This window comes from Bidens hawaiensis, unplaced genomic scaffold, assembly GCF_021521415.1.
Source record: "Bidens hawaiensis isolate Kalapana, Puna unplaced genomic scaffold, B.hawaiensis_p1.1 tig00039951_1, whole genome shotgun sequence".
Lineage (NCBI taxonomy): Eukaryota > Viridiplantae > Streptophyta > Magnoliopsida > Asterales > Asteraceae > Bidens > Bidens hawaiensis.
This window is the reverse complement of record NW_027497024.1, coordinates 105,884-177,972: the sequence shown is the minus strand read 5'-3', so window position 1 is coordinate 177,972 and position 72,089 is coordinate 105,884. Positions and strand designations below refer to the sequence as shown.

The 72,089-nt window shown below is 36.9% G+C and overlaps 1 protein-coding gene and 5 non-coding genes across 7 annotated transcripts; all 6 read left to right on the top strand.

The window, feature by feature from the left end:
- The first annotated feature begins 30,474 nt into the window (after positions 1-30,474).
- LOC143591614 (putative pectin methylesterase CGR2) lies at positions 30,475-33,801 on the top strand. 2 transcript variants are annotated; one of them, XM_077071773.1, is made up of 5 exons: positions 30,475-30,503; positions 31,513-31,654; positions 32,597-32,636; positions 32,779-32,820; positions 32,912-33,801. In XM_077071773.1, exons 2-5 carry the CDS (start codon positions 31,532-31,534, stop codon positions 33,319-33,321), a joined length of 615 nt encoding a protein of 204 aa, XP_076927888.1. In that variant the 5' UTR covers positions 30,475-30,503; positions 31,513-31,531; the 3' UTR covers positions 33,322-33,801. The 2 variants fall into 2 exon arrangements, with proteins under 2 accessions (XP_076927888.1, XP_076927887.1); XM_077071772.1 differs by lacking the exon at positions 30,475-30,503 and having other exon boundaries at positions 30,935-31,654; positions 32,912-33,799.
- Positions 33,802-35,042: 1,241 nt separating this feature from the next.
- LOC143591618 (U2 spliceosomal RNA) lies at positions 35,043-35,238 on the top strand. The gene has a single exon (XR_013145721.1). It is a non-coding gene; the product is annotated as a U2 spliceosomal RNA (small nuclear RNA).
- A 2,194-nt stretch (positions 35,239-37,432) lies between these two features.
- On the top strand, positions 37,433-37,628 carry LOC143591619 (U2 spliceosomal RNA). The gene has a single exon (XR_013145722.1). It is a non-coding gene; the product is annotated as a U2 spliceosomal RNA (small nuclear RNA).
- A 189-nt stretch (positions 37,629-37,817) lies between these two features.
- LOC143591621 (U2 spliceosomal RNA) lies at positions 37,818-38,013 on the top strand. The gene has a single exon (XR_013145725.1). It is a non-coding gene; the product is annotated as a U2 spliceosomal RNA (small nuclear RNA).
- A 1,502-nt stretch (positions 38,014-39,515) lies between these two features.
- On the top strand, positions 39,516-39,711 carry LOC143591620 (U2 spliceosomal RNA). Its single transcript, XR_013145724.1, has one exon. It is a non-coding gene; the product is annotated as a U2 spliceosomal RNA (small nuclear RNA).
- Positions 39,712-41,144: 1,433 nt separating this feature from the next.
- Positions 41,145-41,341, top strand: LOC143591622 (U2 spliceosomal RNA). The gene has a single exon (XR_013145726.1). It is a non-coding gene; the product is annotated as a U2 spliceosomal RNA (small nuclear RNA).
- The last annotated feature ends 30,748 nt before the right edge of the window (positions 41,342-72,089 follow it).

The window sequence follows — 72,089 nt, the reverse complement described above, 5'->3', positions numbered from 1 at the left end:
AAGCTCCCATAACGAACTAGCTAACGAATCACCCTCTGATTCGCTAAGCTCCCATAACGAACTAGCTAACGAATCACCCTCTGATTCGTTAAGCTCCCATAACGAACTAGCTAACAAATCACCCTCTGATTCGCTAAGCTCCCATAACGAACTAGCTAACGAATCACCCTCTGATTCGCTAAGCTCCCATAACGAACTAGCTAACGGATCACCCTCTAGTTCTCTAAGTTTCCTTAGCGAACTAGCTAAAGAATCACCCTCTAGTTCTGTTAGTGCACGGTTTTGCGTCTCGAGTCTTTGTAATTATCCTTAATGTTTATTTAATTATTAAATGTAATAATTCATGTTTATTATTATCTAATTCGTTAAGATAAGTCTAGTTCGCTAGGAATGTTAGCGAACTAGGACTAATTCGTTAAGCTTAAGTCTGGTTCGCTAGGGATGTTAGCGAACTAGAACAGGATAATGTATTCCCTTCTGATTCGTTAGGGGATTTTAACGAATCAGGAGTGGTTCGTTAAGATTAATTTATGTAACGAAGGGGAATCTGGTTCGCTAGGGGATGTTAGCGAACCAGATCGTCCCCTATATATAGTGAACCACTGTTCACTTGTAATGTGTTGAAAGTTTTGAGAGAATTAATATAATTCAGTAATTTAAAGTATTCTCTCTCTCTCTTAAGCTTCACAATAATCTTATTGATAATATATATACACTAATAACAATCAAACTAAGGTATAAACGAGTTAGATCCGTTTAATTAATATCAATATATATAGATCTGATTCAGATCTAAGGTATTGATTAGAACGAGTGTTAGTAAAGGGGATCCAACAAGTGGTATCAGAGCTTTCGGGGCTCAATTCACTTGGTTTTGATTGTTATTATTATAGTTTTATATTTATTTTCTGTTTATTTTGAATTTGAATCAATTGGAGTTGATTTGGATTGATTATGGATGGATTAGAGTGATTTTGGTTTAGTTAAAGTATTATTGAGGTTCAATTGTGTGGAATTGAATTGTGAATTGGATTTGGGATGTGTATTGGGTTTTTGGTTTAAGTCCGTGAACAGGGTTTTGATTTTGGTCGAATTTGGTTCGTGTATGGTGTTAATTGGTTACGAGATGTGTTGGTTTGGATTCGCTTTGCGATTACGAGCATTTTGGTATATTATGTGTTAGTTTTGGTTGACAATTGAGTGTGTAATACAGATCTGGAATAGAAGTATTTCTGGGTTTGAACTTCATATTTCTAGAAATATGTTCTTGAATATTTGAAGATTTGAAGATGATGGCAATTCGCTATAAAGTTTCAAGCGATTCGTTAAGTCTTTAACTTGATTCGCTATAAACTCGTGCCATTCGCTAATCAGTTCGCTAGCTGATTCGTGCGAGTTAATCAATTCGTGTTATCTAGTTCGTTAACTAGATAACTGATTCGTTTGACACGTTTTTGTCTTGGAATTTGTGCCATAACAACTTTTTGCCATGTGGCAAAAAGGAATCAAGTTTGTTACAAACGGTTGTAACAACCTGATTCGTTATATTATAATTCGCTATTGTGTTGATTCGTTATCAACTGTAGCTGATTCGTTATCTCAATTCGCTAAGCATTCCTTAGCAATTCGTTAAGTTGACTTGGTCAATTCGCTTGATCAATTCGTTAAGTTGACTTGATCAATTCGCTTGGTCAATTCGTTAAGTTGACTTGTGATTCGTTAAACCTTCATCATATTCGTTATCTGATTCGTCATTTGGGTGATTCGTTAACTTTATTTGTGATTCGTTAAAGTTGACTCGCTTGGTTGACTTTTGATTCGTTAACTCATTCACCTCATTCGTTAGGACTTGATTCGTTAAGTCTTGATTCGCTACTACTGTTCACAGTTCGCTACAACTGTTCATAGTTCGCTACTACTGTTCAACTGATTCGTTAAAATATTTTATTACTTGTTTATTTTCAAAGATGGCTGGTATGTATGCATTGGCGTCTCAAAATATGTTGATGCAACAGATGTTGCAACTTGATACCGAGATTGGTTCACATTCTAAATGTTCGAGATTGATGAAGTTCAGTGATTTTGCCAAATGGGAACCTCAGTTTCGTGCACATTTAGGATCGGTTCATCCTGACTGTTCATATTGTCTGGATGAGGTTTATGTTGCACCAATGATTGGTGATGATACTGTTGGGTATACTCCTAAGACTGTCTCTCAATACTCACAAGAGGAGAAGAAAGCTTTAGAAATTGAGATAAAAGCATATTCTACATTGACTATGGCTTTACCAGAGAATATTTTTCATCAAGTTGGAAGTATCAAGAGATGTGCATCTTTGTTTCAACATCTGCGTATGAGAAGCATGGGAAACACAGCTGAGAGTAAGAAAGTGATGCTCAAGTTTCAATTTCGAAACTTTAATTTATTAAAAGGAAAAACAGTTGAAGAAATGACTACCAGATTTAGTCATTTGATTGCTGAAATGGATAAAATGAGAATGGAAATTTCTGAAAGAGATAAAATTGACACTATCAAGAGTGTGCTTCCTAGTTCCCATTCAACTTTTCTCATGGTTTTGAAAGAAAATGATTATTTTCTGAATGAAGATTTGATAGCACTTGAATTCCTACAAAAGATCGAAGCAAGAGAATATGATCTTAAGTGTCAAAAGTCTTCAAAAGAAAATCAAGATCCGGCTTTCTATGGTGGAAGTATGCCTCTGAGTTCAACTATCTCACCTATCACTGCTTTCCTTACTCATGCCGCAAGTGAAAAAGAATCTGCTTTATTTAATGATCCAAAAGTTTGTTTCTACTCTGCTGGTAACTCAGGTAGTTCTGGAAATTCTTCTAATACTAATCCATTTGCTACACCTCCTAGTGTGAATATGAAGGAAGCTGAGCAAAACTTTGCTTTTCTGACGGCATTTATGTCTTCATATGAAAACTTGGTGAGTAGTAAAATTGCCACGAGTGAGTTAACAGATGAGGATTATGATCAGATAGATCCGGATGATCTAGAGATTATGGATTTAAAATGGAATATGGCCATGATTGTTCGTAAAGTTAAAAGATTCATGCAGAGAACTGGAAAAGATCTTCCAGCGTTAAACAAGAAGTTAGGTTTTGACAAATTGAAGGTGAAGTGTTATAATTGTCAAGAATTCGGTCACTTCGCGAAGGAATGCGACAAACCAAGAAAAGAATACACTGGACCTCGTGGTCAAAGTCAAAACGCTTCTTCACCACGAGGAAGTGATGCTGAAAAGAAACCGTCTACTTCTACAACACAAGCGATGTTAGCAGATGGAACTGATTGGTCTCAAAGGCTATTGTGCAATGATGTTCAAGCAAATTTAGCTATGTTTGGGTTACATGAAGATTGTCAAGATGCTACTACTAGTGTGATATCTTCAGATAATGATTCTGGATCTGATTCTGATGATTCTTGCGACAAGTCTTCTGAATCAATGTTTGCTTGCATGGCTAAGATCAATGAGGTTAGTAATTCTATTTCCTCTACTTCATTTGTTAAAGCATCATGTGTTGACTGTGAATCTAACAACTCTAAGTTAGAAGCTTTGAAAAATCAAAATGATAATCTTATAAGAGAAATTGCTTCTCTTAAGGACACTTATCGCCAATCTCTTGAGTCTCAAATGAAATCTCGAGAAAAGATTGAAGCATTGTCGACAAGTAATCATGATCTCAAAGCCGAGTTATATGTGAAAATGACCATTAATGACCAAAAGTTTCAGGAAATCTTGAAACATCGTTCTAAGATAACTGAGCTTGAGAATGAGGTTCTTGAGTTGAAGAACAAGTTGGGTAAATTTCGAAATTCTTCGTTTTTATTGAATGAAATTATTGAAGTTTCTGGAAAACAAAAGGATTCTAAGAAAGGTATTGGTTTTGTTGAAATTCCACCACCTTTTCACAATGATTATAAAATAAATCCTTTTGCAAGAAAAGAAGAAGATGTGATTCAAAAGGAATCGGTAATTTCTAAAAAACCAAAAATGGTTAAACCTGAAATTGTTAAACCCCAAGTTGCTCCTCAAAAATCTCATGTCCAAAGCAAAAAGGTGTTTGTTGAACACAATGATGAGGTCATTATCGTGGATGTGTTTGAACCAGAGATTATACACAAGAATGAGAACATTCCCGGTTCTAATCATATTCTGTGCGAACCTCACGAATTTGAGGAAGCAGTGTATGGTTCACACAAACCTCATGAGAAAAAGGAAAAACCAAAGAAAGTGAACTCTATGAAGGCAAAGAAGTCAGTTAAACCAAAAATTTCTGATGAGGATTTAATACGTTTCATTAATCCTTCTAGTTCTAAGCCATCTGCTGCTAGAGTTTTTAAGTTAAAGGGAATGGACACAATGTTCACTGAAAAAGATATTCCAATTAGTATCATTAAGCCTGAGTTAATTGAGAGTGTGTTTTGCAATGAAACTTCCAAGGTTCGTGAACTTGAACGTGCGTATGCTCTAGCGAAAACATCAGTGTCATCTGATCCATTGACTAAGGCAAAACAATTTTTAAAGCAAGCTAAGAAGGTTAACTTTGTTAAGTCAACTGGTAAGATACACTAAAAAGTTTTTCAAACAGTTCTAATTTAGATTTTTATTTAAAGAAGAAATCTGAATTATCTGATGAGTTTGCTAAGAGCATGACTAAGAATTTGAGTCATCATCAATCATCTATTCCAAATTCTTCTAAACATCATCTTGTGGACATGCGAACGTGTTTCTTATGCGGTCAACAAGGTCATGTTGTGAGTCATTGTAATCAACAGAACTATCAGAATCTTCATCCTTTTATCAAGGACAAATCTAAGCCAATTCCAGTGGTTAAGGAGATTTTGAAACGACCAATGTCGTATGCTGATGATACTCATATCTTGTTCTCTGATGTGAATCCTCGGAAGGTGTTTCAAATCAATGAGTCACACGGTCAAGTGAAACCAAAATTCATTCCAACTGAACCTTTATGTCAAAACAGAAATTCAAATATTGTTCATGCAGCTTATCTAAGACGAAAGTCTAAGAAGCCTGTAACTTATTCACAAGTGGCTGAACAACAATTGAAATCTGTTAATGTTAATGATCAAAGAGAAAACCAAAAGGTGCCCAAGACTGAGGCCTGGGCTGCCTTTTTGAACTAATCACTTTTGTTTATGTGTAGGGTTCATCCAAGACCATTTCTGGTGAAAACTGGATCATGGATAGTGGATGTTCTCGTCATATCACCGGAAATCTCGACCTCTTATCCAACGTAAGAAATATTCAAGGAGGTTATGTAGCGTTTGCTGGGAATTCTGGGGGCATGATCACACAAGAGGGTGACGTTTCAAATGGTCATATTACATTTGAAAAAGTAAATTATTGTGACAAGGTTGATCATAACTTATTGAGTGTATCGCAGATTTGTGATAAACAGTACACTACAATATTTACTGACAAAGAGTGTCTTATCTTGAAACCGGGTTACGTTATTCCCGAGGACATGGTTATCATGCGATCACCACGATCAAATGATATTTATGTCTTAAACATGAGTTCAACGATATCAACATCGGTCGAAACATGTTTTGTCTCAAAAGCAACTGAGAAAGACTCGATTCTGTGGCATCGAAGAATGGGTCACATATATGTTCGAAAGATGAATTATTTAATGGCAAATGACTTAGTTGAGGGTGTCTCACTAAAGAATTTTAAGTTATCTGATCACTGCGTTGCATGCAAGAAGGGCAAGCAGAAGAAGAAGACACATCCATCTAAGTTATTGAATTCCATTAATACTCCTCTTGAACGACTTCATATGGATTTGTTTGGTCCAGTGAATCGTGCGAGTATTTCTGGAGACTGGTATTGTCTTGTCGTGACAGATGATTATTCAAGATATTCATGGGTGTTATTTATGAGTTCAAAAGATCAAACACCTGTTTTGGTATAAAACCTTATTACTAAGATCGAATCACTGTACAAACAAAAGGTGAGGAGAATCCGGTGTGATAATGGTACTGAATTCAAAAATACTATATTGGATTTCTTTTGCGTTCAAAAGGGAATTCACCGAGAATATAGTGCACCTTATGTACCTCAACAAAACGGTGTTGCTGAAAGGAAAAATAGAACTCTGATTGAAGCTGCACGTACAATGCTTGCTGACTCAAAGCTTCCTATTCAATTTTGGAGTGAAGCAGTGAACACAGCTTGTTATACACTTAATCGGGTTCTAACAGTTAAACGACTCAAGAAGACAAGCTATGAAATCTTAAATAACAGAAAACCTAATTTAAAGTACCTGGAACCTTTTGGGTGTCCGTGTACAATGTTGAAGAAGGATTCGGGTAAATTTGAAGAAAAGGCTATCGAAGGATATTTCTTGGGATATGCGTCTCCAAAGAAAAGAGTATTTAATTTTACATCTGGCTGTGTTGAAGAATGGTACCATGTGGACTGTCAAAAGTACACAACTCCTCCTCAAGGGAAAGGTCCAGACTGGATGTTTGATTATGATAGTTTATTTAATTCGTTTACTCCTTCGACTGATCACATTGATGAAGATCTGGTTAGAGCTTACTTTGAAGAACATTTGAATATTCCATGCTCTTCAAGTACTAATGCAGATGAAGTTCAACCTGATGCTACAACTAAAGAATCTCAAGTTGTTCCTCCAGTTGTTATTGATAGTACTTCTACTTCTTCAGATGATGACCAAGCTGAGATTCAAGTTATTGATCTTGATAGTGATAATGCTTCATCTCCCGAGTTGGGTGAACATTACACTAATTTATTTGACAATGTTGTTGTTCCTGAAAATCCTATTCTTCGGATTCATGGATATCATCCACAGGACAATATTATTGGAGAACTTGATGTGGGCGTTCGTACACGTCATCAAGTTGCTTCGTCAAACGACAATAACGTTTTGTGTGCTTACTCTAATTTACACTCTTCGGGAATTGTGAATGTTGCTAAATTCAATTGCTTTCTATCTCAAGTTGAGCCAACGACAGCTCGTAAGGCACTTGAGATCCTTCTTGGGTAGAAGCTATGCAAGAGGAATTACAGCAGTTTGCACGATTAGGTGTTTGGGATTTAATAGACAAACCTGCTAGAGTCAAGAAAGCTATTCCGACTAAGTGGGTATTTAAATGTAAAAAGGACGATCGAGGGGTGATTGTTAGAAACAAAGCACGTCTAGTGGTGCAAGGTTTTCATCAGCAAGAGGGTATTGATTATACTGAGGTATATGCTCCAGTTGCAAGATTAGAGTCGATTCGAATCTTCTTGGCTTATGCTGCTTACAATAATATCAAGGTTTATCAAATGGATGTCAAAAGTGCTTTTCTCAATGGTGAACTACATGAGGAAGTGTTTGTTCAACAACCACATGGTTTTGAAGATCCTGATTATCCTGACCGTGTTTACCGTTTAAACAAGGCCCTGTATGGTCTACATCAAGCCCCGAGAGCTTGGTATGGCACGCTTGCCGACCATCTGACAGATAATGGCTTCAAACGAGGAACTGTTGACTGCACTCTATTTCATAAAACTGTTGGTGATGATCTTCTTCTAGTCCAGATTTATGTTGATGATATTATATTTGGGTCTACAAACGACACTTTATGTAAGGAGTTCGAGAAGTCCATGCAAACAAAGTTCGAAATAAGCTCGATGGGAGAGATGAATTTCTTTTTAGGGCTGCAGGTTCATCAATCTGATAAGGGAATATTTATTCATTAGACTAAGTATGTGAACGACATCTTGAGCCGATTCAAGATAACTGCCGGAAAAATCCCTTCAACTCCTCTTCCAGTGGGTCACAATTTATCACCGGATGAATTAGAGGATACCGTTGATCCGACCCTTTATCGTGCTATGATTGGTTCTCTAATGTATTTAACTGCTTCTTGACCCGACATAATGTTTGCTGTTTGTGTGTGTGCTAGGTACCAAGCTAGTCCCCGAGTGACTCACCTGGCAGCGGTCAAGCGTATTTTGCAATATCTACGGGGAAATCCTGACATCGGGTTATGGTACCCCAAAGATAATTCTTTCGATTTTACCGCCTACTCAGACTCAGATTATGGAGGATGCAAGATAAACTTCAAATCAACGACTGCATGATGTCAATTTTTAGGAAACCGGCTTGTTTCCTGGCAGTGTAAGAAGCAGACAACGGTCTCTACTTCAACCGCCGAAGCTGAATATGTTGCAGCCTCGAGTTGCTGTTCCCAGGTTCTGTGGATACAACAACATCTTCGCGAATACGGTTTGAAGTTTCTTACTACTCCCATCTTGATTGATAATTCTGCTGCTATAAGTATCACCAAGAATCCCGTACAACATTCTAAAACGAAACATATCTCATTTTATACAGGATTGCTATGAAAAGAAATTAATCGATCTTGAGAAAGTACATACAGATTTTCAAAAAGCCGATCTATTTACCAAAGCGTTTGATAAAACACGTTTTACTTTTTTGCTTGGTTTAAATGGATTGAAGACCCTTGCTGAGATCCTAAAATTAGGATAATATCTTTTAATAGATTTAGTCTTATTTTTTTTATGTTTTAGATTTTAGGGGGTGAAAAGTATAAAAAATACAAAAAGAATGTGCTTTCGTTTGTATAGATAAAATCCAAAAACATTAAAATTTGTTTTTTCAAAATTCAAAAATATTGTGATTTCTGTTCTTTAATGTTTTTCCCTTCAAATATCTAAAAAAACCAAAAACATTTTAAAATTTTGAAAAACCGAAAAGAATGTGATTTATGTTTTGTACAGAAAAATCCGAAAAGACAAAAATATTGTGTTTTAAAGTTTGTACAGAGAAAAACAAAAAAAAAAAATCTTTAGATTATTTTCTCGCTGAAAATTATGTTGGTTATTTAAGTTTGTGAAGCATGCTTGCATGTTTTGGTCCTTTGATTCACTTGTGAATTGATGGTCAGCCATTTATTTATTAACTTAAGTTAACTAGGGCGATTAAATTTATCTTTATATTGTTTTTATGCTCCTCAAAATTTTGAGTTTTTAAAGCAAAAAGAGAAAATGATAGTACATTGATTATTTTGACCCCAAGTTCAGCAAAAAGTAAGCCTAAAAGACTGTGTGCTTAATTGCATTGGTGCATTGGTAGGTCTTAAAACAACCCAGTAGAGTAAAGTATGTGATATAAACGTAAAGAAACGCCAAATTGAAAGGGTTGTTAGTCTCTAGCAAAAATCTTGGTGAGGATGGCAGAAATGTAATAACCAGTTATACTCAAGCCTTATATTTGTTGGTCACCCAAAAATAAAATAAAGCAAATAACAAGCGTTAAGATTCTGGACATTGTGAGTCTTTATGCGGCTTAACCATCTGGGTATTCATATGCATGAATATTTCACTCGCTTTCTAGAGCAAACCCAAAGTCATTAAACTTGATCACTGCTGTACCTCGTACAATTTACATTACTGACTTGATCAAAATCCGCTGTGAGTCATACAATTGTTCCTCCCTTGCGTGCGTCTTAATACCATTAAGAAACGGACCCCAGGGGATACAATGTATGTAAGCCAACAGATGGACTCGTGCATACTCACTCACAGTAAAAGAAACTTGATGCATTGCTCAAAATTTCTCAATTGGTATCAAAAGTTTTGATCAACAATATAATGGTTTAAGTCAAGTTGGGGTGATTTGGCAAAAATCAAATTACGCTTGAACCGAGATTAGAGGCTGATAATTTCTGATATTATGTGCTCTAATTGAACTTATTAATCATATCACAAAAATACTTGAATGTGTGTTATTAGACTTATGTGGACAACAATACCAATGACCGACTTATCGCCAGTCATAATATCGCTGAAATATAAAACTGTGATGGAAGGGCAATTTGGTCAATATGATTCTCTGTTCAAACTCGACAAAATTACAAAAACATGTACTGCTTTTGGTAAAATCGTTGAAAAATGCAAAAAGATTGTCTATATTTAATTGTTCGGATATTCTTTCTGTAAATACATTCTTTAATTTTTAAATTTTTACAAAATACCAAAAATATTTTTGTTTTCTTTATACAAAATATTTAAATATTTTTTAAGTTAAGTTTCGGGAATCTGAAACAAATTTTTAACGTATTAGGTTGTCGGGATATAAGGATTTCTCGATAATTTAACTTATTGATTTATTTCTTTAATTTATTCATTTATTTATTTAATTTAAAATTAAATAAAAGGGGTTTAATTCACTAAAATCCATTCGTTAATTATGGATAACGAATCAGGTGATTCCTTAGCGAACTAGCATTTGGTTCGCTAACCTAATTCGATTCCGCACTCTGTAAAGAATCATCCCTTCGTTATACATATTTAACGAATCATGATACGAATCGTGTCTTGATTCGCTATCTTTAATTTAACGAATCACATTCTGATTCGCTAATCACATTCTGATTCGCTTAAATAAGGTAACGAATCGAGTTAGCGAATGGGCTCATTCTCTAACCTTAAGTTAAACGAATCGTCTGATTCGTGCAAGCTGTACCTAGGGTTTCGTGCACTGCTATATAAGACAAGATAACGAATAAGCATTTCACTGTTCGTCTTCTTTCTTCATTCTTCAGAAACTATTCAAATTCTCTGATATTTTCGATCTTTGTATTTGAACATTTCAAAGATTAATTTGAGTTTCTAAGGTATACATGTCTATGGCGATATCATTTTCGTCAACAATGACATTGATTTGATTGTTTAATTATGTAAATTTTAGAAGTTTAAGAGTTTTGAACTTCTGAAACCGTTTTGTGTATAATTTATGTCTTTAATTGTCTGATTTTGATACAATGTTGATCGGAATCCCTTTCCGATGCCGTTGGTGAACTCTAATCATCTTTTGATTATTGTTTGCTGGGTTAATTATGATTATGTGTTCTTGATGGTTACTGTTGGTTCGTTGATCCTTAGAACACTTAGGTAATGAGTCTCAATCTAATTCACCTACACTCACTAATGTGTTTCCGAGCTCAACGAGCTGATTATCTTGTTAATTCGACGACAGTTATGGTCTAATTGAATCTGGGTTCGATGTTGACTATTTGTGTTCTTGATAATTTTGATTTTGACTTAGTGGAGTCAAAGATAAAGTCATACTGTTGACCATTCGTTAGTCTTAGCGAATTGGAACTGGTTCGTGTCCAATTCGTTAAGATTTCATACGAATTAGCTTAGCGAATAAGATGTCACACGAATCAGAATTTGATTCTCTTAAAATATAACGAACTAGAGTTTAGTTCGTTAACTTAATTAGTGATTCGCTAAGGCTAGTTCGTTAAGTAATTTACTTGATAGCGAATCGCCTGATTCGTTATCTTTGTATAACGAATCAGTGTGATTGTTTAACGAATGACATTAAAAAAAAAACTAATAATATATATATATATATTGTTAATTTTATAACTTTATTAACTAAATTGAATATTCAATTAATTTAAGTAAAGGTTTTAAATCGTCGAATATGTACATTTATCTTTTGAATATATACGGTGATCTCTATTCTCATATACGTGTTATTTATACAGTAAATCATGGCTGAACAAGAACAACCACAGGAACAACCACAAGTACAACCACCACAACAAGCTGAAATGGTCTTATTACCATTTGATAAGAAGCACAATATCTGTGCTTATGTTGATCACGACGTGGCTGATTTAAGGACGTTCGGAGCTATGTTGAATTTCCTACGCCGTTCGAAGATACACTATGCAATCACTGCTAAACCTAAGGTGTATCTTAGTATTATCAGGCAGTTCTGGAACACGGCGATATATGTTGAGGAAAGTAATTGGGTTAAAGCTACAATTAATCAACTTCCGATCACGATTGATGTAGAGGTCGTTCGTCGGGTACTTCAGTTTGACGATAGTGACGATTACTCGAGTGAGTTTGACAGAACACTGGTCAGGGGTTTATTTACAAAATTGAATTATGGGGGTGATATTCGTCGGTCCATGTTGAACAAGAACGGGTTGTGTCCACCTTACAAGTACTTGTTGCATGTCTTGCTTCATTGCTTGAGTGGACGTCGCGGTGGTTTCGATGAATGTAGACTGAGCTTACAATCGCGTTTGTGGCTTTAATTCTGAACAAGCCATTCAACTATTCAGAACTCATCTTTGATCATTTGAAAGAGTAAGTTCAGCAAACTCTACCGACAAAGAAGTTCTTGATGTATCCACGCTTTCCAGAATTAATTATTCAAGATTTGATACTGGATTTGGTGATTGATCGATCGTTGGTGAACGACGTTCTTGATATGGAACATATGAAAGCCGAAACGGTGCAGCGGATGTTGATTTATCGGAAGGATAAGCCGCGGGACGAAAGGATGATTGGCCATATAATCAACCCTGATTATGTATGTCCTCCTAATGAGCGCTGGATCCATGATGACTCGGATTCCGAGCGTGAAGGGGGAGAATGTGGGAACAATGATGGTGGGGATGATGATGGTAACGATGGTGATGATGGAGCTGGTGAGCGAGCTCTGAAAGAACAACAAGATGCGGTTGATGCTGCTCTAGCTGCCACCATTAAAACTCAGCAAGAACGAAAAAGAAAAGGCAAGGCTGTAGCTACTGATGAGCCAACCAAGAAGCCCCGTGTATCCTCTGGGGCTGGTGTAATTATTGGATCACCACCACCTCGTCAATCAACAACTCAAAGCTCGGCGGTGCCGCTAACTACTTGCACCTCGATGCTCACGTTAACAACGACGATGGTGTCACATGAGAGGCTTGGCTTAATTCCTCAAACGGCGTTGACCGAGATGCCGAGGCCTCCTGCTGTGTTGTCAACCGTTTCTTCCACAACTACAACGGGACCTCCTCCTCTGCCAACAACTACATTTCCTCCATCTCTGCCAAGTGATGTCTCTTTCATGAGAATCACTCGACCTCAGGGTCCTATTCAACCAGATCATCCATCAGTATATAATTTGTCACCTAGCCGTCAAACAGAAATGCTGCTTAATTTGTTACACTTATATGAAAATCAAATGGCAGCTGATCGACTCAATCAAGAACGACTCATGGAGAATCAAAGAAAAATGATGAGTTACATTTCATTTTGTTAGAAGGAGACCAAGTCGCTGCGTGAGATTGTTGAGTCTCAGGGGGTGAAATTGAAAGAACAATAAGAGTTAATTTTACAATTAACTTGTAAAGATGATGCCCTCAAGAAAATAAAAAATGATGATGATGATCCTGACGAGTCTGATGCAGGAGGTGAGCCTAAACAATCACATGGTTCATCCTCTGGTGCTGGTGTGAGTGGCGATGATGATTCAGACAAACAGATAATTTTATTTCAAGATCCAACACCGGCCAAGCCGATAGAGATGACTGAGGCTAACACGGTAATATTCATTGATGAATTGGGGATAGTTAGAAGTATGGTGAACAGAGATGAGATACAGATTGGTGAGTTTGTTGTTAGATCTTTGACAAGGGAGCATATCTCGATTCTTATTGGGCTAAACGACGATCAGCTGACCACACTAGAGACTGAGCCCGATGTCGAAGTGATTAACGAGGAAGAGATGGAAGATGATCCGTTATTTATGAATACTGACTTTATTTATGAGAACGAAGAGATTGAAATGGAGGATGTTACTGCTGAAGAGTACCCGGACTTGTATCAACACGCAAATGTTGATCAAGGTGCTCCGATATTTCATGAAGACGTAATTAAAGAAACTGAGGACGACTTGGAGAAGATCGTGCAGCGAATGGTTCCTTCACTCAAAGAAGTGACTGATGAGGACATTGATAGATGGTTCAAATGCCAGAAAGTGGGAAAGATCATCAGTGCTTTTCGGTATGTAGATAAAGAAAGAAAGGATACCGCTGCTGCTTGGATTAAGTCAAATCAGATGACTACTTTCAAGACTGTTTCTAAGGTACATGGTGACATTGTCTCCTGGCTCTATGATTCAGACCTTAAGGTATGTATTATTAAATGGGAAAAAGGCGTGCAATATTACGAGAAGATAATGAATGTTCTAACACTACCGCATTGGGATGTACGCACCCTCGCGAGACGTCCATTTATCAATCGTGGGGGCAACCGAATGGCTGAGTGGTTTCATCAACACTTACTGTTCGAGGTCAATCATGGCTTCAAGTTCTTCAAGCCCCAGGTTCCAAGACGTAAACGTGCTGATGAGATTGATCCGAGGACTGGCTGGAAGAAACTTGTTTTGAAAGTGACGCCACCAAAGACAATGAGAAGAGTTCTTGTGAAGACAATGCCGCAAGATATTTATTTGTCTTTCAACCGTTGGTACTACGACAATCGTACTGGCGAGGCCGTTATTGTTCGTGGTCGAGGACTACAGACTGATCTCATCAAGATAATCGACCCGATGTGGTTGGTTAATTTATCAGAGACCGACAATGACGTGCTACACAGGAAGCAAATCTTGTTTGAACGCCAAGAAGATTACGACCTGGCTATGCAATTCCAACGTGTTGTTCGTGTATGTCATGAACATGGGATTCATAGTTGCAGAGATTGGCAAACAAAGCGTTTCAAATAAGTTAAAGACAAAGAGCTCAAGACGAGGGGGTGTCTGTTAGTGCACGGTTTTGCGTCTCGAGTCTTTGTAATTATCCTTAATGTTTATTTAATTATTAAATGTAATAATTCATGTTTATTATTATCTAATTCGTTAAGATAAGTCTAGTTCGCTAGGAATGTTTGCGAACTAGGACTAATTCGTTAAGCTTAAGTCTGGTTCGCTAGGGATGTTAGCGAACTAGAACAGGATAATGTATTCCCTTCTGATTCGTTAGGGGATGTTAACGAATCAGGAGTGGTTCGTTAAGATTAATTTATGTAACGAAGGGGAATCTGGTTCGCTAGGGGATGTTAGCGAACCAGATCGTCCCCTATATATAGTGAACCACTGTTCACTTGTAATGTGTTGAAAGTTTTGAGAGAATTAATATAATTCAGTAATTTAAAGTATTCTCTCTCTCTCTCTTAAGCTTCACAATAATCTTATTGATAATATATATACACTAATAAAAATCAAACTAAGGTATAAACGAGTTAGATCCGTTTAATTAATATCAATATATATAGATCTGATTCAGATCTAAGGTATTGATTAGAACGAGTGTTAGTAAAGGGGATCAAACAAGTTCTCTAAGTTTCCTTAGCGAACTAGCTAACGAATCACCCTCTAGTTCTCTAAGTTTCCTTAGCGAACTAGCTAAAGAATCGCCCTCTAGTTCTCTAAGTTTCCTTAGCGAACTAGCTAACGAATCACCCTCTAGTTCTCTAAGTTTCCTTAGTGAACTAGGGTTAGGTCAGGGAACATTCCCTGACACCTTTATCTTTTCCGTTGCCGCCTTTCCGGCGCTGTCATCGCCGGAAAACCGCGTTTTCGCCGGAAAAACGAGATCTCACTCGTTCTTCCACCGTTTTCATCGTTTTTCGTCCCGTTTGATCCAGATTTGAGCTAGGGTGATCCCTAAACTCATCTTAGGTCCGGTTTATACCCGATTCCACCCGGATCTTGTGATTTAAACGGTTTAACGGTGTCGGCTCGTCGTTACGCGACTATAACTAACGTTTTAGGCTCGTACAATATTAAATTATCATTACCTCGGGTCGGAAATCGATTATCCTTCTTCTTCCTCTTGATTTCGGCTAGAGAGAGAGAGAGTAGGATGAGAGAGAGCTAAGTGTGTGTTTTGGTGGTGTATGGATTATTTGTGAAATGAATGGAAAATGGGGATTAAGGTTTATATAATTATTGATCATGGGCTTAAGCCCATGGCCTCTTCCTTCCTTCCCAAGTCCATAACCCATATCCATTACCCAACACTAGCCCGACCCATAATAGCTTCTACTCTATTATTTTTCGACTAACCCGAGTAAACTTTCCCACTGATATTAATTTATTTAATTATAATATTCTTAGAAATTTCAGGATGTTACATTATGGGTCGGAAATGGGCTTCAATTCTTCTTACCGTCTCTCTTTCATGCCTTCTTGGTACACCCATGGGTACTTTTGGTTGACCCATTTGCCAATAAATGGGCCTTGGCTGTGCATATTGTTGTTGAAACTGTGGTTGGGGCATTTGCGGTTGGAATTGTTGTTCTTGAGGTTGCCCTTAGGGTTGTTGAACGATTGGTGGTTGTTGAACTTGATTAACAACAACTGATGGTTGTTGTTAAACTTGTTGAACTGGTGGTTGAGCTTGTTGTATAACTGGCGGTTGTTGAATGGGTTGTTGGACAACAACCGGCGGTGGTTGTTGTCGATTAAGTTCTTGCACTTGTTGCGTTTGTTGCCATTGACCATAACCAAACGTTCCCGGATTTACCATTTTTCCTCCATCACCTCCCATGTACCCCTCAAATTCACTATCAAACCCATATCCGTAACCGTCACCTTGTGATCTTGAATGTTGCATAAACGGTTGAGGTTGATATTGGTAGCTTGATTGTGATGGTTGAAAGGTTGGTTGTTGATGTTTTTGAGATGACGATGCACCAAATGTAGGAAAAAGGTTGGTAATATAGGTGGCAATGTGGATGATGTTGCATAGGTGAATTGGGAAGCTATGGGTTCGGTTGTGGCGGGTGGTTGTTGGAGTTCACTTGATGCTGTAGATATATTAGTAGTGATTGGTGGAGGTGGATTTGGTGGAGGTGTAGTCGGGATTGTTTGGCCCGAAGTGGGAAATGGTGAATCCATGTTGTTTTCTGATGCAGTTGGAGAACCAAGAAGCTTATTCTCCCTAAGTAAGACTCAGTTTCTTCGAAGTGTTCTGTCAATTTCGGGATCAATTACTAGCGGTGATGACCTGTTAGAGCCTCTAGTATGCATACACCTGTAGGTACCTGCACACTAACACAACCAGCGTAAACCCTAAAATAACACAAAAACTGTAACATCCTACTTTCGGTTATATTAATAAAATAAAGTTCGTTTATTTTATAGCGGGTCATTATCGGTTTAGTTGAATAGAATACGAGATGGACTTGTGTTGGGTAAATGGATATGGGTTATGGACTTGGGTTATGGAGGAATGAAGGAAAGACCATGGACTTAAGCCCATGATCAAAAATATATATACCCTTAATCCTCCATTTAATTCATTTACACATATCCCTTACACCATCCAAAACACACGCTTAAGATTCTCTCTCTATTTCTCTCTCTCTAAACCGATATCAAGAAGGAAACCGAGAACCGACCTGAGGTAATGATAGTATTTTATTGTTTGAGCTTAAATCCGTAAGATATAATCATGAAACGACGAGCCGACACCGTTAAACCATTTAAGTCATGAGATCCGGGTGGAATAGGGTATAAACCGAACCTAATATGAGCTTAGGGGTCACCCTAGCTCAGATCTGATCGAACGGGGCGAAAAACGATGAAAAACGGTGTAAAACGGTGAAGATACGTTTTTCCGGTGAGTTTTCCGGCAATGGCGGCGCCGGAAAGGCGGCGCCGGAAAAACGTGTACAAGGTTGTCAGGGAATGTTCTGACAAATCTGACCTAACCCTAGTTCGCTAAGGAATAACTAGCGAATTAGAGGTAATTCGCCAGCTGATTCGCTAAGGAAAGATTAACGAACTAGCTGTAGTTCGTATCCAATTCATTAAGGTAAAAGGGTAACGAATTACCCTTGATTTGTTATGACCAGCTCGTTAAAGGAGATAACGAATTAGAAGATCCAATTCGCTACTTGGACTGGTTCGCTACACGGACTGATTCGTTAAGAGTCCAGTTCGTTAAAAGTCCAATTCGTGTAAGTAACCAGTTCGTTAAAGGTTCCAATTCGTTACAAGAACCAGTTCGTCATGGCAAGTCAGTTCGTTAAGGATAAGTAACGAATTAGAAGTTTAACAGAATGACAGAATGGTCCCTGGACTTAGAAAAGAATGATTTAATTACAAATAAGCCCTTGAACTTTTAAGTAGCATATTATTCAATGATTCAAAATGCTAATGGAAAATGAGTTAAGACAGTTAATGAAAATAAAATTTTTCCAAGCTGACCTGGCAGCTTAACCCCAGCCAGGGGCTCTGCCCCTTGGACCCCGCTAGGGGCTGCCGCCCCTAGAACCCAGCTGCCCCCGGACCCCCGTTCGTTGAGGGTAATAATTAAACTAGAAAGGCGATATGTGTAGTGATAGTTTACTGAAACGTATACTTATTATACAGTTAGTCGTGCACAGCTCAAGAAAGGAATAACCGTAAACGGTGAACGCAACCGCATTGAGGTGAGTTTCTAGCCCCATTTCCTTGTTATGTTTTCGGGGCTGTGTGCATACTCGATGTGATAGTTAATACACTTACCTTAAGTGGTAAGTGTATGCCTTGTATGATGTATGTATGATGATTGCTTGTCGGTGCGTGAACGATCTTCGGATATTGCATGTACCGTCAGGTGGTAGCTAAAGACGTGATTGCTATGTATGATGTAAGATAAGATGCATGTATGAATATTTATGATGTATGCATAATGTACGTATGATAAGTTAATGGTACGTGAACGCTCTTCGGAGTTTGCGCGTATTGTCAGGAAAAATATTTAAGGACATGTATAGTGTGAAGCTATGGAAGAAAGGGTACCGGACCCTAATAATATCCGAGGATGAAGGGTACCGGACCCTAATAATATCCAAGGATGAAGGGTGACCGGACCCTAATAATATCCGAGGATGGAGGGTATCAGATCCTAAAAATATCCGAGGTATGTAGGGTGAAACGCCCTTTATAATATATGGTTAGATATGAATGTGTATGGACGAATGCTGATCTTGATATGTTGTAATGCGTACCTTCGGGCACGTATATGTGTATGAAAAGTAAGTTATGTGATTAACTAGAACTCACTCAGCATAGCTGACTTTTAGTATGCACGCAGGCAAATAGGTTGAGGCAGCTCGCGTGACTGAAGACACATGGCATGGAAATCGAAGATACTGGCATCTCGAAGAAATGTTGTGATGTTTTAAATACTATGTTTTGTTTTAATTGACTACGAATGTTTTATAAGACATGATTTGATGGTTATGTAAAATGTTATGGTTAAAGTTTTATTATTCCGCGAAAGTTTTTGTTAACTCTGATATTTAGAACTACGTTTATGAGTAAATCCAACGTTAAAGTAGGGCTACCGGTAACGGCAAAATTTAGAACTCTGATACTAAAGTTAACACACGTTGCGCACTACTCCCCGGCAGCGGCGCCAAAATTTGATATGAAGTCGAAGACTCACTCAAACATAAACCGATTACAACTATTAGATAGTGATAAGCGGGTGTCGAACACAGAGAGTTTGTGGAAAGTGCGTTATTGAGTAGCTATAAAATTTAACTATATTAAACTAAGTGCGAAAAGTAAATTCAATGATTCGATTGGTTGATTTGATTAACAAAAAAGAACTAAAGCAATAAACAAGTTTTAATCAATATGAGAAAATATGTCTTCCCTCGGTTTCAGGTTTCCATGAATGTTAAGGTTAATGTTTAACTGAGATGAACAATAGATAAAGTTCGTGTTTATGTAAACAATTGCGATAATTGAAGATCAAGTACTTGGATTATATAATGCAAGGTAATCACTCAAAAACCAATTAGTTTATCCAACCCTAAATCCCTCCCGATTAATCTCGATTATATACAAAACCAAGAACTGACGGTTAAGAACACAAAATCGATAAACTAACAATCTATCAACCAATACATAAACACCATAATAATGAAATCAATAAGATCAAATATTATCCCAGAAATTGTCTAAACATTCAACCAAACAAACATAATAAACCTTACAATCCGAGGGAAAACACAAAGGAATTTAGCCGAGCATGATTCGGTTTGTCATCCCTTCGATTATGATTGTCATACAAATTAAAAACAAGTGTTTAATGATTACCACACTCCCAATTGATCAAGAAGCTCTCAAAATCGCCCTAGGGTCGTCCTTAGATGAAAAGATATGATTAGCATGTCAAAAGCCAACCCTAAAACGAGTTTATAAGGCTGTTACAAGTTTCAGCGTCATTCCCACCGTAAGCTACGGTGGCCACCGTAGCTTATGGTGGCTTCCAAAAGGCCTACGGTGGCTTTAAACTGCCATACGGTGTCATTTTCTTAAGATCCCACCGTAGCTTACGGTGGCTTCACCGTAAGCTACGGTGGCCTTTAGCAAGGCCTTCTTGTTTTCGTCATAACTTTCTCGTTCCAAGTCCGTTTTCTTCACTGTTTTCGCCCACGTTCTCGTAATTACATCCTCTATCTTCTCCTACCTGAAATTATATGAGTAACCATAGTTAACTAATTCAACAAGATAAACCCATTAAACACATGATTATTATTGTTCTTAAACCACTTAAGGGTTGTCCCATGAACCACCCGTCAGCTTTACGTGCACGAGTGTTTATTTTATGTTGTTGTTGAGCCTCAATAAGTATGATCATACGCAACCCTAACTACTTAAGCCTTGAGCTAGTAGAATAGGGCCTCATTATCCGAGTATGTCAGTTGTTACCGATTATAAAGGATCCTCATTTATTTATGATTTATATACCACAATTGTTGCTTTTATCTATAGTTTCATATACGAGTTGTGGATTTTGCTTCATATTATATATACTCAAAACTATGAAATTGTTCACCAACATTCGTGTTGACAAATTGTATTTTATGCATTGTTACAGGTTTGATTGTTGGTTGATTGGAGTTTGAAGACGCTATTTTATTTTAAGACTGTTTAGGCTATTTAGAAGAGTGAGCAATTTAATTTTTATATTTCGTGTTATTTTTGTATGAACGATTTTGTGTTACTTTTGTTGATTTATTGAAGTGAATGAGTTGTTTAAATATTGTCACTTTTACAAGTAATCAGGAATCGATCTTTGGAGATGGAGTATAGCCATTAGACGATTTGATGGTTCAGAATTCAGATAAAGCTTTTAATATTAAAATAATGTAAATTATGGTTATCATGTTCAAACACTTTTTGTAACAACTAACGAGTGTTTAATTCCCGTCTTTTGAAATATATTAATATATTAATCAAGTCTTCTACTTTATAACCTTAAACTCTGACATATTTACAAAACGAATACCAAGTATAGGTCGCACGCCTAGGCCCTAAGTTGGGGTGTGACATATCACACTCAAACTAATTAGTAAACCTTATGAGACATGTATCACAATAATTGGCAAACCAATCATTATGGTTAATATAAAACCTAAACCGGCTAGATGTTAAATAGTACCAAACATCAATGTTCATAGATCGTTAATCAATAATTACAAATAGTTCAGTTATAATATATGGGAAATACTAAAAGATTACAATACTATACATCCCAGGTATGACTCGAGGAGATTAGCCGCTCATCGTCTTCAATAGATCTTCAATTGATGATTAGAACTCGATAGACATCAATTGAATGATGATTAGTGATGTTTTCTAGCCCCAAAAATCATCCCAAAATGACAGAGAAAGGTTAAAAACTAGTTAGGGTTTATAATGGCCCTTATCAGCACCCGGCGTAAGTTACTCCCTGCCCGACGTAAGCTCGTCGGACCTTGTTTGAAGTCTGCATACACCCTTCATGTCAAGTACTGGAGTAAGTTACGCCGGTCCCAAAGTAAGCTCTAACGGGACCTGAAATTCCACATTTTCTTCTCGTTTGCAATCTGATGCTTGTAGAACGCGCTTAGGCTCAATTCTCCTATAAGATTAGCTTCAGTTTACTCTCCCATCTTCCCGAGACTTCATCACATGTTCATACCAGTCTCAATTTAGCATATTTTACGTTCAATTACCTGCAACATATAAACACGTATGAAGTATCATTATTCACACACTAACCTAACTAAACTAATAAAATAATACAAATAAATACATGATTTATACCCGACCATCAAGTCATCAACGTAATGGTTCTTGTGTTCATTTTAGTTTGCTCATTTATGTTCGTTTATATTTGTTTGTGTTCAATTACATTTGTTGATATGGGCTTAATTATATCTAATTATTATAGGTATTTCATATACTTTTAAGTACTTTTGAGCCAGCTTTTATTGCATAATATTATTAATTGGTTCATATTTAGAGTTTAAAAGTTTAAAGAGTCAACGAGCTAAAATGGTGTCTTTTCATTAAACTTGAGACCGAGTAAATAATAATAATAATAATAATAATAATAATAATAATAAATAGAGATTAAAAAGTCATGACACCGTAAAATAAATTAATATGGTATTTGTTATATTGACTTTCTTGTTGTGTGAAATTTTGCAAGGGCTCACGTCAAGATACAAGAATAAAAGAAAAGAACATGAAGTCAGGAACAAAAGAAAACATTGGACATGTTGGGCTTTACATTTATTCGGTCCCACAAGAAAAGACTCCATGACTTTTGGTAGTGTTTTTGGGCTGCAAATACCCAGCTCATGATCTGATGTGTTAATTAAATTAGCAACTTAATTTGGGCTTGGGCTGGAGCAACTTTACTTATTGAGGGTCGGTAGAGAAGACCAATAAAAAGGGGGTTCAAAACGCACGAGGGGGGAGGTGCCGTCAACAGAAAGGGGGTTACCCCCTGTTTTTGAGGGTACAATATGTCCCTTTAGGTACGCGTGTTCGCCAAGTGGTTTATCATTTGTTTTGTTTTTATGAAGTTATTTAATTTTACTGATTAGTCTTTGTATTATTTGTGCTTTGTTGATCGCTTTTTCATTCTCTCTGACCTTCACATTTTTGTAAGGTAATTATCTCTTGCATTTAGTTAAAGTAGAATGCCAATTATTATTAGTGTTGTGGTATTTGTGTTATTTGGTTATGTGTTTTTTTTGTTTAGAAAGTGGTCGGTCTGTGAAGCATTTTCTATATATAAAATAATTGCCAGTATATTGCCAAACAAAGTAGCGGAAGGTACAATAATGACACAACACGCCGTATAAAACACCAAATGTTAGTAAGCTAATAACCAAATAAGATTTTTCCAGGGTTGCTTTTGATTGTAATATGACGTCTCGGCATATGATAATATGAAATGATAGTTTCAGTTTAATTCTATGTTTGGCGGTCCACCACAATCTTTTCAAATCACTCTATAAAGGAACTAGCATGTGATGTTATTAAAGCACAAAAATTGGGTTATAAGTTCAAATCGGCTCGGTTGAAATCAGTTCGATTTTATTCATTTGCTAAAAACCTTTTTTTTTACAATTCGGTGGTTTTGAAGCCGGTTCTCGTATAAAAAAAAGTCAACTCAGGTAAAACATGTTCGTGTGTTATTGGTTCCAAACTAGTTTTAGCGAAGTCGTTCTAAAACTTATATTAAGTTGGGTTCACTTTAAAATTAAGGTTTGTTTGGCATAGGGTAATGAAGTGTACAAGAGAACGAAATGAACAAGGTAATAGAATGGATCATTGCCATTCCATTTAGATGTTTGGGCACCACGAAAAAATGAAATGAATAATTAGTTTGGTAGGCAATAAAAGACAAAGAAATAAAATAAAAATGGTAGTGACTTACGATGGCAGTGGTAGTGGGTCGCGGTGGCGGTGGTGGGTGATGATAGTGGTTGTTAGTTATGTCCTTGTGGTGGTGGAAGTGGTTGGTGGTAGTGGTGGTGATGGTTAGTGACGGTGGTGGACAATGGTCAGTGGTGGCGCGATGGCTCGTGGTGATGGATGGGTGGTAGGGATGAGCAAAATCGAGACCGGTACCGAAATCAGTACCGATTTGGTACCGTCAGTACCGAATCGGTACCAAAGTTTTAAGTTTCGGGATCGGTACGGTACCAGTACCGGTACGGTACCAGTATTTCCTGATTTTATACCTCCGGTACCGGTATAATCCCGGTACCGTCCCGGTACCGGTACTGTATCTGTACCGAACCGAATATTTCGGTACCGGTACCGGTACCAAGAATTAGGGATTTTCGGGATCGGTACCGGTCCGGTACCATGCTCATCCCTAATGGGTGGTAGTGGGAGGATGGTGGAGATGAAATATGATGAAAACGAGAATGAAATGAAAAAAGGAAAACAAGAGGGTGAATGAAATAAAGAGAAAATTACTGTTTGCCTCCCTGTGTAATAGCGTCGCGAGATGGATTGACCACTGAAAAAGAATTTGCGCATGGTGTGTCGTAGTTTTATTTGGGCGGGCACAACATGTGCCATTCCGTCAGTTGACCATCCAGTTGACCCGTGTAATGACTAATATGCCCTTTTCAGCTGCACAATTAGAAGATCTATGTTTCAATTTAATTTACAAGTGTACCCCTGAAACTTAATTCCCTCCAAAAATTTAAAATACCCGTTTTTTAAAAACTTTTCACCCAAACAGAACCCGAAAACAACCAAACGAACCGATATATTTCATTTATTTACAAACTTTTCACCCGAACTGACCCCGAAAACAACCAAACGAACCGATATATTTCATTTTTACAAACTTTTCACCCAAACCGAACCCGAAAACAACCAAACGAACCGATATATTTCATTTTTTTACAAACTTTTCACCCAAACCGACCCCGAAAACAACCAAACGAACCGATATATTTCTTTTTTTTACAAACTTTTCACCCGAATCGAACCCGAAAACAACCAAACGAACCGATATGTTTTTTACAAACTTCTCACCCGAACCGACCCCGAGAACAACCAAACAAAGCCGAACCCGAACCCAAACTATTCAACCTGAACCCGAACACAATGAAGACAAACATTTATTTTATATATGTATATATAAGACGAACACAATACACAAATACATATATATAACAAAACACCCGAATTATAAAATTCGGGATTTTACATATAACGAGCCGAACCCGAACACTATGGAAGGAGCCGCGGGCCAAGATTCCACCTCCAACGGTAGGTGATAAGGGCTTCGCCTGCTAACGTTACCAAAAAAGGAACTGTGATTCTACGAATCCGGATCCGGACACGAAGATTGAGTTCAATCGGGACTCCAAACAGATCCCGATTGTAGTTTACATTCAATATCAAAACCATTGTGACGGACGGCTACGAGTGCGACGTGGGAGCGGCGACGGGGTGCGACGGACGGGGGGGGGGGGCCTGGTGCGACGGACGGGCGGAGCCGGGGGACGGACAGACGGGGGAGCTGGGAAGTGCAACAGTGGTGAAGTGAGGTAGTGGCCGGTGGTGGAGGTGTGAGGTGTGAAGGTGGATGGAAGAAGATGGTGATATATACAAGGAAGGAAGAATATGGTGATTTGGTTAAGGAAAAGGAAGGTGGAAGAAAGAAATGGTGGAGAAAGAAAGAGTGTGGAGGAAGAATGTGGAGGAGGAAGAATACCCGGTGATGATCGGACTGCCACTTTTCCCGAAAAAGCCAGTTTTCCAAGCTCATGAAAAAGATAATAACAGAATGACACAGATATATCACCTATTTTTTTTATTTGTAAAAAGTGTAAAATACCCTCCCAAATAACGGCGGTTGACGGAAAAAATTAACGGAGTGACACATACTGGCCCGCCCAAATAAAACAACGGTACACCACGCGCAAATTCTTTTTCAGTGGTCAATCCATCTCGCGACAATATTACACATGGAGGCAAATGGTAATTTTCTCTAAAATAAATTTTGGGTGTTTTAGGAGGAATATAATGGCTTGGTAATAGATGATCCGGTTTCATTTTCTTCTCGTTTGCAATCCGATGCTTGTAGAACGCGCTTAGGCTCAGTTCTCCAATATGATTAGCTTCCGTTTACTCTCCGATCTTCCCGAGACTTCATCACATGTTCATACCTGTCTCAATTTGGCATATTTTACGTTCAATTACCTGCAATATATAAACACGTATGAAGTATCATTGTTTGCGCACTAAACTAACTAAACTAATAAAATAATACAAATAAATACATGATTTGTAACCGACCATCAAGTCGTCAACTTAATGGTTTTTGTGATAATTTTAGTGTGCTCATTTATGTTCGTTTATATTTGTTTGTGTTCAATTACATTTGTTCATTTATGTTGGTTTATTTTTGTTCAGTTATGTTCATTTATTTTCGTTTACAATTAGTTTATAAATTAAACAAACGAACATAAACAGGAAACAAACATACCAATTTTTAAATAAACGAGCACGAACACAAAATATGTGCTCGATTAAGTGTTCGTGTACGTTTAAAGTAAACGAATAAACATGAGCATGACATTGTTCGTGATCATTTAATTCGTTTACACGCCTACCCTCACAAGCCACAAATGATAAATGTGAGTTTGTGAATTAAAATTCTTGCAAGTACATAGAAAAATTGGAATTTAGATGTTTAAAAATATTTTGCATTAGCAAAAAAAGGTCGCTACAGTAGCACATTTACATGTGCATATTCAGCCCACATGAATTTAAATGTTGGCACATTAGGTCTATGCAAGTTACTTCTGTTTTGCATCTTTAATCCCTTGGGTTTTTGAGAGTAAGTTTTGCATCTCTAGTTCCTCGGGTTTTTGAGGGTACATTATGTCCCTTTGGTTACGCGTGTTCGCCAAGTGGTTTATCATATGTTTTGTTTTTATGAAGTTATTTAATTTGACTGATTAGTCTTTGTATTGTTTGTGCTTTGTTGATCGCTTTTTCATTCTCCCTGACTTTCACGTTTTTGTACTGTAATTATCTCTTGCTTTTAGTTAAAGTAGAATGTCAATTATTATTAGTGTTGTGGTATTTGTGTTATTTGGTTATGTGTTTTTTTTGTTTAGAATGTCGTCGGTCTGTGAAGCATTTTTTATATATAAAATAATTGCCAGTATATTGCTAAACAAAGTAGCGGAAGGTACAACAATGACACAACACGCCGTATAAAACACCAAATGTTAGTAAGCTAATAACCAAATAAAATTTTTCCAGGGTTGCTTTTGATTGTAATATGACATCTCGACATATGATATTATGAAATGACAGTTTCAGTTTGGTTCTATGTTTGGCGGTCCACCACAATCTTATCAAATCACTCTATAAAGGAACTAGCATGTGATGTTATTAAAGCACACAAATTGGGTTATAAGTTCAAATCAGGCCCGATTGAAATTAGTTCGATTTTATTCATTTGCTAAAAACCTTTTTTTTTACAATTCGGTGGTTTAGAAGCCGGTTCTCGTATAAAAAAGAGTCAGCTTAGTTAAAACATGTTCGTGTGTTATTGGTTCCAAACTAGTTTTAGCGAAGACGTTCTAAAACTTATATTAAGTTGGGTTCACTTTAAAATTAAGGTATGTTTGGTATAGGGTAATGAAGTGTACAAGAGAATGAAATGAACAAGGTAATAGAATGGATCATTGCCATTCCATTTAGATGTTTGGGCACCACGAAGATATGAAATGAATAATTAGTTTGGTAGGCAATAAAAGACAAAGAAATAAAATAAAAATGGTAGTGACTTACGATGGCAGTGGGTCGCGGTGGCGGTGGTGGGTGATGATAGTGGTTGTTAGTTATGTCATTGTGGTGGTGGAAGTGGTTGGTGGTAGTGGTGGTGATGGTTAGTGACGGTGGAGATGATATATGATGAAAACGAGAATGAAATAAAAAAGGGAAAACAAGAGGGTGAATGAAATAAAGAGAAAATTACCGTTTGCCTCCCTGTGTAATAGCGTCGCGAGATGGATTGACCACTAAAAAAGAATTTGCACATGGTGTGCCGTAGTTTTATTTGGGCGGGCACAACATGTGCCATTCCGCTAGTTGACCATCCAGTTGACCTGTGTAATGACTAATATGCCCTTTTCAGCTGCACAATTAGAAGATATGTGTTTCATATAATTTACAAGTGTACCCCTGAAACTTAATTCCCTCCAAAAATTTAAAATATCCGTTTTTTAAAAACTTTTCACCCAAACCGAACCCGAAAACAACCAAACGAACCGATATATTTCATATTTTTACAAACTTTTCACCCGAACCAAACCCGAAAACAACCAAACGAACCGATATATTTCATTTTTTACGAACTTTTCACCCGAATTGACCCCGAAAACAACCAAACGAACCGATATATTTCATTTTTTACAAACTTTTCACCCGAACCGAACCTGAAAACAATCAAACGAACCGATATATTTCATTTTTTACAAACTTTTCACCTGAACCGACTCCGAAAACAACCAAACAAACCGATATATTTCTTTTTTTACAAACTTTTCACCCGAATCGAACCCGAAAAAACCAAACGAACCGATATATATATATTTTTTTACAAACTTCTCACCCGAACCGACCCCGAAAACAACCAAACAAACCTGAACCTGAACCCAAACTATTCAACCCGAACCCGAACACAATGAAAACAAACATTTATTTTATATATATTTATGTATAAGACGAACACAATACACAAATACATACATATAACAAAACACCCGAATTATAAACTTCGGGATTTTACATATAACGAGCCGAACCCGAACACTATGGAAGGAGCCGCGGGCCAAGATTCCACCTCCAACGGTAGGTGATAAGGGCTTCGCCTGCTAACGTAACCAAAAACGAACTGTGATTCTACGAAACCGGATCCGGACTCGAAGATTGAGTTCAATCGGGACTCCAAAGAGATCCCGATTGTAATTTACATTCAATATCACAACCATTGTGATGAACGGCTATGGGTGCGACGTGGGAGCGGCGATGGACGGGGGGAGCCGGGGGATGGACAGACGGGGGAGCTGGGAAGTGCGACATTGGTGAGGTGAGGTAGTGCCCGATGGTGGAGGTGTGAGGTGTGAAGGTGGAAGGAAGAAGATGATGGCATATAAGGAAGGAAGAATATGGTGATTTGGTTAAGGAAGAGGATGGTGGAAGGAAGAAATGGCAGAGAAAGAAAGAGTGTGGAGGAAGAATGTGGAGGAGGAAGAATACCCGGTGATGATCGGACTGCTACTTTTCCCGACAAGCCGGTTTTCCAAGCTCATGAAAAAGATAATAAACAGAATGACACATATATATCACCTAATTTTTTATTTGTAAAAAGTGTAAAATACCCTCCCAAATAATGACAGTTAACGGAAAAAAATTAACAGAGTGACACATACTGGCCCGCCCAAATAAAACAACGGTACACCACGCGCAAATTCTTTTTCAGTGGTCAATCCATCTCGCGACGATATTACACAGGGAGGCAAATGGTAATTTTCTCTAAAATAAATTTTGGGTGTTTTAGGAGGAATATAATGGTTTGGTAATAGATTATTCGATTTCATTGACAAAAAAAAAAAAACACACACACACACACACAACCTTTTCCATTCCATTAGACCATTCATGCTTCGTAGTGGATAGTCATGGACTCCAAAACGAGCGTGCGTCGTGTGTAAAGTTTTGCGATGGGTCGTTGTGAAGAAAGTGGAGAAAATATAATGGTTGGAAGGAGCTTTAAGAGTCATGGTTCATTCTATTCTAACATAGAAAAGGCCACCTAAACCTGTGACACAATTGGTTTAGATTGGAATTAAAAAAGCGGTCCGATTATATCTATATCTATAATGTATATAAATGAAAACCCAAAAATCTTAGGTGTCGTGATGTGGTCGTTTCCTCATTTTTTGGAGTCACCAGATTTGTTTGATTTTTAAATGGAGGCTTCTCATGCATTTGACCCGAATTCACGGGTATGGGTCTTATCAAACCCATATATTTCTTAAACGGGTTATAACATCTCATTAAATTAAAAACCTAATATCACCAAATATTTGATATAATAATCCTATAAAGTAGGGATATACTAAAAATTAATATATTATTTATTTAAAAAAAGATATATATTATTTATAATTAAAAAACCAATTTGTAGTTAAAAAAATAAATGGGTCTTTGGTCTCATCAAACCCATATAGCTTTTAAATCGGGTTATAACATCTTATTTATTTGTGAACAATTTATCATCAAACCATAAGTATATTATTAACTTTCATACAATAAAAAAGATAAAAATTCAAAAAACAAATAAATATTAGAAACAAATAATATAAAAAAACCCGTAATACGTAGATAAAAACCAGTTATATATATATATATATATTCAATTCACCACTTGAAGTCATTATCCTACATCCTACTAGCTATCACGTTAATAATAATAATAATAATAATAATAATAATAATAATAATTAATAAACGCGTAAACGAAAGGCCAACTTTAAACCGACAACCAGAGGGCCCAGATTCCTACAAGTTACTAACATGCGCATTTACTTTAAAGCCATTACCTTCATCTTCACAGAAATAAAATTAATTTACCGTACCAGTTGATTCATTTCTTAATCACCGTCGGCTATAATATAAAAGTGTGTTTTATCACAGCAAATAATAATAATCTAATTAATGTGAAAAACAAAAGACAGATCTAGATCCAGATAAATAAATAACCGCTCTGCTGCTGCTGTTTCATTCTCATTCCGGTCAATCCCACGCACACTTTTTCATTCTTTTATCGCATTATAACGATTCGTGTAATTACTTGCTTGTTAAATTTGACAACGGCGTTTTCAGAATGTTCAAATGCTCGTTGTTTCGTTTTAATTCATCCATTTTAGCTGTTTATTTGTGTTTACTGGTAATGTAAATTGGTTCAATACCTGTGCTGTTAGGGCTAATTTGACGTCAAGGAAGCTGCGTTAGGTTAGGTTTATCATATATCGAATGCTTAATTAGGAAATTGAGTTATGCCTAATTTTGTTTAGGCATGAGCATTTTATACCGAATACTACCATTACTTGTTTTTTTTCATGTTTTCGGTTTCGGTACTGTTTAATCGTTTGGTGATTACTTGTTCATTGAATTTGTGAATGAGGTTATCAGGACAATGTATGATGTATCACAGTCATCGAATGTTCAAATGTTCTTTGTTTTGTTTGAATTGATTTTTGTGGATTTAGTTGTTATCCGTGTTTACTGGTGATGTAAATTGGTTAATTGCTTGTTATACTTTATGCTATACCAAATGCTAGATTAGGAAATTGTGTCACGCGTAATTCTGTTTGCGTATTTATACCTAATTAAGACATTTATTAGCTCTGGATTTTCTGTCTTCAGTATTATGTTGATGTAAATCTGTGAAATGTATATTAGTCTCAGAATGCAAATCAAGAGAAAATAGAGATTTAATGTGATGTTGAATTTAAATAGTGAGTCCTTGTTTGGAACTGATACTAGCTCATTGAAAATTTCTAAAACACTTAATATGCCTGTGAGAACTGCCAAATATTGGAGATTTTTATTGAATAATATAATCATGCCAAACTGAGTTTATTTAACTTCAAATTGTATTTCACCGATTTGATTGTAGATAATGTGTTCTATCTATGTCAGCATGTTAGCTGGAGTTTTAGTCAATACATTAATAGGAAATAGATTCACCATGAACATGTGTTCTTTATGCTTTCCTGTAATTAAGATGTAATCCTGCAGGTGAATTACAGCATAGACAATGTCAAGGAGACCAGCTAGTTTGTCTCGGCGTCTGGGAGATGGTGCTGGCATTCCCTTTATGGGATCCTTGAATCCAAAATCACGCGCATCACCATTTTTATCCATTGGACTTGTACTAGTGGTAATCCTTTTTAAAGCATTCATACTTTTATTTTTGGGACATTTACATATATCCCCTCCCTTACTTACCTAATTACATATATATCCAACCCATAAACCTTATTTACATATATCCCTTGCATTAAGAAAATTACACATAATGGCTAAACTACCCTTTTTCGATAAGAAACCCATCAATGCTCCGACACCATTCCACTTTCATACTCCAGATCTCTTATTCATAGAAATCTAATTCGTAAGGCCGTCGGAGTGTCTAACCAACAGCACCGACGTTTCCAATCAACGTACTTTCACAGAAACTTAACCGTTACCTACGTCAGCGATTCTAACCAGCAGTGGCGGCGATTTCAATCAACGGTTTTCAAAGAAACCTAACCTTTACCGGCGCCGGCGATAATCAATCTGCAATGCCAGTGACAATTTTTGAGTCCAGATTATAACTTAGTTACTATTGATGATGGTTTTTGTGGCCTTTTCGATGAAGCTATTCAAACCTCCTTCTGCATTATTAAAACACTTTTGGATATGCTGGATTATTATTAAGACAAATAACTCGATTGGTGTACAGTGACGGTATAAGAATAAACAATTAACAAATATCAAGGTTGGTTATGGTGATTTTCAACTTCCAGAATAGATAAAAACGAAATGAGAAAGAAAAAAGGACAAGAAAAAACAAAAGAACAGGGAGAGAAAAATGTTAAAAAGGGGTAAACTGGTCATTTCATTATAAATATTTGATAAAATAAACTAAAATGGGTAAATTTGATATTTTTAAGGTTAAGGTAGGGGATATATGTAAATAATTTATTTCAGGCTGGGTATATATGTAATTAAAAGAGTTAGTAGGGGATATATGTAGATGCCCCTTTATTTTTTATACTCGCCTGCTTTAGTTAACACAAATGCTGAGATGAAACTCCCTTTTGTTGGAAACTTTCAGGGAGCTTTTCTGGTAATTGGATACGTTTATAGCGGTTCAGGTTAGTATATATCGTGCAACATAAACACACACTGTGACACACAACATAGACACCTGGATTTTGTTTTAGCTTAAGTTCATTCAGTCTTCTTGATGCTATTTTGTTCACATAACAATTTAGGCTAAAGTTAGTGTTGTGACAGGTGGAAGCAATGGTGACAGAGCAGCTGTAAGGAGGCTTGAAGGTAAAGCATTAAAAGACACACCCTTTAGTTCATCTGATCACATTACAAAAAAAAATGTAAACAATAATTGAAATTACCATCTTTTGTGCAGGTGGTGTTTCGTGTTCAGCAGAGATCGGTCAAGCCTTACCATATCTGAAGAAAGTATATGGTGACAGTATGCACAAAGTTCTGCATGTGGGTCCTGATTCATGTGCCGTGGTCTCCAAATTATTAAAAGAAGAAGATACAGAAGCATGGGGTCTTGAACCATATGATTTGGATGAAACTGATGCAAGCTGCAAAAGCTTAATACGCAAAGGCATTGTTCGTGTTGCTGATATAAAGTTCCCTTTGCCATATAGGTCAAAGTCATTTTCTCTTGTCATAGTGTCAGACGCACTTGACTATTTGTCCCCAAGGTACCTCAACAAGACACTTCCAGAATTGGCAAGAGTTTCTTCAGATGGATTTGTTATCCTATCGGGTACGTTTCTAAGAAGTCTTATTATTAGTTCTTGAAATCTTAGTATTAGTTCCTGGGCTTGCATAAGCAAGTAAAATCTTAGTAGAGATGGGCAAAATAGGTGGATTGGGTAAGTTGGGTAACAGGTCAAATTTGTATACGGGTTGAAACTTGAAACATGCTTTTATTACAGTTCAGATCGAGTTGGGTAGGGTTGATCAAGTAACATTATAGTTCGTTTTTCTATAAATAGTTAATGTGTTAGATATAATTTACACACTATGCTATTACAACAATATGATTTCACCCGGACCTAGGTCTGTAAACGAACCGAACGCTCGATGAACATTTTGTGAACCATCCGGTGAATACATGAACACAAAATTTTGTTTCGAACATGAACACATGTCTCGTTTGTTCATGTATGTTTGTGAACGTTTGTTCATTGAAATTCGTTTGTGTTTGTTCGTTTACCTTTGTGTAAGTTCATTCGTTTGTGTTCGTTAATACATTCATTTGTAATTTTTTGACCCATTATTACAACTTAAAGGTCTAGTTTTAATAATTGTTTAGGAGCAACACATTGCTCTTCACGTTACTTTTAACTGGTTCTGCTCAGTTATGTTCGTTAATCTATATATCTATATGCTAAGTTAGGTTAGTTTATGAACTGTTCGCTTATACTGTTAACGAACGAACATTAACAAATATGGGCATATTTATTTTCTTAACGGACATGAACAAGAATACCTCGCTTGTTTAATTGTTCATGTATGATTGTTTGTTCTGTTAAAGTTAAACGAACTATAACCTAAAGCGACCCTTTAACGATTTCATGGGCTGAAATTGCCATATTTAAATCTTGGTGTAGCATAAAAATAGTATTTATGGAATACGAATTTCTGAAATTTATAAATTTAATTTTTTTGGATGCAGGTTGATAATGAAATTTATAAATTTAATTTCTGAAACCAGGCACGAAGAAAAAAAGGTTTTAGATCGGCTAAGACTTGCAGGCTGATAATGATTCTCCGTATTATATCTGTATTGTGGTAAGACTTTATCATGTCGAAAATTTTTGGTTATAAACTCTGGTTTAGACTCACGAGCTCCAACTTGGCATATGAAGCTTGGGCTCGAGCTTGGTTGTTAAACGAGCCTCAATAAAAGCTGTGTGTCAGGCTAGTTTAAGCTCTGGAGCTTCAACTCAAGTTTTTAGCTTGAGTTGCTCTCAAGGTTTACACCCGTGACAGACCGACAAGCTTTTCCGCCATACCAGAAACACACACTCTTGCTTTATCCCAGCAAAAATCTGAATCATCATGCATTGTGCTAAGAGTGAGTTCGACGAAACAAAAGTTGTGCCTCAAATGCGTTCAAATCCGTACATTCATCTGATCAGGCATATTCTCAGTATGCTAAGAATATCCTGCATAATTAGTGGAGTGGACAATCATGTTGTACCATAGTTGGAGTTTCCTGTTATTATACTGTTACAACTTAAGTTAATGGTAATAACATAGTTTTCTTGTATTATGATGCAAGCCGATGATGTGGATTCTGCAATTACTCTTGTCGTGATACCAATGGTGCCTGCTGTCAAATTTATGCAGAGTTTATTAAATTACTATGAAAGGACGGGCCGTCAATTGTGGAATTCCACTTAGCAGTTAAAAAGTCCTGAAAGAAAGTCAAGTCACAATCCCACATCGGCTGAGTAAAGAAGCAAAGAGGAAAACACAATCTACATAAGCCGCGGTCCAAGAAGTGGAAAGGCATACCTTTCTCGGCCTTTTGGCTAAGATCAAGTGTAGTATCTGTTCTTATCAGTTTAATATCTGATATGTGAGCCATCGGCTAACTCGATATTAATCTTATTTTTTATGGGGGAAGTTCTGCCAAAGTAGCTTGCTGCTTGGGTCTTCACGTGTCGCCTTGGTTTTACACTTCCACTAAGGCCTGGCGCACCCCTCCAATTTACAGTCAAGTTTTTAATCATCCTACTTGCTACCCTCCAATTTACAGTCAAGTTTTTAATCATCCTACTTGCTACTTTCTATCCTCTACATATCTTTCAAGTCTTCTTTTGTATGGATTAGAATCATTTTTCTTTGTCATGGTGGTTTCAGATGCTATTTGTGTCTCCCAAGGTAAAGAAATCTTATTAGTTCTTGAAATACTATTAGTAGTTCTTGGATAATAAGCTAGTAAAATCTTATTAGAAATGGTAAGTTTGTCTTTTATTATAAGTCAGATCAAGTTGGGTTGAGGCGTTTTGCAAATAACACTTTTGTCTGTTTTTCTATAAGTAGTTAATGTGTTCAATATGATTACACACACTGTTTTTAATATACTATAATTTTACGTCTGGCGGGAAGTCATTTATTTTGTTGACATGGTTAAACGAATGAACATGAACACGTGTCTCATCCGTTCGCTTATGTTGTTAGTTTATGTTTGTTTAAGTTTATTTGTTTCCATTTGTTAATGCATTCATTTGAAGGTTTATGACTCGTTTAACTTGGTATAGTTTTAAAACTTTTTAGGATGAACACATTGTTTTCACATTACTTCTATAACTGGTTTTAGCTTAGTTGTGTTTGTTCCTCGATGTTCAGTTAGGTTTGTTCCCTTACCTGAGTGAACCGTTCGTTTATATTGTTTAATGAATGAACATAAACGAACACAAACATGTTCAATTTCTACCAAATGAACATGAACAAAAAAACCTCGTTCATTTAGTTGTGCTCAATTGTATGTTTGGCAAAAGTCAAACGAACATGCTTCATTCATGTTCGTTAATAAGCTTACCCAGACCCGTTTAACTAATATATATGATTGACCCTTTTTATATTTTAGAAATAACCATAACCCAAATCGGCTCATTAATGAGTAAATGGTCCAAATAAAATTTGGTATAGCATCAAAAAAGTTCATTCAAGAACAAAATTCCTGTTTCTAAAGGATTTGTCCTTCACTGTTAATCACTCTATACCGCTTTAAATAATAAATAGTTAACACGATATAAAAAATCAAAGTATAATATTGTTAAATTATCACATGAGCTCACAAAAAGTATACTATTAACTAAGCTGAGCAAAGGGTCACGGGTCAAAATGGGTTCGGGCCTTCTAAGTCAAAATATTTCAGTTAAAAATGGGTCGTTTTATTAAAGAGTCACTATGGTTTGGGTCAGAAATGGGTTATGAGTAAAATGAATTAATGAGTCACAAACCGATCTAAACTAACAACCTAGATGCAGTTCGATTTGGTTTTTAGGGTGGTATTTTTTTTTCTGTATCTTGATAGCTTTACAATTAAAGAAACTAAAACTACATATGTTTCTAAAACAATAATATCATCCCAATGTTTTGTTTGAAGTTGCATGCATGGTCCTTTTTTAACGAATTAATCTACTAAAAGTTATGAAGTTTCGTTTCAGTTCGGTTGGATGTGTCATCTAAATGACTAATCCATGTTCAAGACTCCAGTCTAAATTCTAAACATGATAATATGAAACGATCAAAATACCAAATTACTAATTTCAAACTCTACGTTCTTCAATAATCGATCCGAACATGAACCAATCAAGTGGCAAGTAATAAGCATTCATGTAATTGGTCAAACTACCAATATTCAAATAATCATGACATTCACATTAAAGAAAAAAAAAGAGAAAAAGATATACCTAAAATATTAATCATCAGTCTCACACAGACTTGCATTGTGCTAAAAACGAAGTTTACGTGTCAGAAGTTGTGCCTCAGATACATTCATCGTTGGAGTTTCCTATTACGATAAAATCGTACTTTTGTAGAATGTATGTTTACTCTTGTCAGTGATGTGGAATATGGTCCTGCTGTCAAGTTTACAAAGAGTTTAATAATTTGTTATGAACTCTTTGTAGTTTACACTGAAAAGATCTTCAACTGTGTGATTCCACTTAGTAGTTAAGAAGTCCTGTTATTGATGATTACCTCTTACTCTCTTAGGACAAACAAAGTTTGCAAGCAACTAGTATTATTTGGATTTTGGCATTAATTTATGGTATTAAATCCTAAGAACCCAATAAGAAAAAAAATTTCTTGTAATCCCACATTGGCTGAGTGAAAAATGCATATATGAAAGCATTTCCTACAAAAGCAAAGGCCCAAGAGGGGATAAAGCATACCTTTCTCGGCCTTTTGGCTAAGATCAAGTGTAGTATCTGTTCTTATCAGTTTAATATTTGATATGTGAGTCATCGGCTCACTCGATATTAATCTTATTTTTTATGAGGGAAGGCCCGCCAAAGTAGCTTGCTGCCTGGGTCTTCACGCGTCGCCTTGGTCTTACACTACCACTAATGCCTGGCGCACCCCTCCAATTTACAGTCAAGTTTTTATGCAGAGTTTATTAAATTACTATGAAAGGATGGGCTGTCAATTGTGTAATTCCACTTAGCAGTTAAAAAGTCCTGAAAAAAAGTCAAGTCACAATCCCACATTGACTGAGTAAAGAAGCAAAGAGGATAACGCAATCTACATAAGCCGCGGTCCAAGAAGTGGAAAGGATACCTTTCTCGGCCTTTTGGCTAAGATCAAGTGAAGTATCTGTTCTTAGCAGTTTAATATTTGATATGTGAGCCATCGGCTCACTCGATATTAATCTTATTTTTTATGGGGGAAGGCCCGCCAAAGTAGCTTGCTACCTGGGTCTTCACGCGTCGCCTTGGTCTTACACTACCACCGAGGCCTGGCACCAACCTCCAATTCACAGTCAAGTTTTTAATCATCCTACTTTATCAATTCTCTTTTGTTCAAATCATCCTACTTTATCAAGTCTCTTTTGTTCAAATCAGACTAATTTTTCTTTGTCACAGTTTCAGATGCTGTTGATTATCTGTAATCTCTATCTTCTAAGGTAAATAGATCTTATTAGTTCTAGCGTAATAAGCTAGTAAAATCCTGTTAGAGATGGCAAGTTTTCGTTCGGGATGAAACATACTTTTATTGCAAGTCGGATCAAAGCGGGTTCAGTTGGGTTGAGCCAATAACGCTTTTTGTTCGTCTTTCTATAAATATTTAATGTGTTAAATATGATTACACACACACTATGTTTTTAATATACTATGATTTTACGTCCGGCGGGAAGTCATTTATTTTGCTCACACAGTTAAACGAATGTCATTCGTTCGTTTATATTGTAAGTTTATGGTTTTTTTAAGTTTATTCATTTTCCATTTGTTAATACATTCATTTGAAGGTTTTTTGACTCATTTCAACTTAGTCCAACTTTAATAACTTTTTATGCTAGACATATTGTTCTTCACATTACTTCTATAATTGGTTTTGGCTTAGTTTTGTTTAGTTTAGTTGTGTGTGCTCAATTGTTTGTTTGGTTAAAGTCAAAACAAACGAAAACGAGCATGCTTCGTTCGTGTTCATTTTGTTCTTTAGCAAGCCAACTGCCTATCCAGTCCAGTTTTACTAATATATATGATTGAAACTTTTTTATATTTTAGAAATAAACCATAACCCAAATAGGCCCATTAATGAGTAAATGGGCCGAATAAAATTTGGTATAGCATTCAAGAAAAAAATTCAGAAAATTATAAAATCATTTTGTTTTTGTTGCAGGTTAACCAGTTAAAGTGGCTGAGAAGTCTAAGTTCGGTTTTAACACGAAATAAAAAATCAAAGTATAACATTGTTAAATTATCACATGAGCTCACAATAAGTATACTATTAACTAAGCTTGGCAAACGGGGTGGTTTTGGTCACGAGTCAGAACATATTCAAAAGTAAAATTAGTTCGGTTCAGAACGGGTCGTATTATTAAAGAGTCACTTTGGTTTGGGTCAAAAATGGGATATGAGTAAAATGAGTTCAGGTCAAAATGGTTGTTAGAACATGTCAATTCGGTTTGGGTTATAATGGGTTATGAGTAAAATCAGCTCGGGTCAAAACAGGTTGTTTTAAAAAAGTGTCAACGTGGTTTGGGTCAAAACAGGTTGCGCTGCTTTCATAGTTCCAACCTTTATTTGTGGAGGCGGCGCTTAATGCCCCCTAAAACTGTGGAGTTTATCTCATCCTTAAACGAGTTTGTTGGCCTACGGCTAGTATTATTAAAGATGTAGGCATCAATGTATGGTATTAAGTCCTGAATTACCAAAGGGAAAAAAGTGTGTTGGAATCCCACATTGGCTAAGTGAAGAATACATGTGTGAAAGGATTGCCTATACAAGCATAGGCCCAAGTAGTTCTTAATCATACCTTTCTCGGCCTTTTGGCTAAGATCTAGTGTAGTATCTGTTCTTATCAGTTTAATATCTGATATGTGAGCCATTGGCTCACTCGATATTAATTTTATTTTTTATGGGGGAAGGCTCATCACAATAGCTTGCTATTATGGCCTTTGAGCGTCGCCTTGGTGTTGCACTACTGTCTTCGCCTAGCGCACCCCTCCAATTTGCAGTCAAATAATTTTTCATATTGATCTCTGATGGGTTCTGGTCAGTTTCAGCTGTTAACAAAAAAAATTACCCAAAATCTGTAACCGAACAAAGCAGACGGTTATAATTTTGTAAATATGACTAACTGGGCATTTGGTTATGGTTAATGTGTCTGTTAACAGACTTTAACCAAACCTAATCAAACCTTTTATGTTTATCCAAATTTTATATCTCCATTTCAATATTTTACACCTGTTTATCAAATTGAGAACATTTAAATTTATGAAGCAACTATCTATAAAATAGCTTTGAACACCATAACCAAGCTTGGAACTGACATATTTCAGTTTCGAGACTTCATAATTGAGCTTAGAACACCATAACCCAACAAATTTTAACTAGAAGAGAGGAAAGAAACGTAAAAAAAATACATTGGCCAATTAACCGAAACATACCCATAAATAACGGTTAAGCGACCTATGGTTAACCGACCATTTGGTTATGGTTAAGCAGTCTTTTAAACAAACTTTCCACACCCCTAATCCTTAGTATAAACGCTCATACTTGTTCATCTTTTTAGTCCCATTTTTTTTTGATAAAAATATAGAAAAATGGAGCTATGTCTTATTAGGGTATGTGGGTTTGGGCTTAGTGTAAGCGTGTTTGGCCACAGTTCGGGTTGAGCCCGAGAACACGTTTATCCTGTTTGTGTCAACTTGGCGGGTTCGCGGGTTGATCCGTATAGCCCATTTGCTTAATTTTAATTTTTATATTTTTCAAACGTGCTTTATATAATAACTTAAATTATCAGGGTATCTTTTCATACCAAAATTTAAAAGTTTGAAATGGAACTATCATGTAACGTCATTCCCACTTTGGTGGGGTGGTAAGGTGGTTAGGTGTAGAATAGGAGGTCTAGAGTTTTAATCCTTGTAGGGTAACATTTAGTTGTTCAAAAAAAATATTAAGAAAACGGTAACATATTGATATGTACATTTAGAGTTTTAACATATTGATATGTAAAAAAAATAGTTTTCGGGTTACACGTGTTCTACCCTTTAGCAAATTTGGAGGCAACTGACTTATGATTCTGTTCTACCCTTTAGCAAATTTGGATATCTAATCTCATTAATAGAAATTCACATTAAGTGATTGTTTCTGTATTGCCAACACAATAGTTATCAGTGTTAGAGATAAAGAGTGTGAGTTTCAAAACACTAAGATATGACTTGAGTTTTGAAGCAACAATTTTATTTTCAGGTTGATTTAGTAATCCACACTTTTTATATTCAATTAACTTGAATGACCTTTTTTAATGAAATATAGTAGTGACAATAATTAGGTTATTGACCAATATACCTTCAGCCAAGTGTGGACCTGGGAACTAATTTCACACGCGTATTAAGGGACTGCCTATATAATCATAGGCCCAAGATGATATAAAGCATACCTTTCTCGGCCTTTTGGCTAAGATCAAGTGTAGTATATGTTCTTATCATTTTAATATCTGATATGTGGGTCATCGGCCCACTCGATATTAATCTTATTTTTTATGGGGAAACGCTCATCACAATAGCTTGCTATTTGGGGTTTTTCAGCGTCGCCTTGGTGTTGCACTATTGCCTTGGCTTGGCGCACCCCTCCAATTTGCGGTCAAATTAATATTTGCCTAGGTTTTGGCTCATTTTTATTACAAAGCTCATACTTTTTGTTAATCTTTTTAAGACCATCTTTTTTTTTCTTTTCTGATAAAAACAAAAAAAGAAAAGAAAATGGAGCTATATGTTTGATTAGGGTCGATGGGTTTGAGTTTAGTCTAAGCAGGTTCGAGCCAGTTTTGGATTGAGCATGTGAACATGTTTAGCCAAACAGATTCTGTTTGTGTCAACCCGTTGGGTTCGCGGGTTGATTCGTTGCCTGTTTGTTTAAATTTAATTTTCATACTTTTTAAACGTGCTTTATGTAATAACTTAAATTATTAGAGTATCTTTTAATACCAAAATTTAAAAGTTTGAAATTAAATTGGTATCTAACGTTATTCTCATTTTGGTGGGGTGGTAAGGTGGTTAGTGTGTAGAATTGGAGGTCAAGGGTTCATCGAATGTAGGGTTTGGTGGCCCGAAATTCACTTGGCTTTGCCAAGCTAGGATTTCCAAAATAAGTTGTCATTCGCTTCATAAGAAACAATCAAATTTAAACTAGTAACTAATCCAAGCATGGAAGTACTGAAAAAAAAACTCAAGCATATACGCAAAAGATCGTTGAGTTTAACCGCCAACTTTGAGATGAATTGGTGTGGTTCTTCTTACCGTACGTACTTCGAGATGGACAGTCTCAATCATCATTTATTATGGCTCTTCGGCGTAAGTTCGTATGAACCCGAGGCATCCTAACAAACTGGTAGATAGAGGGCTCATGGTACCTGCTGCCCACCCTCCACTGCTTTGAGAACCTATAAAAACACTGAATAGACCTATCCATTTTGGTCAGCGCCAGGGCAGAGATAGGGACCATGAAAGCATGAGATTCAATCGACCCTTTCCGGAATTGAAAACTAGATGCCTTTGAAAGCGTTTGTTGGTCTTGCCAGGAAAATGGAGATCTCCATAAAATATTATTAGTGTAATTTTTCCGAACCATGTAGAGTGTAACATTTAGCTATTCAAAAAAATATAATAAAATTGGTATGTAACATATTGGTATGTACATTTAGAATTTTAATATATTGATATGTAAAAAAGTAGTTTTCGGGTTGAACGTGTCGTGTTGATGTCAACCTGCAAATACACATGCCGTGTTCGAGTTCTTTTGTGAGACGATTTTAGGGTTTCGTGTAAAATTTCCGGGGTGAACACAGCCTATTTAGCAGTCCTAAATGTTTTTATGACGGTGATGTGGTTATTGATAGTAATTAATAAAATAGAAAGAAGCAAGACTAGAAAATAGAGAGAGATATTTGAAATAAGACTTTCTGTATAAATGAAAATCACAAAGGAAACTCCACTATATAGAGTTACATCTAAAGTTCAAAACAAATCAAAACAAATCTAGATCTTATTTTTACTGATCACGTGGATGATGGCATAACCACTAATTCCTTTATTCTAGCACAAACACACCTAACTTGAAAAAGTAAAATAACTCAAAACAAATACGTTGAAACTCATATCCCTATCCACTATGCATGGGTTACATGTTGAGTGGGCTCATTTATTGTCCTGCATGGGAGTGGAGCTAGTCTTGGGATCATCAGACACGTAACAATCCACTCCCCTTAAACGCGCCTTGTCCGCAAGGCGAAACACGTGATAAGGCTTTTTAGGCTGAATTTCGGTGGCACGACTAGAGTTCTGTTCCTCCAAGTTAGAGCGTTTCAAAACGTATAACTTGTGAGAAGCATCGGCGATACGGAACCCAATGGTAAGGTTCTTAAAATCAATTTCAGCAGGGCCTAAGGTATTTAACCATTCGATCACTAAGACAAATGGACAGGCTGCAACGGGTAAGACAAAAAAAAAATCGGTGGTGATGGTGTAACCAGAAAATGTAACCGTGAGGTCTCGAACCCGGCCGGTACAAACAAGCGTGCCACTATTAGCAACCTCCACTTCAACCTTCACATCATAATCCACAATTAAACCTAACTGATTGACCAACTTTTGAGATATGAAATTATGGGTGCTTCCACCATCTACCAATGCCACAACCTCTTTGGTTTTGATCTTACCTAAAAATCTAAGGTTTGCGGAAGAATAGTACCAGATATGGCCAAAAACGAGATTTCCCCTTGAACTACCTCATTCCCCATTTCTGGTGGTTCGTCTACGCGGACTTCTTCGTCACCTTCACGAACATCGCTTATCATAAACAGCTGAGGCCTACTGCACTTATTTCCTGGCACATAACGTTCAACAAAAAAGTAACAAAGCCCTTTCTCTCGTCGTTCCCAACCTTCAACAGCAGAAATACGTCGGACGGAATTAGGTGTGACATTCGTCAATTTCGGGTCACTTTTGTTTTTGTTTTATTATGTAAACCGACCCGTTTTGTAAACCGAAACCTTCGATATAATCAAAATGATGGATTTTATGTTACACTGTTGTTTTATACTTTTTTGGTCTCAAAAACACCCTTTTCGGTCCTTAAAATGGCTTTAAAACGCTTAAAAACAACTCCGGGGGCCAAAACTGCCAATTTTGAAAGTTCAGATTTTTCCTTTGTGACCTTAGCGCCGCGCTAAAGTCCAGGGGCAGAGACTTTAGCACCGCGCTAAAGGTAGTCTGCACCAGCTGCACGTTTTTGCTTATTTTTAAGCAAACATGTGACCAAAACACCCCATTTTCATGCAAAACTCTTTATGCTTGACCTTTTCAACTTACCCTATATATACACCACCCTTTCCATCCATTAATCTCTACTACAACCCCAAATTCTCTCTCAAATTCAAAGATCTTAAGGTTATTTTCATTGTGTTCTTGAAGGTTTGATTTCTAAAAGTCAAACTGAGTTTTATCTTTAATTCTAACTTGTTCATCTAACATTACTAACTCTTGAATATGGTGGTACAACATATATATAATGCACACCCCTTGTTTCCTTTGTTAGTTACTTCACCGACTCCGGTTGGTTAAGTTTCGAACGTCATAAGGCAAGACTTCATGGAGGACTTCATGTTCTTGATATATATATACACACACATAACTTATTTATACATATTATTATACATATTATTTATGCCTAACTTCTGCTCATTTTAGTTTGTTAGTCACATTTACAAGTCTTGGGTATGTGGAGACAATCTATAAACTCATTGTGAGATGGAAACCGAACCAAACCGAACTTTTGTTAAAAAGACTTGTTGTTGGTCTTTTTAGTTGTAGAACTTAAATATTTTCATTTGTATATTTTTTATACAAGATATATGATATATGGGTATGTAGAATCCATCTATGAATTTGTTGTGAGATGGAAACCGAACCGATCCGATTTTACTCGCTTAAGACACACAAGTGTGCTTTTAGCTATCAAGATTTGTATATTTCTTTAAAAATAGTTTACAAACTGATTTTAATCATTTTCTTAAGTACTGGGAAATGTTGGATCCAACTTGGTCTCATAACATAGTTGGGCCGACAAAACCGAGCACTCGCTTAACGTACGTTGTTAGTTCTAAAACAATAGATCTACATACTTGGTTAAGTGTTATTATGTTTTAATGAGTTATCTCATAATAATTAATATTTTGGAAAGTTGACTTGGGTTTGACCACTTGTCAAGACCCGAACCGACAACCCGAACACTCGTTAAAAACCTGTTTTAGTATCTTTGTCCCTATAGAACTTGCATTTTAGCATTTTTCCCACATTATTACTTAACATTGGTTAAGTAAATATTAAGGTTAGATACTTTAACCCGGTTTTGAGAAAACTCACATTTTTAAAGGGTTATTATTATAAATTCTTAAATAGTTACATTTTAAACCTCGAACTTTAAATTGTTTACTTTTTGCAACAATTATTTTATTTAAAGATCTTCAAGACAAACTTTCCAAATTCAAGACTTCTTTTATTTTAGGCTTCATACGTTAACTCGTCGTTCCGGCAAATCTCCAAATAATCAATCTTTCAAGTTTATTACTTGAACGTGAGTAACTTCATACCCCGTTTTCTATCTTTTGTTTTGGGGGTGACATTTCATCTTATCTAAACTAATGTTTTATACTTGGGTCTTAAACCACAAACGTTGTTGTATACTTTACTTAAATACTTGCTCGATTTGGTGTTCTATGCTTATATGCCTATGTGTTTATCGCTTTCGGTTGGTCGAATCTATAAATCCTAGACTATTTGGCATCCCCTTGTAGCAAGGTGTCATTAACGTAATGCAATTAACGATAATCTATTAAATCCTAGACTATTTGGCATCCCCTTATGGTTAGGTGTCGCTAACGTAATTCTATTAGCGATTTTATCCAAATTATGGCTTTTATTTATTGTTTCGTATACTAGTTTGTGGATCTTTCTTACTATATACTATTGTTACTCAAACTTATGAATTGCTCACCAACCTTTGTGTTGACAAACATTATTTTATGAAATGTTACAGGTTTGCATATTGGTTGATTTGATGCTTATGGAGAAAACGAATGTCAAGACCTTTAAGTTATTAGCAAAAACGAACAATATTTGATTTGCTATGTTTTGTTATATTTTGTTGTATTTGACTTATGAATATTTGGTTATGTGACATTTTTGATGTTGTGAAATGAAATGAGTTTGTTAAATATTGTCGCTATAAATAGTGTCATGCACTTATGAGCAATCGTTGCACCCCGACATGTTCTGCCGCCTTTGGTCGGGGTGTGACATTAGGGGCCGGAAGGGCTAGTCGTTGTCTTGGGCCTGAGCCCAGTAAACTCGAACTGGATGACGAGTTTGTGGAGAGGCTAGAAACGTGGTCCCCTTGCATGGAGAAAACCCACCGGTTGAAAATTCAACTTTTCTTCCACTAACCTAGCCAACCTAATTGCATCGATTAGGTGGCGAGGTTTCTTGAGTTTGAATTCCAAACGAATTTCTTCTTTCAACCCACCAATGAAACAACCCACTAGAAAGCTTTCCGGTACCCCATCAATACGATGCGACAACCTTTCAAAAGCTTCGACATAGACTGCAACGGTGGTTAATTGTCTAAGTCGGTGTGGAGATTCATTCGGGTCGTCGTAATCAGTGGGCCCAAAACGACTTAGTAAGGCAGTGGAAAACTCCAACCACAATATCGGACCTCGGGTTTTCGTATACCAACGGTGCATTGGAGAGCAAGACCATCTAATTGGAATGAAGCTAAACTGACTTGGTCTTCAGGGACAACCTTCTGAAATTCAAAATATTGCCCCGCTTGATATAGCCAACCAGTAGGGTCGTCACCACCGAATCGAGGGAAGTGGATTTTCAAGTATGGTTTCACCTCACCCCCGGTGACCACCATCATACCCCCACCATTTCCCGAAGTACCGATCGGACCTTTGTCTTTGAAGGTCTGGAACTCCGCCATCAATTGATTAAACATCGTTGTGACGTTGGCAAAGTTTTCCGCCGTTTCTTGTTGGAATTGTTCCAAGGTTTTCTTGCGAGTTTCCATGATGGATCAAGGCTGGCTCTGATACCACTGATGTGGTTATTGATAGTAATTAAGAAAATAGAAAGAAGCAAAACTAGAAAATAGAGAGAGATATTTGAAATAAGACTTTCTGCATAAATGAAAATCACAAAGGATTCTCCACTATATGGAGTTACATCTAACGTTCAAAACAAATCAAAAAAAATCTAGATCCTATTTTTACTGATCACGTGGATGATGGCATAACCACTCATTCCTTTATTCTAGCACAAACACGCCTAACTTGAAAAAGTAAAATAACTCAAAGCAAATACGTTGAAACTCATAACCCTATCCACTATGCATGGGTTGCATGTTGAGTGGGTTCATTTGTTGGCCTGCATGGGATTGGAGCTAGTCTTGGGCTCATCAGACACGTAACAGATGGATGTATTTTCCAGTCAGCAGCCTTTAATATGGCAGGCCATGAAGTTAGATCTTTCAATTCCTTTTTTGATAAACTTGAAATAGGGGGCCAAATGTTGATAAAGATGAATGTCTTTTGTAGTCAGCACTTTGTAATTTGGTTTTTATTGACATTGATATCTAGTGTTATAAGCTATTCTATTTTATTCTTAAACTAGTGTTGTACCCGGCGCATTGCGCCAAGAAGCTGATTAAAACTCGACGTTGAAACCAGATGTTGGTAAAACCCGAACGTTGATAAACCATGAACGTTACTTCGGTGAGTCGGCGCGAATTCAGACGGTATCGTTTATGTTCAATGGCGGATCCAGAAAAAATTATCACAGGGGTCGGAAAACTTTTTAGTCGGTATTCAGTTGACCATCGCTACATCTTTTTTTTCTGATCCGGTTCGACCGGTCGTTTAAGTAATCGATGTATAATTTTTTCTGTCCGGTTGGGCCCCTCCGATAGGCTAGAATCGGGTCGGCTCGAGTAATATAGAAAAAGATAATCAAACAAAAAAAAAATACTTGAAATTTCATTAGTAATGCATAAATAAAATGTCATATGTCTAAAATTGTTATTTACGGGTTTTCATTTTTTGAAGATTAACGAAAACATATTATAGTATGCATGTCTTTTTCAATAAAACAACTACAACTATCATTTAAATTCTCATCACCCATTTGATTATGTAAATCAAATTTTGGAACCCGATTCGTATCAATCCAATAACAATTAACATATCTCAGATCCATTTATAATAGATTAATACCTTAACTATAGATCTAGCTCATAATTAACTTTGATTCAGTGTTGTATGTATGTATGTATTATCAGTATGTATAGAATAGTAATTGTATAATATTAGGATGAAGATTGAGAGAGAATCTGGACAGAGTTTCGTTAATTAGATCTTCAAAACTTTAATTAAACGTGAACAATGTTCACTATATATAGAAGATAGGTCTGGTTCGCTAACATCCCCTAGCGAACCAGACGCTACTTCGTTACATACATTAATAAGACGAAACACCCCCTGATTCGTTAACATCCCCTAACGAATCAGGAGGGAATAAGCTTAAATCTTAGTTCGCTAACATCCCCTAGCGAACTAGACCTTACACATAACTAACTAAACAATAATTAAACTAATTATTACATTAAATATAAAACAAATACGTTAACGACAATTACAAAGACTCAAGACGCAAAACCGTGCACTAACAGACACCCCCTCGTCTTGAGCTCTTTGTCTTTAAATTACTTGAAGCGCTTGGACTGCCAGTCTCTGCAACTATGAATTCCATTTTCTTGACATACACGCACAACGCGCTGGAATTGCATAGCCAGGTCGTAGTCTTCATTGCGCTCGATCAGAATCTATTTCCTGTGGAGCACGTCATTGTCGGTCTCAGATAAATTAATCAACCACATCGGGTTGATTATCTTGATGAGCTTAGTCTTCAGTCCTTTACCAAGGACAATGACGGCCTCGCCAGTACGATTGTCATAGTACCAACGGTTGAACGTGAGATGCATCTGTTGGGGCATCGTCTTCACAGGAACCCGCTTCATCGTCTTCGGCGGCTTTACCTTAAGGACAAATTTCCTCCAGCCAGTCCTTGGATCAATCTCATCAATGCGTTTGCGTCTCGGGACCTGGGGCTTGAAGAACTTGAAGCCATGATTGACCTCGAACAGTAAGTGTTGATGAAACCACTCAGCTTTTCTGTAACCCCCACGATTGATAAATGGACGTCTCGCGAGGGTACGAACATCCCATAGTGGTAAAGTAAGAACATCCTTTATCGTTTCGTAGTACTGGATCCCTTTCTCCCACTTAATTATACATACTTTAAGCTCAGGATCATAAAGCCATGAGACAATATCACCATGTACCTTGGAAACAGTCTTGAAGGAGGTCATTTGGTTTTCTTTAACCCATGCAGCAGCAGTGTCTTTCCGTTCTTGATCAACATATCGATACGCACTGATAATTTTACCCACTTTCTGTCGTTTGAACCATCTTGTAATATCATCATCAGTTATGACATCAAGTGAATGAACTGTCCGCTTACACTTCAACACCTTTTCCAATTCATCCTCAGCAATTTTGAATGTTTCCTCATCGAACACAGGAGCACCTTGATCAACGTTTGTATGTTGAAACAAGTCAGGATACTCCTCAGCAGTTGCATCTTCCATCTCAACATCCTCATCTTCATAAATAAAGTCCGTATTCATCTGAATTGACGGATTATCCGATATACCTTCCTCATTCACCACTTCGACATCAGGCTCAGTCTCTAAAGCAGTCAACTGATCGTCATTCAACCCAAGCAGTATGGAAATCTGCTCCCGTGTCAGAGACCTATCGACAAACTCACCAACCTCTAACTCATCTCTGTTCACCACACTTCTAACCACCCTCGAACCATCTAAAAATATCACAGTGTTGGCTGCAATCATCTCAATTGGCTTAACGGCAGTTGGATCTTGATATATAATAATCTGTTTGCCCGAGTCTTCACCACCACTAGTACCAGCACCGGAAGATGAGCCGTGCGATTGTTTAGGCTCACCTCCTGCACCAGACTCATCAGGATCTTGATCATCATCTTTGAGTTTCTTTAGGGCATCTTCTTTGCAAGTCAATTATAAGATCAACTCTTCTTGTTCTTTGATTTTCACCCCCTGAGACTCAACAATCGCTCGCAGCGCTTTAGTCTCCTTATGACAAAATGAGATATAACTCATCATCCGTCGTTGATTCTACATAAGACGTTCTTGATTCTGATGGTCAGCTGCCATTTGGTTTTCATAAAGGTGGAGAAGATTCAACAGCATCTCAGTCTGACGATTTGGTGGCAAGTTGTATAGTGATGGATGAACAGGTTGAATCGGTCCCTGAGGCCGAGTGATTCTTATATAAGAGACATCACTGGGAGGAAGAGGAGTAGGAGGACGAGGAGGAGGAGGCCTCATTGATGGTGTTGAAGGGACAGTAGATAATGTAGCAGGAGGCCTTGGTATCTCAGATAATGTCATTTGAGGGATTAAACTAAGCCTTTCATGGGACACCAACGTCGTTGTCAATGTAAGCATCGGAGTGCTAGTAGTAGGCGACACTACCGAGCGTTGAGGCGTTGATTGACGTGGTGACGGAACACCAATAATTACCCTAGCCCCTGCTGAAACACGTCTTTTCTTCGATGGCTCTTCAGTTGCCACCGCTTTCCCTTTCCTCTTACGTTCCTGTTGAGCTGCAATGGTGGCAGCTAACGCAACATTTACTGCCTCTTGTTGCTCTTGAAAGGCAGCATCACCAGCTCCACCATCACCATCATTACCATCATCATCGTTCCCACCTTCTCCCCCTTCACGTTCGGAATCCGAGTCGTCGTGGATCCAACGTTCATCAGAAGGACAGACATAGTTAGGATTAATGATATGACTAATCATTCGTTTATCTGCTGGCCTCCCTTTTCTATAAAGCGACATTCGACGAACGGTATCGGCTGTCATATGTTCCATAGGGAGCACATCATTCACCAAGGTCTGATCAATAGCTAAATTAGGTATCAAATCTTGAATAATCAACTGCAAGAATCGAGGATACATTAAGAATTTCTTTGACTAAATTGTCTGCTGAACTTGTTCTTTCAAATGATCGAAGACGAGCTCAGAGAAGTTAAATGGCTTGTTCAAAATTAGCGCTACAAAGGCTGATTGCAAACTGAGTCGACATTCGTCAAAACCGCCACGACGACCACTCATACAATGAATGAGAACATGGAGAAGATACTTGTATGGTGGGCATAAACCATTCTTGTTCAACATAGATTTATCAATATCTCCACCATAACGCACACGTGTAAACAAACCCTTGACCAGTTGCTTGTCGAATTCACTCGGGTTGTTATCATTATCATCAAACCGAAGCACACGCCGAATTACTTCAACATCAATTATAATGGGAGTTTGATTAAGTTTCTCGAATATGATTTTCCATTTCCACAAACTCAGCAGTAGCCCAAAACTGCCTGATAATACTCAGATACACTTTAGGTCGAGCAGTAATGGCATAATGTATCACTGATCGTCTTAGAAAATCCAACATATCTCCAAATGTAGCAATATCAGCAACATCTGAGTCAACATAAGCACATATGTTGTGCTTTTTGTCAGAAGGTAATAAAACGACAGCTTCTTGTTGTGCTTGAGGTGGTTGCCCTTGTGGTGGTTGATCTAGTTGCCCTTGATCGGCAACCGATGGATCTTGATTTACTTGATCAGCCATTTTAACTGTATAAACATGAATGAATATAAGGAATGTGAAGACGTAATATGCATTTAGCATCAATAGTTATTTATAAATGGTGTATTCAATTTATTTACGCGTTTAGACGGTTGAAATACTTTATTTAAGTTAATTGTTAGTTTTAAAGTTAATTAAATAATTAAAAAGGAATGTCATTCGTTTAAATATCACTCTGATTCGTTACCATCCAGTAACGAATCAAACGATTCGCTATCAGGTAAATAAGTTAACGAAAGAGACACAACGAATCAACTATACAAGTTTAACGAACTGAAGTCTAGTTCGTTACAGATTTGGCGAATCCAAATTTGATTCGTTAAGAAACTGATTCACTGAGCTCGTTCATGAATTTCCTTAACGAATTGGACACGAAGCAGTTCCAATTCGCTAATGATAACGAATGGTCAATAAATTAGACTAAATCTTTGACCCGCATAGTCAAAGTCAAAATTAAGATGAACACCGATAGTCAACAACACGAATCAAGCTTCAATTAGTCCATAACTATCGTCGGATAATCAAAACATTAAGCGTATTGAACTCGGAAACACATTATTAAGCTCATGGTTTTGAGATTGAGACTCAAAACCCAGAAAGACTTAGGTTAACTAGAGTAAACAAGAACCCCGAAGCCATGTAAACACAATCAACCCGGCAAACTAGAATCAATCTTCGATTCAAGTCTACCAAGGGTATCGGAATCGCATTCCAATCACATTGAATCATAAATAACCTACATTAACCCAATATATCTTAAATAAATCAGGGTTTTGCATTCGGAAACCCTTAGAACACAAAAATCCATAATTAGTCTACTAACACACTGTCATTTTTGACGAAAATCACATCGCCGTGATCGTCTATACCTTAGAAACACAATGATATCCTTGAAATGTCGAAATTTGGAAGTCGAATTTCAGAGAAAAATTTGAAAAAGAATAGTTTAGGGTGAAGGAAGAAGACGAACAGTAAAGGACTGCTCGTGTTTCTTGTCTTATATAACCTAACACGCCACCCAAGGTACTCTTTGTACGAATCAAACGATTCGTTTGAATTATTAAAAACGAATTAGGTAATTCGCTATTCCAATTCGTTGCCTTAGAGTAGCGAACAAGACATGACTTGTGTCTTGATTCGTTAAATATGTATAACGAAGTAGAGGTGATTCGTTATAGAGTGCGGAAGCGAATTAGGTGAGCGAACTGAAAATTAGTTCACTAAAGAATCACTTAGTTCGTTATCCATACTTAACGAATTAGTTTTTAACGAATTAAACATTTTATTTAATTTTAACATAAATAAATAAATGAATTAAATAATGAATTAATTAAATAAATAAAATATTTAACTTAAATAAATTATCGAGAACCTTTTTATCCCGATAATTGAATACTTTAAAGAACGTTTCACTTTTACGAAACAAAAAATTAAAATATTAAATAATATATAAAGTAAGAAGAGTAAAATATTTTTGATATTTTGTAAAACATAAAGAATGTATTTACAAAGAAGCATCCGAACATAAAAATTGGACAATCTTTTTGTGTTTTTTTTCAATGATTTATCAAAAGCAGTACATATTTTTGTATTTTTGTTGAGTTTGAGCAGAGAATCATATTGACCAAAATGCCCGTCCATCACAGTTTTATATATCAGCGATATTACTACTGGCGTTAAGTCGGTCATTGATATTGTTGTCCACTTAAATCTTATAACAAACCTTCAAGCGTTTTTGTGATATGATTTATGGTTCAATTAGCGCACAGAATATCAGAAACTATCAGCCCTAATCTCGGTTCAAGCTTAATTTAATTTTTGCCAAATCACCCCAACTTGACTTAAACCATTAGAGTATTGATCAAAATTTTTGATACCAATTGTGAAATTTTAAGCAATGCATCAAGTTTCCTTTACCGTGAGTGAGTATGCACGAGTTCATCTGTCGGCTTACTACATTGTATCCCCTGGGGACCGTTTCTTATTGGTATTGAGACGGACGCAAGGGAGGAACAATTGTATGACTAACAGCGGATTTTGATCAAGTCAGTAATTTAGATTGTACAAAGTACAACGGTGATCAAGTTTAATGACTCTGGGTTTGCTCTAGAAAGCGAGTGAAATATTCATGCTTATGAATACCCAGATGATTAAGCCGCATAAAGACTCACAGTGTCCAGAATCCTAACGCTTGTTATTTTCTTTATTATATTTTTGGGTGATCAACAACTATAAGGCTTGAGTATGACCGGTTATTACATTTCTGCCATCTTCACCGAGACTTTTGCTAGAGACTAACACCTCTTTCAATTTGGCTTTTCTTTAAGTTTATATCACTTACTTTACTCTAACAGTTTGTTTAAGACCTATCAATGCACCAATGATTAAGCACACAGTCTTTTAAGCTTATTTCTTTCTGGATTTGGGTCAAATAATCAATGTACTACCATTTTACCTTTTTGCTTCTAAAACTCAAAATTTTGAGGAGTATCAAACAAAATGATTTAAATTGCCCCAGTTAATTTAAGTTTATAAATTAATGGCTATCCTATCCATCTACAAGTAGAGAATAGGACCAAAACATGCAGGAACGCTTCACAAACTTAAATAACTGACTAAATTTTCAGCTAAAAAATAAAGTAGAAAGCTTAACGAACGCCCCAAGTACTATCCATTTGTCAGGTATATGGCTAACCCGAAGATTTACAAGAAATTATCAGGACCAAACATATACAAGTATATGTCCTTCAAAATAGAAGCAAATGACATAATTTTCAGCGAACATAAGCAAGAATCTTTTTGTCTTTTTCGGATTTTTCTTTACAAAACAAGAAAATTCACATTATTTTTGCCTTTTTCAGAATTTACCTGTACAAACTGAAATCACAATCTTTTTGGTATTTTCAAATTTTAAAATGTTTTTGGGTTTTCAAATAATAGAACAAAAAAGAACACAATATTTTTGATTTTTCAAAGTTTTCTAATGTTTTTGGGTTTTATCTATACAAACAAAAAGCACAATATTTTTGTATTTTCTAGAAATTCACCCCCTAAAACCTAAAAAACAAAAATAGTAAACTAGAACAAAAACTAAAAATAAAGATAATCATCCTAACTTTAGGATCTCAGCAAGGGTCTTCAATCAATTTAAACCAAGCAAAAAATGAAAACGTGTTTTATCAAACGCTTTGGTAAATAGATCGGCTTTTTGAAAATCAGTGTGCACTTTCTCAAGATCAATTAATTTCTTTTCATAACAATCCCGTATAAAATAATATCGAATTTCGATATGTTTCGTTTTAGAATGTTGTACGGGATTCTTGGTGATACTAATAGCAGCAGAGTTATCAATCAAGATTGGAGTAGTAAGAAACTTCAAACCGTAGTCACGAAGATGTTGTTGTATCCACAAAACCCGGGAACAGCAACTCGAGGCTGCAACATACTCAGCTTCGGCGGTTGAAGTGGAGACCGTTGTCTGCTTCTTACACTGCCAGGAAACAAGCTGGCTTCCTAAGAATTGACATCCCGCTGTAGTAGACTTGAAGTTGATCTTGCAACCCCCATAATCTGAATCTGAGTAAGCGGTAAAATCAAAGTTATCATCTTTGGGGGTACCATAAACCGATGTCAGGATTTCCCCTTATATATTGCAGAATACGCTTGACCGCTGCCAGGTGAGTCACTCGGGGACTAGCTTGATACCTAGCACATAAACAAACAGCAAACATTATGTTGGGGCGAGAAGCAGTTAAATACATTAAAGATCCAATCATAGCACGATAGAGGGTCGGATCAACGGTATCCTCCAATTCATCCGGTGATAAATTGTGACCCACAGGAAGAGGAGTAGAAGGGATTTTTCCGGCAGTAATCTTGAATCGGCTGAAGACGTCGTTCATATATTTTGTCTGATGAATGAAGATTCCCTTCGCAGACTGATGAACCTGCAACCCCAAAAAGAAATTCATCTCTCCCATCAAGCTCATCTCGAACTTGGTTTGCATAGACTTCTCGAACTCCTTACACAACGTGTCATTTATAGACCCAAAGATTATGTCATCAACATAAATTTGAACGAGCAGAAGATCATCACCAATATTTTTATAAAATAAAGTGCAGTCAACAGTTCCACGTTTGAAGCCGTTATCCGTCAGATGGTTGGTGAGCGTGCCATACCAAGCTCTCGGGGCTTAATGTAGACCATATAATGCCTTGTTTAATTGGTAAACATGGTCAGGATAATCAGGAACCTCAAAGCCAAGAGGCTGTAAAAAAAAACACTTCCTCATGAAGTTCACCATTAAGAAAAGCACTCTTAACATCCATTTGATACACCTTGATATTTTTGTAAGCAGCATATGCCAGGAAGATTCGAATCGACTCTAATCTTGCAACTGGAGCATACACTTCAGTGTAATCAATACCCTCTTGCTGATGAAAACCTTGTACCACTAAACGTGCTTTGTTTCTCACAATTACCCCACGATCATCTTTCTTACACGTATATACCCAGTTAGTCGGAATTGCTTTCTTAACTCTAGCAGGTTTGTCAATAAGATCCCAAACACCTAAACGTGCAAATTGCTGTAATTCTTCTTGCATGGCTTATACCCAAGATGGATCTTGCAGAGCCACACGAGGAGTTGTAGGCTCAACTTGGGATAAAAAGCAAGTGAATTTAGCAACAGTTGCAATTTCAGATGAGTGTAAGTCAGCATAAGCACATAGAGCATTATTGTCACTTGAAGAAGCAACTTGATGTCATGTCTGAACCCCTACATCAAGATCACCAATAATGTTTTCTTGTGGATGGTAATTATGAATCCTGAGAGTAGGATTTTCAGAAACAACAACATTTTCAAATAAATTAGTGTAATGTTAACCCAATTCAGGAGATGAAACATCACTATCAAGTTCAATAACTTGATCTACAATTGCATTATCATCAGATGAAGTAGAAGCATTATCATAATGAACAGGAGACTCATTATCAGGTTCATCAATTGGATCAGCAATTGGAGCTTCAACATCATTTGAACTTGCGAACCTTGGAATTTCCAAAAGTTCTAAAATCTTCATCTGGATGATCAGTTGATGGAGTGAATGAATTAATTAAGCCATCATAGTCAAACATCCAGTCGGGACCTTTCCCTTGTGGAGGAGTAGTGTACTTTTGACAGTCAACATGGTACCACTCTTCAACACAACCAGACGTAAAGTTAAACACTCTTTTCTTAGGAGACGCATACCCCAAGAAATAACCCTCAATGGCTTTTTCATCAAACTTTCCAACATCCTTTTTCAACATAGTACACGGACACCCAAATGGTTCCAAGTAATTTAAATTAGGTTTCCGATTATTCAATAATTCATAACTGGTCTTCTTGAGTCGTTTAACAGTTAGAACTCGATTGAGTGCATAACAGGCCGTATTCACCGCCTCATTCCAAAATTGGACAGGAAGCTTTGAATCAGCAAGCATCGTTCTAGCAGCTTCAATCAACGTTCTATTCTTCCTTTCAGCTACACCGTTCTGTTGTGGTACATATGGGGCACTGTATTCTCGATGAATTCCCTTTTAGATACAAAAGAAATCCAATACAGTATATTTAAATTCAGTACCATTGTCACTTCGAATTCTCCTCACTTTCAGTTTGTAAAGTGATTCAATCTTAGTGATTAGATTTTGAACAAGACCCGGTGTTTGATCTTTTGAACTCATAAATAGAACCCATGAATATCGTGAATAATCATCTGTAACAACTAGGCAGTACCAGTCTCCAGAAATACTCGCACGATTCACTGGACCGAATAAATCCATATGAAGACGTTCAAGCGGAGTATCAATGGAATTTAATAACTTAGATGAGTGCAATTTCTTCTTCTGTTTGCCTTTCTTGCAAGCAACACAGTGATCGGATAACTTAAAATTCTTTAACGACACCCCTTCTACCAAATCGTTTGCCATCAAATAATTCATCTTTCGAACATGTATGTGACCCATTCTTCAATGCCTAAGCACTGAGTCTTTCTCGGTTGCTTTCGAGACAAAACACGTTTCGATCGATGTAGATACTTTAGTATTCATATTTAAGACATAAATATCATTTGATCGAGGCGATCGCATGACAACCATGTCCTCGGGAATTACGTAACCCGGTTTCAAAATCAGACACTCTTTATCTGTAAATACTGTCGTGTATTGCTTATCATAGATTTGCGACACACTCAATAAATTATGGTCCACTTTATCACAATAGTTAAATTTTTCAAAAGTAATCTTCCCATTTGAAATATCACCTTCCTGTGTAATCATACCCCTAGAATTCCCAGCAAACGCCATATACCCCCCTTGAATATTTCTCACGTTTGATAAGAGGTTGAGATTTCCAGTAATATGACGAGAACATCCACTGTCCATGATCCAGTTTTCACCAGAAATGGTCTTGGATGAACCCTACACACAAAAGAAAATGATTAGTTCAAAAAGGCAGCCCAGGCCTCGGTCTAGGGCACCTTTTGGTTTCCTTGAGAAAAGTTAACTTTAGTTGCATTCAATTGTTGTTCAGCAACTTGAGAATAAGTTATTGGTTTCTTTGACTTTCGTCTTAGATATGCAGCTTGAACCACATTTGAATTAACATTTTTGCATAATGGTTCAGTAGGAATAAACTTAGGTTTAACGGAACCATGAGTTTCATTCACATGAACAACTTTTCGAGGATGTATGTTCGAAAATATAATAGGAGTATCATCAGCATACGACACCGGTCGTTTCAGAATCTCCTTTACCAAAGGAACTGGTTTTGAATGATCCTTGATAAAAGGATGAAGATTCTGATAGTTCTTCTGACTACAATTCCTCATTACATGACCCCGCTGACCTTAAAGAAAACAGCTTCTCATGTCAACACGATGATGTTGAGAGGTAGTTGGAACGAATGACTCAGAAGTTTGATGATGACTCACATTTTTGGTCATGCTCTTAGCAAACTCATCAGATAATTCAGATTTCTTTTTCAAGTAAAAAAACTAAATTAGAACAGTTTGAAAAACTTTTCAATGTATCTGTCCCAGTTGACTTCACAAAAATAATTTTCTTAGCTTGTTTTAAAACCTACTTTGCTTTAGTCAATGGGTCAGATGGAACTGATGTTTTCGCTTGAGCATATTGACGTTCAAGTTCACGAACCTTGGAAGTTTCATTGTGAAACACACTCTCAATCAGTTCAGGTTTAATGATACTTATTGGAATGTCTTTCTCAGTGAACATTGTGTCCATCCCATTTAACTTAAACACACGAGCAGATGATGGCTTAGATGCATTAGGATTTATGAAACGCAACCAATCCTCATCAGAAATTTTGGGTTTTTCTGATTTCTTAGCCTTCACTGGTTTGACAAAAACATCTTGTTTCATCTTAGTTGTGTGCGAACCATACACAGCCTCCTCAAATTCATAAGGTTCACACAGTATGTGATTAGAACTTGGAATGTTCTTGTTCTTGTGTATAATTTCCGGTTCAAACACATCCTCAATGATAACTTTGTCAACATTTTCAACAAAAACTTTGTTGCTTTGAACATGAGGTTTCTGAAAAACAGATTGGGTTTTAACAGTTTCTGACTTACTATGTTTAGAATTTTCTGAAATCACAGGCTCTTTACGAATAACATCCTCCTCAGTTGGAGCAAAAGGATTAATTTTATAATCATTGTGAAATGGTGGTGGAATTTCAACAAAACCTATACCTTTCTTTGAATCCTTTTGTTTTCCATAAACTTCAATAATTTCATTCAACTATAAAGATGAATTTTGAAATTTACTCAATTTTTTCTTTAACTCAAGAACCTCATTCTCAAGCTCGGTTATCTTTGAACGATGTTTCAAAATTTCTTGAAACTTTTGATCATTAATTGTCATTTTCACAGATAACTCAGCTTTGAGATCATGATTACTTGTCGACAATGCTTCAATCTTTTCACGGGATCTCATTTGAGATTCAAGATATTGTCGATAAGTATCTTTTAGAGAAGCAATTTCTCTCACTAAATTGTCATTGTGATTCTTTAAAGATTCTAACTTAGATTTGTTAGATTCACAATCAGCACAATCTACTTTAACAGATGAGGTAGCAGAAATAGAATGACTAACCTCGTTTATCTTAGCCATGCATGGAAAGACTGTTGTAAACTTGTCACAGGAATCATCAGAATCCGATCCAGAGTCATTATCAGAAGACACCTCACTTCTATTGAAATCTTGAGTCAACCCAAACAAAGCCAAATTAGCTTGATTATCGTTGCACAGTAATCGTTGTGACCAATCATCTCCATTGGCTAACATTGCTTGTGACCCGGAACTTGATGGTTTCTTCTCTGAATCATTACCTCGTGGTGTTGAAGAGTTTGAACTTTGACCACGAGGACCATTATATTCCTTTTTCGGTTTGTCACATTCTTTTGCAAAATGACCGAATTCTTGACAATTATAACATTTCACCTTTAACTTGTCAAATCCCAACTTCTTGTTTAGAGCGGGAAGATCTTTTCCAGTTCTTTGCATGAATCTTTTACCTTTCGAACAATCATTGCCATGTTCAATTTTAAATCCATGATTTCTAAGTCGTCTGGGTCAATCTGATCATAGTCTTCATCAGTTAAATCACTAGTGGAAATTTTGCTACTAACCAGATTTTCATAAGACGTCATGAAAGCTGATAGAAAGGCAAAGTTTTGTTCAGCATCTTTCATATTGACGTTTGGAGGTGATGAGTATTGATTTGCTGAAGACGAACTTCCTGTACCAGAAGAAACATTTGGTAATCCAGAATTACCAGCAGTATAAAAATATGCTCTAGGATCACTATAAATAGTTGTTTCATTCTCTTTTGCGTTCTGTGTCAGATAAGCAGTGATCGGTGAAATTGTTGAACTTAAAGGAATGCTTCCCCCATAGAAAGCTGGATCTTGACTTTCCTTTGATGATTTTTGACACTTGAGATCATACTCACGAGCTTCAATCTTTTGTAAAAACTCACTTGCAGTCAAGTCTTCATTGAAGTAGTTGTTTTCTTTTAATACCATTAGAAAGGTAGAGTAAGAACTTGGTAATGCACTCTTAATAGTATCAATCTTGTCAATCTCAGAAATTTCCATTTTCATTTTATCCATTTCTGCAATCAAGTGATTGGATCTCGTAGTCATCTCTTCAACCGTTTCACCTTTAAGTAAATTAAAGTTTCTGAATTGAAACTTAAGCATCGCCTTTTTGCTTTCAGCCGTATTTCCCATACTTCTCATTCTGATATGTTGAAATAGAGAAGTACATATCTTAATACTACCCACTTGATGAAATATATTTTCAGTTAAAGCCATAGTTAGAGTAGAATATGCTTTCGTCTCTATCTCTAGTGCTTTCTTCTCCTCTTGAGAGTATTGAGATATAGCTTTAGGTCTAAATCCGATAGTCTCATCTCCAATCATAGGAACAGTATAAACTTCATCTAAGCAATATGAACAATCAGGATGAACTGATCCTAGATGAGCACGAAACCGAGGTTCCCATTTGGCAAAGTCACTGAACTTCATCAATCTTGGACATTTCGAATGTGAACCTATCTCGGTATCAAGTTGAAACATTTGTTGCATCAACATGTTTTGAGACGCTAATGCATACATACCGGCCATTGTTGACAAGTTTCCAAAATTTAAAGGTGTAACAAATCAACCAATGAATAAGATTAACGAATGAGAATTTTAACGAACTGTAAACAGTTGTAGCGAACTGTGAACAGTGGATTAACGAATCAAATCTTAACGAAGTTAAGAACGAATCACAACTGAGTATAACAAATCAATCTAACGAATCAGATGGTCAACGAATCAGAAAGTCAACCAAACGAATTGACTAACGAACTTGCTAACGAATTGATTAAGAAATCTTGACGAATTAAAAAAATATTCAGTAGCGTATCACTAAGAAAGACTTAGTGAAATAGATAACGAACTAGATACAGTTGATAGCGAATCAACTATAACGAAACAGGTTGTTACAACCGTTTGTAACAAACTCTGACACCTTATGCCACATGGCAAAGGTTGTTATGACACAAATCCCAAAGTGGACACGTGTCACACGGATCAGTTATCCGAATTAGATCACACGAATCAACTATTATAGGGAACTGGCTAGCGAATCACTTGAAATGAATAATGAATTGACGAACTTAATGAACGAATCAAAATAAACATGATAACGAATCAACATAGCAAATCATGTTCATCTTTGACTCTTAAAATCTTCAACAAGAATTTCCAGAAGTCTGGAAATGATAAACACCAACCCAGAAACCCAGAAACTTAAAATTTGTAATACTAACTCAATTCTTAACCAAAATCCATAAATGAACTACCAGAATACTCGTAACACAATCGCGAATCCAATACACCAAACCTCGTTACCAAATATTTCCGATTATCAATTCAATTTTACAAAAACACGGACCCTGTTTCGGCCACAAACCAAATCAATATCGAAACAATCCAAAACCAATTCAAAACTCAATTCCAATTCACAAAACCATTCCAATACTTTAACCAACTCAGATTCAATCCAATTCGTCCATAATTCAATAAATTCATCTCAAAATTGATTCAAATTCATTCAAACAGAATATTAACAATATCAAAAACTAATTAAACACCAAATCAAGTGTAGTTGAGCCCCAACGGCTCTGATACCACTTGTTGGAACCCGATTCGTACCAATCCAATAAAAATTAACATATCTCAGATCCGTTTATAATAGATTAATACCTTAACTATAGATCTAGCTCATAATTAACTTTGATTCAGTGTTTTATGTATGTATGTATTATCAGTATGTATAGAATAGTAATTGTATAATATTAGGAGAAGATTGAGAGAGAATCTGGACAGAGTTTCGTTAATTAGATCTTCAAAACTTTAATTAAAGTAAACAGTGTTCACTATAGTTAGAAGATAGGTCTGGTTCGCTAACATCCCCTAGCGAACCAGACGCTACTTCGTTACATACATTAATAAGACGAAACACCCCTGATTCGTTAACATCCCCTAACGAATCAGGAGGGAATAAGCTTAAATCTTAGTTCGCTAACATCCCCTAGCGAACTAGACCTTACACATAACAAACTAAACAATAATTAAACTAATTATTACATTAAATATAAAACAAATACGTTAACGACAATTACAAAGACTCAAGACGCAAAACCGTGCACTAACATCAAACTCAAATTTAGTTATTTATATACATACATTTATATAATTATAAATGTAAATTTGTAAATTTATTTTTTATTATGGCCGGTCTCGAAATTTCATGGGGGTCGTTCTCGAATTTTCACAGGGTCTTTTTGTCGTTTTCAAAATTCTACAAGGGTCGGTCGAGATTTTAACACAATTATACTACTAAATATTTTTTCCTCACAGGGGTCGGCCGACACCCCTACTCAAAGAGTAGGTACACCCTTGTTTATGTTCTTTATGGTATAGACACCGTTGGTAAAACCTTATTGTTATACCCAACAAATTTATTCGTCAAATTCACATATAAAAAAACTTTATTTAACACGACGTTTGTTTGGTCAGTAAACCCGAGCGGTGGTAAAACCCAAACGTTGTTAGTCCCGAGCATTGAGACGGTAACTGGACACGAATTCAGTCGGTTTTGGCTATTTTGTTATGGTACCGAAGCTACAAAAGGGAAAAATATTAAAATTGAGTGGACCAAAGGTGGTGTCGGTCTGTAAACTTAGGCGTTGGTAAAACGTCGAGCATTAAGGCAGTAACTATGAAAATTCGACCGTTTCTGTCATGTCCATTACGTTATTGGAATTAAAACAAACCAAAACCAATCGTTCGGTCGGCTTCGGTTATGTTCTTTACGATATAAAAAAGAAAGAAAAAAACAAAATGTTATGGACAAGTAAGATGCCGCCAAGTGGCCCAATGACGACTTAGCGGCACCAAACTTATAATTTATATATATTAGATATATATTTTTTGATTGACATACTGATGTGTGCTGCGTAGCTTGTATAAAATATGATGGATGGAATGATTTGCTTTTGCACAAGATCGTGTTTTAAATTTATAAAAGTGATTTCTATAAAGACTAAACACACACAAAATAAGCAAGTGTACCTATCGTATATGTAGAATAGTATTGGTAAGAACCAACTACCGATCCGTGGACACAAAGGTTTCTAATAATAAATCGTTGTTTTACTTTAATCAGAGGTTTTTGTCATTTTGGGTTTAATTTCGAACTTTTTATAAAATGTAAATACTTATATATAATATATAGGTGACCAAGACAAGAAATTCTAAACAAGTTGTTCAATTATGCGAAGGTCACCATCTAAGATCAAGAATCCACTCCAACTTTAACATTGATAATTAATATTTGGACATGTGATAAACTTGCCATAGCAATATATGATAGATAGCTCCTTAAACCTTAAGTAAGCATCTTTGGCACTAAGGAGATAGCCTGCGCATTTTAAAGTCCACCCTTTCCTAATGTCCTACCATCTCAATGATGTCAATTTAAGTTGGCAAGTAGTTTCGTAAAGTAGAAAGATTAGAATTGACTTCGATTTCTCAAATACCAATTCTAACAACTTCGGGTGGTTGTAGTTCATCACACAACCTCCCCTTGGTTGATTTATGTAGGTTATGATTACACATTCCGTTAACATATGATTTCTTTAACTAATTTGATATCCTAAGCAAAGCCATTTTCGGATTACCAAGGTTTAGAAAAATACATCATAACTTATATATCATCATTTCTAAGTACAATATAAGGATCCATATTTCGATAATGTATCAAAGTATTTCTATCTTTCAAGAACATGAATCGATCATGAACGATTGCCAATGAAATTGACAACCACCAACTTTGAATTAGTGATTTAAGATGGAGAAACATTTCTCATCAAAAGATAATTGTAATATAACCATGTACTTTACTAAACTACATCACATGTCTTGATTAATTATCAAGTAAAGCAAAGCTTCTTCATAGATTTTAGATGGTAAAAGGAGTTTAGCTCATAATGAGCATGATGATAAACATTAAGATGGTTGATTATAACAAATACATGATTAAACTTGGAACAATCTAACCAAATGTAGATGAATCTTTCTTCTTAATGATGGTAATGATGGTTGATGATGATGGTTGATAGGGATGACCTCCAAGCCTTCAAACTCTTCACTAGATCTTCAAAGTGAGTGTTAGTGTGTGTTTTTATAAGTGAAAACCGGAGAGAACTCTTTTCAAGGCACACCAAGTGAGTGCAACATGATCCACTATTTATAGGCAATCTGGATAGTGAGGCACGGCCCCATGCTTAATGAGCACACCCCCGTGCATTTTTATGACTTGTGCCAGATTTGTTTTGTCTTTTCTGTGAGGTGGCAACGGCCCCGTGGTTGGTAGGCACGGCCCCGTGGTTTTTAGTGACATGTGCTCAATTCTTCTTTGTCTTTTCTGTGTTCTCGTCCACGGCCCCGTGCATGATGAGCACGACCCCGTGCTTTTGCTTCCAGATTTTGTCTTTTCTTGTGTTAGAAGCATGGGGGCGTGTTTCTTGAGGCATGGGGGCGTGTTTCTTTGTTTTCTTCTATTTTTCTTCGTCTTTTTTGCTTGTTTCTTTGTTTGGGGTTTGGTTTCACCTGAAATTATGTTTTATTATGATAAGTAGCCTTTTATGCTATGTTATTAGATAGAAATTGCAGTTTTTAGAGATTATTTGATGCCGAAAAGATGTATATTTCTATGTACATCAAACATCCCCAGACTTGAACATTGCTTGTCCTCAAGCAATCTTCTTATAAATATCCTCTAAAAACAGCAAATTTAGATTATAGCTATCCCTTAAGTGAGCTCCAAGAAGACAAAACAAAATAACCAATCTTTATGTTAGTGATAAATAAGAGGGAACTTTTGTTTATATGAGCTTCCGTTGATGCAAAACGTCATGTTCTCACAATGTTCACTCACACTCGGTTTTATATCTGATCATACATGTGATGTATGTACGTGAACACTCTTAGCCAAAATGCAACATGTGATAAATAAGCTTGTAACAAGTTCAAATCTCCACCTTTTGAAGGGTTGCGTAGATCAGAAGGTAAAAGGGTTTTAGTTTAGTGTGAGTAGGAATTGGCAATTTGTGGTGTCTTTAAGGGTTAATGAGGATGGTAATTACAACTTCCACTAATTTTCGGGAGTCTTAAGATGTCTTCAATGGTTAGCTTTTTTTTATATACCTAATGACTCTTTTAAGGTCAGATCGTCAAGACTAGTTACATCAAGGATGTGGATCAATTCTTCATCAATCCTGTTCTGAATATAACTTCCAACTCTAATGGATCGTTCGGCTTTGAGCCTAATAGCCCCCACCCTCATTAGTTCGGTATATTCATGCTGAGACTGAGTTTGACATTTTCTACATTTTCCTTCGTGGGACCAGTTTCCGCAACCTAAGCATCGTTCATATCTTTTTGCTCTTCTCTTCATTGCATTTTTGGAAATTCCACAGAATGGTAGTCTTTGTTCGTATTGGCGCCACTTTTTCCTCACCTCATTGCTAAAGAGAAAGATTCTCTCCCTAAGTTTTATAGGCAACCTAGGTTTTGTGAAGTGTATGCAGCAAAGGAAATTAAAATCGAAAGAATGCATTTCCAGTTCTTTAGGGTCTGTCGGTAAAAGACCAGTGTTGTATTTTACCGGTGAAAATGGATAAAGTGATCGGGTTTTTTTTAGGTTTTGTAATTTGGTAATGGGTTTGATGGAATTGTGTAAATATTACCTTCTTCCTTATACAACGCTCTGTGCGGTCTTGAAATGAATAATTGAGACAAGTTCTAAATCACACGAAACATATGACTCACTCAAAGCTTCCGAAAAAAATATTTATATGGCATGAGGTTTATCTCACAGTAACGGAGGAATTGGGTATTAGCGCCATATTTTGCATAAATTTATTCTCAATATTACAAAACTTCTTCTTACTTTTTTCACTTTTATGTAATGATTGGTTATTTGCAAAAAAATTTCTTGGTTTTCTCTTTAGGTTTTTAGAATAATCTTTGTTTGCTGCAAAAATATTTGTTTTAGAGAATTTTTATAATTAGTTGGACAAGCAATTGGTCAAGTAATTCCCCTCCCCACACTTGAATCTCACATTGTCCTCAATGTGACAAGATTCATGCTAATATAAAAATTCTAATTGAGTATTATGGGTAAAAATGGAGAGTTACTTCCCTATGGATTAACGAAATTTCGACAGAGCGTCCCTTGTTTTTCGTCCTTTTTCCTGTTTTTGTACCTGTATAATATAAAGCTGCAAACATCCACAAAAAACCAAGCATAAACTGCAGAAAATTGGGTATGGAATCATCCATCCCTTTGCCCTATCGGGCTAAATTAGTACCTAGCATAATGTCTTTGGCACTCATGGCTATAAAATATCCAAACCAACAAAAAAACAAACAAACAAGTACGACAGAAAGTAAATTGTTTAAAACACACATAATAAGTTCATAAAATACTACCAACCCATGCCCGTGCCAGACCTACCAGTGCCGCCAGTCATCAGTTTCCCATGTCCGGGTCAAATGGTCCCCACTGCCTGTCCATGCGATTGCCCAAACGATCAATCTCTCGCCTCGTCTCTGCATATTCGGCTGCTCGCTGTGCATCTGAGGCAGCCATCTGCTCTGTAATCCTGTTAAATGAGGCGGTAGTGTTAGCTGAGAATTGATCAATAAGTCCATATATACCCTCGAATGAGTATCAGCTGTCGTGTGACGAACTGGGGCCGGCCCCTGATGAAGATGGGCCTCCTCTCCGACGGTAAGTTCGGCGGCGGCTCTGTCTGGGTGGTGATTATCGTCTCTCATGCACATCCTGTATCATCATCTCTGCCGGGTCTTCCAGATCCCAAACTTGGTTATTCTTATCACAAAACCTCCACACACCCGGGCTGATTTGCTGAATCATCTGCATGCTTTCATAGTAATCAAGGTTGAGAGCTATCGGGTCTGGGCTTGGAGTTCCTTCTGTGTCTGCACCATAAGCCCTGTAGAGGTTGTAGATCCAGGCACCACCGAATATCGGGGTATTTCCTCGGGCAGTAGCATTTTACATGAAAAGTTTGCAAAATAGCATAGTGATATTGCATGGTAGTTCGTTTTTCAAGCAGTACAATGCCCAAAGATCCCTCAGGTTGACAACCTCTTCACTCTGTCCTCGAGCTGTGACGGTGTGACTCAGCAAACGGTAGATGTACCTCATGAGCGGGTCACGCAGTGCTGTGCTTTTTGAAACGCTCGGTCTATACTCTGTTGTTCCATAACTCAACTGTTCCCAAGCTTCTTTCCTTATGGCACCTGCTTCAGCTTCATCATCATCACCTTCATCTGTAAATGTTGTTTTAGCGTCGAACTAGATGTCCGAATCGGTTTCCTCAGTCGTGTAAATTCCCAAATCAACTCCTAGTTGGGTGACGAAAGTTGTATGCCAAATACCCCCACATCGGAATTCGATTGCCTCGTTATCCCACATGTCAAACTTTTTCTTCTTCATATTGAACGAGGCCAGGAATCCCTTTGTAAGTTCCGTTACTGATTCCCCCATTTGGCCCAAAACCCGTCTCCAAGGTCCCTTCACAATGTTATGATAACGGTCCCATTGGTTGACGTGTCTCAGAGTTTCTTCACAAGCATGGAAGTTGGCTTCCGGATACCTATTGTTGAGATAAGTTAATCTCGTGTTTGCGTGTCTGTCCTTTGTCTTGCGGTTTCCGAAGACTAGGCATGCATGAACTTCTTCTCCATACTCGTCCATCTACAATTTACACCCAAATCAGTCAAAATTCGTGAAAAATTTTCAATTTTCTGAAACAGAGAGCAAAGCACGGCGGCGTGCTTTCAGAAGCACGGCCCCGTGCTGCTCCTTCTGGTCCAGTTTCCTTTGATGTTTAACTTTTTGGTTGACTACGACTCGTGTTGTTTTGAGCACGGCTCGTGTTTCTAATACTGATTTCTAACTTACACATACTCGAACCCTCGTTCCTAACCGGGTATATCAATTAGGTTTAATGGTGTGTCGGGTATTTATGCTAATACCCAAAACCCGAATTGTTCCTTTCATTTAAATCCTACCCATCAAACATTCAACAATCTATTCATCATATGCAAGCAAATTAACCCATATCCTCTACGGGTTTTGACCCGATTTGGTCAATTTGAGTAATTTTAGTGTTAAACTAAACCTAGAATGACGAATTTGAACAATGCAATTGTTAAATTAACATACCTTAGGTTTAGAATCGAAGATTTGATGAAGAAATTAGCAAAATATTTGATGGTCGGCGGTTTTCCGGTTCAGAACGCAGTGAATATTAGGGTTGGTGGTTGGAGAAAGTTATTTTATTAAGTTAAAAACTAGTAACTGCTCTGTGACCAAAAACACGGCCCCGTGCTTTTAGAAGCACGGTACCGTGCTGCTTAGTGCAGACAGTATTATTTTCTGGTTACTTGAATATGGTAATTAAAAATCCTAAATTTCATTAAAACATAAAACTAAAGACATAATTAAAGATATATGAAATGAAAAGTACAACAACTCTCGGATCCTAACACATAGTACTAGCGGGGACAACTTCAACACGAAACAAAGTCAGAACTTCAACGGCCACCATTTCCGAACAAGTCCTGGATGTGTGGTGGTGCTCGTTTGGCTTCCAAAAGTTCGTCAAGCTTTTTGTTAAGCGTAACGATTTCTCGGTTGAGAAAGTTAAGTTTGGGAGTCACATCTTTGTGGTGGCCATCCACAACATGGAAGTTCTTTAACCTAATCAGGTCGACTTTGTTAATTAACTCGACTACTCGAGCCTCGGTTTGCATGTTGCTCTCAACTTGATCTCTTACGATGCATTGGAGTCTCATGACTTCCTCCTCAAGGTAGGAGGATTCATGTTGTTTCCCCTTTTTCACTGGCCTCCATTCAACTCGTTTTCCTTCCATTTAGGTAGTTTTTTGTTTGGTGTGAATGGAATAGTGAATTTATGCATGCATTATATAGATATTGGAAAGTTGAACACGGCCTCGTGCTTTCAAAAGAATGGCCCCGTGCTGCTAGAGGAATAAATGTTTCTGAGTCAGAGAATTGTACGGAGTCAGCGCGTATCATGCTGAAGATTCTGGGGTGACCACGGCCTCGTGCTTAGGAAAGCACGGCCCGTGCTTTTTTTCACAGTGAATTTCCTTTTAATTTTCAACACGATTCAAGATCCGGAGTTTTTATAATGACGTTTATTGTGATAATTTGGGAGTTTGGTCATCTAAAAATTACTTTTCATTAAATAAAGGTCCTAGAACAATTACGGGATAAGCCCGGGTTTCCTAAGAAAAGAAAATATTCGGGTTAAGCCTGAAGTCCTAACACATTGTGCTTAATGCACTTGTTTACACATAAAAACAGAAAGTTAAGCTTCCTAGAGTTCCCCGAAAGGCTCTCCTCCGAATGGTCCTGGTGGTGGAAAATACGTGAAACCGAGAACTTGAAACTGGAGTTGTTCGTTGATGTCTAGGATTTCCATTTTCATGTTTTCCACTGATTTGGTGAGTTGCACGTGACTCATCTCAGCAAGGAGATTCATTTCGGTGAGTTCTTTCACGAGTTCTTGGAGTTTCAAGAGAAGCTCGGTTTTGGAAACATGGCGGGCATCGTTTCTCGGATGTCGGGAAACGGGGATTGCTTCACTCATCTCAGTTGGCATGCTGAATTTTCAGAGGTTATTGGTTTTGGTTTGTGCAAGAAATGCAATGACACAAGGTGCCTTTTTATAACCAACCAGTAACCCGAGCACGGTACCGTGCTTTTGAGAACACGCCCCCGTGTTTTTGCTCTGACAATTCTGTTACCGTGCTTTTGAGAACACGCCCCCGTGTTTTTGCTCTGACAATTCTGTTACAAGCCAGTCTGACTGAGATTTTTGCAACGAAGATGCCGGCCCGTATTTTTATGCACGGAATCGTGCTTTTGAAAGCACGCCCCCGTGGTTTTCAATATATATATATATTTAACATTTATTTACAAGGCCTAGTTTTGTGAAGGTCTTGGCCAGACCTTGTTTCCTTAATTTTTTTATTTAAAAAGTTTGGAGGGTTAATACCTCCAAAACTTCTTTAAGTGGAACGTCGATGTATGGCTTTAATCAATGTCCATTTACCTTGAACTTTTGGCCGTTTGAATTTGAAATTTCGATTGTCCTATAGTCAAAAACTGATTAAACTATGTATGGACCTGTCCATCGGGATTTCAGTTTTCCTGGGAAAAGACGTAAACAAGCGTTGTATAACAGTACACGATCGCCGGTTTAAAATTTTTTGTTTCCTTTTAAATGAGCGTCGTGTATGCGTTTGGTCTTTTCCTTGTAGGACCAGGAATTTTCGTAGGCCAGTGTTCTCAGTTCTTCGAGCTCACGAATTTGATCTTCCCGGTTTACTCCGGCGGACGTTAGATCAAAATTCACTGCTCTGAGGGCCCAGTAGGCTTTGTGTGTTTAACTCTACTGGTAGATGACATGCCTTCCCGTAAACGAGCTTGAAGGGTGTCGTTCCTATGGGAGTTTTGTAGGCCGTCCTGAGGGCCCATAATGCGTCATCTAACATTTCTGCCCAATTTTTGCGATTCATCCCCACACTTCTTTCCAAAATTCTCTTAATTCCTCTATTCGAGACCTCTACCTGCCCACTGGTCTGAGGGTGATATGGTGTTGCTAGTCGGTGATGGACCCCATACCGTGCTAAGACCTTGTCCATCAGGGTGTTACAGAAGTGGGTACCTCTGTCGCTGATTAGGGCTTTCTGAGTACCGAATCTTGAAAATAACTTTTTCAGAAATCGTACAACTACTCGAGCATCGTTAGTGTGAAGAGCTTGTGCTTCTACCCATTTAGACACGTAGTCGACTGCTACAATGATGTATTTATTTCCGAATGAGTTAGGAAATGGGCCCATGAAATCTTTTCCCCATACATCAAAGATCTCACAAATTTGAATGCCCTTTTGAACCATCTCATTTTTGGATGAGATGTTCTCGGCTCTTTGACAAGCATCACATGCTTGGATCAAAGTATGTGTATCTTTGTCTATAGTGGGCCAGAAGAATCCTACATCAAACACTTTCCTGACCATGGTGGCGGTACCATGGTGTCCACCTGTTGGTCCTTCATGGCAGTGTTTGAGAATGTCTAAGGCCTCCTTTCCTGCTACTCACCTACGAATGACTTGATCCGCACCTACTTTAAATACGTATGGATCTTCCCAGAAGTAAAACTTAAGACCGGAGAAGAATTTCTTCCGCTGTTGATGGGTAAGTCATTTTCTTAGGATTTTACAAGCTAAGTAATTTGCGAAGTCGACATACCAAGGAC

Coding starts and splice junctions, on each gene's coding strand:
- LOC143591614 (XM_077071773.1), top strand. CDS start 31,532: ATGTCAAGGAGACCAGCTAGTTTGTCTCGGCGTCTGGGAGATGGTGCT. Junction 31,655..32,596: donor CCATTGGACTTGTACTAGTG/GTAATCCTTTTT, acceptor GGAAACTTTCAG/GGAGCTTTTCTGGTAATTGG. Junction 32,637..32,778: donor ATACGTTTATAGCGGTTCAG/GTTAGTATATAT, acceptor GTGTTGTGACAG/GTGGAAGCAATGGTGACAGA.